Raw genomic sequence first — 59873 nt, 5'->3', positions numbered from 1 at the left:
CATCTGCATGGCATCCCAGGCAATTTGCGTACAGATGGCAGCCTGTGCCCTCAGGCTGACCCCGCCTCCCACCTTGGCCAAGGGTCTAAGGGAAGGCAGAAGTGGGTGGGGTGATGAACCACAGGATCTGGGGCTCCAGGAAGTACAGGCGAGTTTGGAGTAGCCTCCATCGTTCATCAACCGTATGTGGCTCCCTGTTGCTCCCAGGAGCGTGAGCCGCCCTTCCTCTGGCATCCAGGGCCTTCTGAGATGTTACCCCTCACATACCCCCCTGCTCCCTGCTCACACGGGCCCAACCCTGTGCCTTGGTGACCTTCCTGTTCTCCTCACCTGGAATATCCTTGCCCATTTCCCTCACTGTAACAAAGCCTTGCCTGTCCTTCCAAGCCCAGGCATCTTGAAGGATTCTGAAAATTTTTCACTCCCCTTTCCTTGCCATCGGAACTTTACAGGCATCTGGGCCTCTTCCAAACTCATATAGAGTTTATCAGTAAGTATATATTTGGTCGCAAATGACAAAAAAAAAACGAAGTCCAAAATTTGTGTAAGTTCAAAGAGAAAATTGTTCACTCATATAACCAGGAAGTTCAAGGGCTGACTACCTTCAGGCATAGCTGGATCCAGGGGCTCAAATAGTCTTATCAGAAAACTGTCCTTTTCCATTTCTCAGCTCTGCTGTCCTCCACGCACAGGCAGGGTCTTTTGTCTCAGGTGCCACCACAGTGCCAGACCCTACCCTTTTAGCTTAGCAACCCCCCTCAAAAGAGGGTGTCCCTTTCCTGTTAGTCCCAGCAGACGTCTCATTGGGAATGAGTCCCTCATTCCTGAACCAATCCCTGTGGCCAGGGGATCAAACGCTCTGATTGGCCAGGACTGGGTCAGGTTCACTCTGAACCACAGGCACAGAGTGTAGGGGGTTCTCGATAGGAAAACTGGGGAGCTGCTGTTGGAGGAAGGGAAAGAGGTTGCTGGGCAGGTAAAATACTTGGCATCAACTCTTTGGCCCTGTGCCACTACCTCCTGGTGGCTATAGCTCTTCAGTGAAGTGCCACCTCTGGGACTCCTTGATGCTGGAAGTTGACTCCCCAGGCATGGGATCTACCCAGTCCTTTGTCAACAAACACAGCAGTGCTCAGCCTTATGCATGTCTGGAGGCGTGAAACTCCAGCCTCCCCTCCTGGGGCTCCCCTCCGGGGCTCCCCTGTGCCCCCAAAGAACAGCCAGGAGAGCTGAGCCCATTCACCGACAGGCCGGGAGAAGAGTGGGTGCTAGGGGGCCTTCCTGGAAGAAAGCTCCCTGGGGACCGGTTATTTTGCTCAAGGGAGAAACAGGGGACCCAGAATTTTACAAAGCAAGTTAGTTGCAAAGCTGGCCCCAAACCCCAGAGATTCCGGCCCTCTGTCTGGCCTCAGATTGGGAAGAGAAGGACAGAGAGATCTAGAGCGCATGCATTATGCACCTATTTGTCCAGCCGGCCTCATACCAGGCTGTGCCAAGCCTGAGATACGCGTTATCTGGCGGTCCCAGCCTGCTTCTTCTTGCTGGGTAACTTGGGGCCAATAACCACCTCCGGCTCAGCGTACTCTTCAGTGAAATGGGACCATGACAGTGTCCCCTTCGTGGGATTCTTGTGAGGAGTTAACTAAGAGAAGGCAGTCAGTTCTGGACCTGCCATTTTGTAATAAATTTATTAACAGTGTCATGACTAAGACGTGAACGCGGGTCAATGAGTCTCCGCTAGTTGAGACCTTGCCCTTCTGGAGGAAAGATCAGGTGTGCGCCAGGTGGGAAGAGAGGGTAAGTCCAGGCGGTCCTCTCGCCAGGGCAAGAGCATCTGCCCCGGCTCATCAGCTCGGCGCCTTCTCGCCCCAGAGGAACTGGAACCGAGGGGTTGCTTGCAGGGGCTCAGCGGCATCCCCCCTCGGCCTCCTGCTTCCCGCCCTCACGCCGCCACGCCCGGCGGCCTCCCCAGCTCCCCCGCGCAGCCCGAGGAATGTGAAGAGGTAGGTGGGGGTGGGGAGGAGCCGGAGCCGCCAGGGAGAGACAAAGGGGCCGAGTCAGAAGGAGAGACACAAAGACGCGGGGACGCTGGGAAGACAGGGGAAGTGCGACAAGGACACGGGGAGGGACAGGCCCGATCCTAGACCAGCGGAGCGCGGGGCCCGGTCTGTGCTGCCCCCTGGCGGGCGGCCGCGGTAAGGAGACGGTGCGGACCAGGTGGAGGAGAGGGCAGGGGGATGTAGAGACGGAGGGGGAGACGCAGAGCACAGAGGCAGGGACAGAGACAGCGAGAGGGAAACAAGAGACAGTGAGAGAGAGACTCAGAGACACACATGGAGACAGAGACAGACACAGAAAGAGACACACAGAGAGACAGAGATAGAGATACAGAGAGAGACACACAGAGACTGAAGGGCAGAGAGAGAGAGACACAGAGACAGAGACACACAGAGACACAGAGATGCAGGGAGGAAGAGAGACACAGGGTCAAAAGGATGGAAAGAGACACAGGGACAAGTGACACAGAAACAGTGAACGAAAGGCAAAGAGAGACCAGAAACACAAAGCGACACCGAGACGTGAGGACCGAAAGACCCAGAGATAAATACAGGGACGGGGAAGGAGAACCAAAGGTAGTGAAAGAGACGCAAAGACAGAGACACTGAGACAGAGAGAGATCTACAACGACGCACCGACGCCGAGTCCGCGGCAGAGATCGGAGGGTCGCGGGGACACGCCGAGTCGCCCACAGACGCGGCCCGGACCCGGGCCAGGGCGGAGCGCCGGGTGAGTCACGAGCTGTGGTTGGGGGCGGGGCCCCAAAAGGGGCGGGCCCATGAGAACCCACGTGCCTCCCGCAGGTGTGACGAGGCCCCGGCTGAGGCTGGAGGGGGCGGGGCTAGAGCTGGGGGCGGGCCTGCCACCAGGCCGGCCTGAGCTCTGGAGAAGGGGCGGGGCAGACTACCGGCAGGGCGGATGGGCGGGGCCGTCGCGGGGGCGCGGCCTCACGGGGGCAGGGACGGCCGGAAGTTCCATATGGGGCACGAGGCTCTACCTCAAAGTGGCCGCCAGTCGATGGGGGCGGGGCCTCCTTGAGCGCAGGGGGCGTGGTTAACCTCTAGTGGGCGGGGCTTGACGCCCAGAAGGCGGAGCTAGGACTGTGGGGGCGGGGCGTACATGGAATACTGGGGAGCGGCAGGTGTAGCCTCCTGGGAGGGGGCGGGTGCAGAATGCTGGGGGTGGGAGGGTAGAATTCTGGGAGAGGCGGCGTAGAATCCTGGGGCGGAACCGGCGTGGAATCCGGGGGGGCGGGGCCTGAGCCCGGCTCGGCTGGACAGGTCGGGGGAGGGAGGGTGGCTGTGACGTCAGCAAGTCCGAACGGGCAGAAAGCAGCCGGGTCCCGAAGGCGCGGAGCCGAGAGAGCCGGGCCCCAGAGCCGAGCCGGGAGAGGGGAGCGCGGCGGAACCGGCCCGGAGCCGAGCGGCTCAGGCACCTGCTTGCCCGCCCAACCGATCGGCGCCCGCAGAGTGGCCCGCGGGCCCCCGCCCGGGCCCAGCCCCTCCCCGGGCCCCCCATGGCCCGGGCCGCAGCCCTCCCGCCGTCCAGATCGCCGCCGACGCTGCCGCTGCTGCCGCTGCTGCTGCTGCTGCTCCGGGAAACCGGTGAGAGACCCCGGCGCCCCCGCCCGCGCGCGCGGACCAGCCCCTTCCCCACTCCGAGAGGGGGAGCCCGAGCACCTCCCCCTCCTCCCCCGCGGGTCGCCGAGCCCCCTCTCGCGTCCCCCTCCTGGCTGGCGCCACAGACTCCGACCCCCGTACACCCCATTCTCTCTGAGGCTCCCACCCTTTCCTCTCTGCATCCGTCTCCCCCCACCCTTCTCAATCCCAACTCCCCATCCCACGCCGGACTTCTCTGTTACCCCCTCCCCCTTACTCAGACTGGCGCCGAAAGGGTTAAATCCGAGGCCTCGCGCCCCCTCCCCACCCCGCGCCGCTCGGTCACTTGGATCTGGGTTTCCGTCTGCGCTCACCCCCTCAGGAATGTGGGGAATGTCTCCCCACCCGCAGCGGGAGGGTCGGGGGAGGAGGCGAGACCACCCCCCATTCTCCCTTCTCCCAGGCTTGGGCGTCTGAGGCGCGAGGAGGGTGGAGGGCAGCGGGCCAGAGGTCGACGTCCTCGAGAGGAGGGGCGGGGAGCTCGGACTTTGGGTCCCTTGGAGGGCCCAGGATGAGCGTTCGGGCGACCTGGGACAGGGCCTGAGGGCTCCCACCCCGGGCCTCAGGGAGCTGAAGGCTCCGACTCCTAGGCCCCAGGAAACAAGGGGCTGGGGGCTCTGTCTCCTGGGTACCAGGTCGAATGAAGGCTAGGGCCTATGTCTGCTGGGGTCCTGGTAGAATTGGGGGCAGGAAGGGCTCAAACTTGTGGGTTCCAGATTTAAAGGTGAGCGGGGACCTCTGTCTGCTGGGTCCCAGGTAGGACTGGAGTCGGGGGACCAGAGGCCCTATCTCGTGGGCTTCAGATTTAATTGTGGGCGTTGGAATGTCTCCAGATATAAAGGTGGGCAGCGACCCTGTCTCTTGGCTTCTAGATATATTCTTAGGGCCGGAGGCGCAGTCTGGAAGCTGCAGGCTCGTGGGGGGCTGTGTCCCAGGTAGACCGGAGGCCGAGTCCCGAAGGCTGGGACTGGTCCCTTCACTTGCGAGCTGTCGGTGGGGACGTCCCTGGGGAAGTTTTCCCGATTTCACTTTCGTCGAGCCGGTCCCGGGCGGGGCGGGCGCTCTCCTGCTCCCGGTTCCGGACTCCAGGTTTCGGGACCTTATCTTTCCTCTGGTTTCGCCTTTGTCCTCGGATCCGCCGCGGGAGGTGGCCGCAAGGAGACGCCGCCCTAATCCCCCGCCCCTCCCTCTGCCCTGCCCCCTACCCCCTCCTGTTCCCCCAACCCCCGTAGAGGTGGGGCGCAGCCCCCAGGGGAGGGAGGGGCTGGGAGGAACAGGTGAAGGAGGCCCTGGCCCCGCCTCTTGCAGGTGACCCGGCTGTTTATTCCCAGCTGGAAACCTAGGATACTGGGGTTTCCCAAGGGTTTGCCCAGGAGGCGCAGGGGGATCTTGGGGAAACCCTAGTCATCCTATGACCTCATTGTTCCCAGCATGTCTCTGAGTTATCTCCCACCTTGGCCCAGGGCTGGATGCTGCCTCTTCCATCCCCTGCCTCTCCCTTCTGGGTCCGAGATAGGGAGATGAGGTCAGAACCTGCCTCCTCTGGGGGAATGCTCAGAATCCCCTGACATTGAGCCAGGCGTGGACTGGGGGCATGAGGTCATGGAAGGCTCTAGACAGGCCCGGGAGACAGGTCCTGTTCCTGTTCCCATTTTGCAGATGAGGAAACAGAGGTTTAAAAAGGGCAAGCAACTTTCCCAGGGTTTACAGCTGCTCCGGAAGCCAGACTGCAGACTTCAGAGCCTTTCTTGGCCCTGCTCCACCGGGTGGGCTCCATTTCTGAGCCTCCATTTCCCCCTTTGTAAGACTGAGATAACAATCCCGTCCCTGCAGGGCCATTGGGAGGATTCGGAGGTCCCATTGATCCCCTGTGAAAGCTCTTAGCACCTGGGGAGGGGGCCCTCCCCTTCCTGCCTCTCCTTCCTAGTGTCTTTGCTCTCTGCTGTCTCGCCCTCCCTGCTCCTCCCCTGCCTCCCTCCCTCCCTCTCTGTCTCAGTCTCTCCCTCCTTCCTTCCCTCCCTCACTTTCTCTCACCCTCTCGCTCTCTCTGCTCCTCTGGCTCTCTCATCTCTCTCTCTGCTCCTCTGGCTCTCTCATCTCTCTCTCTGAGCTCTTTCTCTCCTCCCTTCTCCCCATCTCCCTCTCTCCTTTCCATCCATGTCTGTTTACCCGTCTCTGGCTGCTCTGCCTTCCCCCTGCTAGGCCTCCGCAGAATGAGGGTGCACCACCCGGGCCTCCCGCTGGGCCGGCCCGCCCCTCAGTCCTCCCCAGCTTTCGCTGCTCATCCACGTCAGCCAGGCAGCCCCACGTGGAGGGGGATGGGAGGACAGGGGACTGCAGGCCTGCTGTCTCTTCTCATTAGGGAAGGAGAAATGGGCAGAGGAGAAGTGAGGGTGGGTCTGCTCCCATACTGGGGGGAGGAGGGGGAGAGGGATACAGGGAGAGGATGGGATATAGGGATGGGGACAGAAGCCAATAGAGCAAGGACCTCAGAAACAGATTTAGGGGTGGGGTTGGAGACACGTACGGGAATGAACCAAGAGGTGGGGAGGAATGAAGTGGAGCTCCAGGGAGGGGACAGAAAGACCTGGGATGGGACAGAGAAAGGTGGGGGCAGGGAGCCAGAGAGAGACACCAGGATAATGGCGGGCACAGCCTAGGGAGAGAGGCTTGGGGGTTTGGTGACAGGCAGGGAGCCCAAAAGACCCCAGCCGTGAGTGACAGAGGTGCTGTGACCCGGGGAGGTCAGGGCACAGGCGAGCCTCAAGGCCAGCCGTGTGTGGGGGGCCACAGGGAGGGTGGCTATAGGGGGAACAGGGAGTTGGGCATGCCAGCCAGCTCCCCCGCCCACCGCCTGGGACGCTGTTACATTTTTAATGTCCCAGCCATGCTGAGAAATGGAGCAGGAGGGGGAGGAGAAGAGGGCACCCAGTGAGTTGGCCCAGGCAGAGAGAAAGTGTGTCAGAGATGGCGGAGACAGGCAGGGATGGGGAGACCCAGGAGCCAGGGAGATCCCAGGGGCAGAGACAGAGAGAAACAGAGACCCTGAGAGATGGAGACCAGAAACCTCGAGAGATTAGAGACCCCAGGAATGGATGCTGGGAACCAGATTCCAGAGACCGGGAGACCCCGACCCAGAAGGACAGGGACCTCAGATGTCAGAGATACACAAGAAAGAGAAAGAGACCGGCTGAGCATGCGGGGTATCTTCTTGGGCTGGTGAAACATTGTGAAATGGATTGTGGTGATGGATACACAAATCTATGAATATATGAAAAGCCATTGAACTAGACACTTTAAGTGGGTGAATCGTATGGTGTGGGAATTATATCTCAATAAAGATGTTAGAGAAAGAGAGAAAGAAAACATGAGAGACAGAGAGACAGAGACTCTGAGAGACACGAGGCAGAGACCAGAGACCCCGGGAGTTGGAGGTGTAGCCTTGAGACACTAAGAGCCAGATGCAGAGAGAGACACAGAGATCAAAGAGACAGGCTGTGAAAGGAGAGGCCAGTCTCAGAGACAGCAGCGTTCAGGTGTCAACTCTGGGCTGGGCGGAGCCGTGTGTGAGGGGCTCTGGCTAGAGGCTGAGAACAACCCTAGAGATTCACCCCCAGAAATGTCAGACCCCCCCCAGGGGAGGCCTTCAGGGCGGCTGAGCCCCTGAGGAGAGGCAGAGAAATCTCAGCCCGGCTGGGCGCTGGGTGATGACCACCATCAGGGGGGCGGACTGGGGGAGGCAGGGGGGCAGGTGCAGAAATGTAGGCACAGCCCCGCATCCTGGCCTAGGCTGCTTCTGCTCACCCCCCAAACCGGCTCCCGGATGTCCGATGTGGGGGCGGGCACTGTGATTAATGCAATTAATTAATTAACGAGGTGGCTGAGACAGCAGCTGGGGCCAGGGCTCCAAGCACACGGGCCTTCAAGGGCCTGCTCAAGTCCTGCCCTACCCCATGGGGAGACCTCGGGTCTCGGTGTTTTTTAGGTCCAGGGGGTGAGCCAAACTTGAGGAGCCAGCTGGGGAGGAACGCAGGACCCCCAGCCCCGTCCTCGTCCAGCGGTCCATAAGTCACTGTACCTTGATCTTCCTTTCCCCAGATCTCAGGGTGTCAGGCCCAGTATCTCTGTTTCCCAAAGTTTTCCCCGGGGCTCATGCAATGCCCCGGGCAGCCCCACTCTGCCACCACAGGAAGCCTGCAGGCCCGGCCCACAGAGAAAGGAAGCGTGTCTAGGGACCCGGCTGACACCGCATGAAGCTGTCGCCAGTCTGGCTTGTGGAGGGAAGCTGAGGGAGGCCGGTGTTCCCGTGGCCACACTCCCCCGCCGTGGAGCCGGCCAGGCCCGGGACAAGGTCAGGGCACAGGCACCCGCCCAGCAGCGGGCTGGACACTAGAGTGCTCACTCCAGGCCGGCCGTCCTCCTGGCTTCATTTCCCCGACCTCCACCTGAAATGCAAACATCTGGGCGTCGGCCCACACCCCGTCCCCCTCATCTCCCGTCAGCCTGTCAGCCTCCGGGTCCCAGCCATTCCGGCTTCTGAATGTGTTTCCAGTCCGGTTTTCCCTCCATCCTCACAGCACCATCTGGTCCAGGTGCCTCTTCTTCCCCTGGGTCCCTGCCCCACTCCATTCTGAGGGCTTTTTCTAAAAGACAAACCTAAGCCTGTTCCTCCCTCTGTGTATAACTCTCCGTGGTTCCCCAGTACCCTCAGGAAAAAGCCCAAACTCTAATTCAGCTTCAGCCTGTGTGAGCTAGTGCACTGTTGAGTCCCCATCTTCATCTCGTTCATTCATTCAGCACATTTATGGGACTCCTACAGTGTGCCAGGCACTGTTCTAGGCTCTGGGGATCCAGCAGGGAACAAGACAGACGAAGATCCCTGCCCCCCACACTGATGTTCTCCTGGGGGTGATACATCAGGGGTGATGAGGATAACAAAGCAGGGTCAAGGGAGAGTTTGTTATTGTCATTGGAGTGATCAGGGAATGAATGCCTGGCTGAGCAAAGACCTGAAGGGAGTGAGGGAGGGAGCCGTGGGGACGTGTAAGGGAAAAGCATTCCAGAAGGAGGGAACAGCACGTGCAAAGGCCCTGAGGTGGGACTTGCCTGGCATGTTTGAGGAACAGTGCGGAGGCCAGCGTGGCTGGAGCAGGGTGAGCCAAGGGGAGAGGATGGGAGATGAGGTCAGAAAGAGGACAGGCGCAGGCCCTGCAGGACTTTGTGGGCCACTCTCAAGTGGAGGAGGAGTGCCACGGGAGGGCTCTGAGCACAGAGGAGCGGCACCGTCTGCTGTAGCTTCTCACAGGACCCCTTTGGCCGTGTGTGGGAACAGACTGTAAGGGGCAACTGCAATCTTCCACCAGGGGGGTAGGGGGGGACCCCGGGGGAGGTGCCAGCGGATTAGACCAGGATGGGGGCGCTGGAGCGGTCAGACAGGGTCCGACTGTAAATATATTTTGAAGATGGAGGGGACAGGACTTCCTGGTGGATTGCATGTGGGGTGAGAGAGAAAGACGGGAGTCGGGGATGACTCCAAAGCTTTGATCCTGCACCTTTACTGGAGTGGAAATACCAAAAAATGGACCGTTAGCCCCTCAGGGGCTGAACCATCCTACGCGTTCATTCAGAATCAGAAACTGAGAATGGGGATGGTAGGTGTGGGGTTGTAGGATCTTGTTCATTTCAGCCAATAGTGAGCGTCTGCCACGAGCCGGGCTCTGTTGCAGGTGCGGAGGGTCCAGCTGTGATTAAAACAAGACAGAATCTCTGTCCTGGTGGAGCGCCAGGGGGCTGAGAAATGTCTGGTGTGTAAGATGGGACAGGTGCTGTGCAGGGCGAGACGACGAGGGCCAGCTGGTCAGCGAGGGGAGAGGTGCGCGGCCACCGGGGGCTGAGTCCTGGGGGTGGAAGGACCACCTGAGGAGTTTGCCCCACGAGAAGCTAAAAGTGGGTGTTTTTAATCCCCTGAAGTTGGGCCGGCCCCGTGGCTTAGCGGTTAAGTGCGCGTGCTCCGCTGCTGGCGGCCCGGGTTCGGATCCCGGGGGCGCACCGAGGCACGGCTTCTCCGGCCATGCTGAGGGCGCGTCCCACATACAGCAACTAGAAGGATGTGCAAATATGACACACAACTATCCACTGGGGCTTTGGGGGAAAAATAAATAAATAAAAATTAATCCCCTGAAGCCGACATTGCTGAGACACCACCCTAGAGGCGGATGGGCAGCCTCCCTCGGAAGAGAGATGGAGCGTCTTGCCATCACAAGGACCGCCCCTGGGGACAGGAAGTCTGAGTCCCAGGAGGGCCCAGAGATCCAGAGACAGCTGTGGGGCTCTGTGGGCCTGAGCTCGGCTTCCCATAAAGGAAGCCAGTCTCCTCCTCCAGGAAGCCCTCCTCTCCTCCCTCAGTGGGTCAGGCCCCTGCTCCAGGGTCTTCCCACCCCCTTCAGTCTTTATGGCGTCCTTGGTGATGACGGTTTGTGCAGTTTTGTCTCCCCTGCTGGAATGTCAACTCCCTGAGGACAGTCATCTGACTGGTCCTGTCCCGGGAACTCATAAAGCACCCGCACCCAGCACAGAGCCTGATGCTCATTCGACAGTGTTTATTGAGCGCCTCCTCTGTGCCAGGCCCTGGTGTAGCTCTGGGGATACAGCAAGGAAGAAGACAGACAGATCTGTGTCCTCAGGGGGCCGACCCTCCAGCCCCCAGGACCTGAGTCAATATTGGTTGCTGTGGATTTGGGTAGGATAGGAAAGAAAGGCTGTTGGGCAGATTATCCCCGGTTCCGCCCTCTCTCCCACCCACTAAATCCCTTCAACTTCTAAACCCGCTCATGGAGTCAACCTCCGCCCCACACCCAGGCTCAGTCTCAACCTTTGGGTCTTCTTATTGACACACTGTCAGGCCTTGTGTCTGATAATCCATTTCCATCCGGCTCTACCTTCCCCTCAAGTCTCCTTGGCCTCAGCCACGTCCTTCTCCAGTTGAAGAACCCTCAATGGCTCCCACTTGCCTCAAGGAGAACACCTCACTCCTTGGCCCCATCCTGCTTTCTCTCCAGCTCCCTTGGGCCTGGATGGTTCTTCCCGACTGAGGGCCCTTCCCTCCTCAACCAGCTAAAAAGAGGCAGAGCCTTTGGGGACCCTTGTTCCACACTCAGTGTCTTTGGGGGCCAGGTGGGTGGAGGGTCCTGGCACATGAGGAAGCGCCTTAAGGGAAGGGGGTGGCCCTTCCTGGGCCCACCCAGCTGTTGCCCCTGGGAGCTCCATATCCTGATTTTTGTCTGAGTTTGCCCTTTAATCTCCAGACCCTTCTGTGCTGCTGGGTCACTTTTGAAACAATGCTGTGTAGGCCAAAAGTAAATACGATTGAGAGCCGGATTCGGCCTGCAGCGGGTGGCTGACTGGCCCCGCCTGACTCACCGGGCCAGGCCCTGTGAAGAGTTTACAGGAGGAAATTGACTCGTGGAATTGTCACCAGGGACCCTGCGGGGCTGCTTCAACATCCCTGCTTTACAGAGAGAGGAACTTGGGCTGGAAACAAGGCCTCCCACTTGGAAAGGGACAGAGCCGGCGGGAGGCCCAGCGATCAGCTTCGAGGTCCCACACTTGTCACTCTCTGTCCCTCCAGAGGAAAGTCCTGTCCCCCAGGGTGGCACCCTTGGGTTTGAGTTGGGAGACGTCTGCGGGGATTCCATGAGATGATGCATGTGTCACACAGTGATGTCACCTCACTGATGGCTTCCTTCCAAAAGTGCCTGGGACGGGCCCTGCCCGAGGGGCTGCCTTCTGCTGGGGCCCCTCTCCTTAGGGTCACCTGTTCATGGTCCCTGTGTGAGGCCAGAGGCTGCACACACTCCCCATCCCCATCTCGGTCAGACTCAGCTGGGCCCTGGTTGCCCCTGGAGACGGGGCATGTGCCCTTGGCCTTGCTGGAGGCTAAGTATCAAGGACCACTTAGAATTATACTTAACAGGTTGTGTTTATTTAACCAGCACTGATCCCGTGTTTCCTGTGCTGAGTGCTCTACAAATAGTCTCTAATCCTTATAACAACCCCCAGGAGGTGGGCACGATCATTACCCTCATTTTACAGCTGAGGAAACTAAGGCACAGAGAGGTTAAATGACTCGCCCAAGGTCGCACAGCCAACAACCGGCAGAGCCGGGATTCAGACCCAGGCAGTCTGTGCCTCAGTCGCTAGGCTGTACTGCCTTGCACGGCAGAGAAACATTCTTCTTTATTCCGGTTTTAATGAAAAGTGAGAAAACAAAAGATAAGCTGAGAAATGAAAACCTACATTTACACAAAACTTGTATGTAAATATTCATGGCAGCTTTATTCATAAATCACCCAAAAGTGGAAACAACCCAAATGTCCCTCAGCTGATGAGTAGATAAACAAGATGTGGTATATCCATGCAGTGGAATATTATTCGGCCATAAAAGGAATGAAATACTGATGCAGGCTACCACATGGATAGACCTTGAGGACATTATTCTAAGTGAAAGAAGCCGGACACAAAAGGCCACAGAGCTCATGATTCTATTTATAGGAAATGTCCAGAATAGGTAAATCTGTAGAGACAGGAAGTAGATGAGAGGTCGCCAGGGGCTAGGAGGAAGGGGAATTGGGAGTGATGTTAATAGATACAGAGATTTCTTTGGGGGCTTATCAAAATGCCCTAAAATTGATTATAGCCATGGATGCACAACTCTTGTCAATCTACGAAAAGCCGTTCAAAAATTGTGTGTGTGTGTGTGAGGAAGATCAGTCGTGTGCTAACATCTGCCAATCCTCCTCTTTTTTTGCTGAGGAAGACTGGCCCTGGGCTAACATTCGTGCCCATCTTCCTCCATTTTATACGGGACGCCGGCACAGCATGGCTTGTCAGGCGGTGCGTTGGTGCACATGGAGATCAGAACCGGCGAACCCTGGGCCGCTGCAGCGGAGCACGCGCACTTAACCGCTTGCGCCACCAGGCCGGCCCCTAATTGTAAACTTTAAACGGGTAAATGGGAATTATATCTCAGTAAAGCTGCCAAAAAAAAGAAAGCCTAAGAGAGGTGTAGGTTTTATCGAAAGGCGAGAGAAAGTATATTACTGTGGAAAAAGATGAAGGCTATCCTCACACTTTTAATTTTTTGAAATTTATTTTGTGATAGACTTATGTGTGTGTGTGTGTGTGTGTGTGTGTATGTGTGTGTGTGAGGAAGATTCGCCCTGAGCTGACATCTGTGGCCAGTCCTCCTCTTTTTGCTGGGGAAGATTGGCCCTGGGCTAACATCCGTGCCCGTCTTCCTCTACTTTATATGGGACGCCGCCACAGCATGGCTTGACAAGCGGTGCCTCTGTGCGCGCCCGGGATCCGAACCTGCGAACCCCGGGCCGCTGCAGCAGAGCGCGCGCACTTAACCGCTGCGCGGCCAGGCTGGCCCGTCAATCCTGTATGTTCTAAGAAAAAGGAATACTCCGTAACCACGATTTACTCATCACATCTAGGAATATTCGCAGTAATTCCGTAATATGTAATCGAGTCCGCACTCGGAGGACCCTAGTTTTCCTCAATGCCTTTTCGGGATCGGGACCTCGGGAAGCCTCCTGCCCTGCGTTCGGGGCCTGCATGTCCCCGCGGGGCCCCCTCAGTGATGCCCCGCCCCTCCTGGCGGCGTCTGGGTCCCCCCTCCGACCTCCCTCTTTCCTCTCCCCCAGGAGCCCAGGAGGTGCAGGTGCGCGTGCTGCCCGAGGTGCGGGGCCGCCTGGGGGACACCGTGGAGCTGCCGTGCCACCTGCTGCCCCCTGCGCCTGAGGTCCAGGTCTCCCAGGTGACGTGGATGCGCGTGGACGCGACCGGGAGCACCTTGAATGTGGCCGTTTTCCACCCTTCGTATGGGCCCAGCTTCCCCAGCCCCAAGCCTGGCAAGGAGCGGCTGTCCTTCGTCACCGCCAGGCAGAGCGCGGCGACCGGGCAGGGCACGAAGACGGAGCTGCAGGACGCCACGCTGGCCCTCGGGGGGCTGACCGTGGAGGATGAGGGCAACTACACGTGCGAGTTTGCCACCTTCCCCCAGGGCACCGGCCGGGGCGTGACCTGGCTCAGAGCCATAGGTGAGCAGGGCGGGGGTGGGGGGCAGCGCCCCCCGCTGGTGGGGAGGGGCCCGTGTCGGGGAGCCCCCTGCGGGTCTGTTTCTCTGTACAGCTGTAGATCCACTTTCTCCGTGGTCTTCAGTCAGTTGGCAGATATTCCTTAAACACCTGCTGTGTCAGACGCTGCGCTGCAGGCTGGGGATACAGCCAGCAGCAAGGCATTCAACAGATAGATTTTAAGCACCACGATGAGCCAGGCACTGTTCTTGTTTTTAAATAAGGGTCACGTTGGTTTATAACGTTATATACATTTCAGGTGTACGTCATTATATTTCGATTTCTGTATAGATTGCACTGTGCTCACCACCCAAAGACTAATTACCATCTGTCACCACATATACGTGCCCTTTGACTCCTATTCCAGGCACTGTTCCAGGCTCTAGGGAGAAAGCAGTAAGACAGAACTCCCTGTCCTCCTGGAGTTTATACTCCAATAAGCGGGCGCCAGAGAGTAAATACCATAAATAAGCAAAGTGAGAGGCAGTCAGATGGTGATAGTGCTGGGGAAGTTGGAGGGGGGCAGGTTACACTTCAGCTAAGGAGGTCTGGTGATATTTGAACAAAGACTAGAAGGAGGTGAGGGAGCCCTGCAAGGATCTAAGGGAAGAGAGTGCCAGGCAGAGGGAATGGTAAGTGCAAAGGCCCTGAGGCAGGGTGCACCTGGAATATCTGAGGAAGAGCAAGGAAGTCATTGTGGCTGGAGATGGGCGAAGATGGGGAAAATAGGAAGGGGCAAGGGGAAGGAGGTGGTGTAGGGCACGGATCGTGGACAGCCACTGAGTGAGATGGGGAAGATTTAGGGAAGGCATTTTTTTGAAAGATGCTATTTCTTGCTGACTCCTGGCATTCCCCTGGAATCCCACCTTCCCCCGGCAGCTTCCCAGAAGCTACGTCACTCTGGACACTTTATTTTCCCCCCTCCCAGCCCCAGAGAGTCTGAGGCATCTATGCTGTACCGTCCCTGGGTCAACGCTTCCCTTTCTAAGGAGCCTGAAACCGTAGCTGTTTTCGTAACTCAGAGCTCAGCTCCTCTCCCCACCACCCCTCGCAAAGGTCTCTCTTGTGCAATTGTGTGTTCTGTGCAAGAGATATGTGGAGGCACCTTCGGGGGCAGGAGCGCAGGGCAGAACAGCTGAGCCTCTGCTTTCTTGGAGGGAGCAGGCGATGTGAGGGCCACCAACAGGGGAGAGTCAGAAGTCAGGGAAGTTCCCTTGAGGAAGTGAGGGCGGGATCTGGAGGAGGAGGAGGGGCAAGCCAAGGAGAAGGGAAGCCAGAGCAGTCCAGGCGAAAGTTCACCGAGACCCGGCAGTGGGCAGGAGCAGGGACTGAGGGAGGCGTGGGGTGGGGTGCCCGGAGTGGCCAGAGGACAAGGAGGATGTGGGGAGGCCCATCGGCGGTGCTGTGGCAGTCTGGGGAGAAGCGGGAAAGGAGAGGAAAAGACAGGAGGGCTATTCCACCTTGAGAAGCTCAGGAGACACCCAGATGGAGAGGTCCAGAAGGCGACTAGAGACATGAGTCAGAACACAGGGGTCATCTGGTTGTGGGCCCACATCAGTAACTGGGTTGGTATGGCTTCCTCGTGGAGGGTTGCTTTTCCCTCCTAATATTTTTCCATGTTTTCCAGGAGGGTGGGTAAAAGGGCAAAATATTACCAGCTTTGGGAATCTCCATTGCTTTATTTCACTTCCGGCACCACAATCTAATGGGGATTACAGGAAAAGAAGAGGAGGTCTTTCCAGCTGGACCTTTGAACCACATTGGGCTGCTCTGGCTTTTCTTTTTAAATCTCAGCCTCTTCCAGGCTTTCGGACACTGTCTCTGCTTTTCCAGCAGAGCAGAACAGACAATATAATATAATGGCTAACTCAGCACAGTAAGCGCCGGGCTCTGTCCAGAGGGCTTTACGTATAATTTATTTAATGCACACACAGTCCTATGGGGTGGGTACTTTTATTATCCCCACTTTACAAAAGAGGAAACTGAGGTACAGAGTTGGGAAATGACTTGCCCAAGCCATGCAGCTGCTAAGAGGCAAAGCTGGGATTTGAACCCTGGGCAGTTGGGGCTTAACTGCTCAGCTCGCCTGCCCAGGTGTTTGTTGACTGACTGCCGGTGAAGACTGACGCGCCCGCTTTGTTCCTCTCCCCAGCCCAACCCCAGAACCACGCTGAGACACAGGAGGTCTCGCTCAGCCTGGAGCCTGTGCCCGTGGCCCGCTGTGTCTCCACAGGGGGCCGGCCACCCGCCCGCATCTCCTGGCTTTCGCCCCTGGATGGGGAGGCCAGAGAGAGCCAGGTGGCAGGGTCTGTGCCCGGCACAGTCACCGTCACCAGCCGCTTCACCTTGGTGCCCTTGGGTCAAGCCGACGGTGTCAAGGTCACCTGCAAAGTGGAGCACGAGAGCTTCGAGGAGCCTGTCCTGCTGCCTGTGATCCTCTCTGTGCGCTGTGAGTGTCAGGAGTGACCACACTCCTAGTACTGTCTACACGCGCTCCTCTAGGGCGCATCTACACTCTCCCTGAGCATCATCTACATTGATTCCCTCGGGCGAATTCTGCACTGCCTTCCTGCCCCTTGTGTACATTGGCTCCCCTGGGCACGATCTGTCTACACACTGCCCCCTCACGGTCTACACTGGCTTCCCTGGGCTCTCTCCTTGCTGCCGCCATCAGTGGTGTAAGCCAGAATGGGTCTGCAGGGGCCCATTTTACAGGTTTCTCCCCTAGTCTGCCCCAGTGAAGTCATGTTGATAGCCTGAAATCAACCACCGGTGGAGTGTTTACAAGGAAATTGACAAACTCTGCAAATCAGGGCTGGTTCCCTCCCCCCCCTTTCAGAGAGTGGGTTTACCAGCACATAATTGCCCCTGCCATATCTTTTCTGGCTCCCACGCTTGCGAGTTGACATTGCTCCCTCTCTGTCTATATATCAACTGCTCTGGGTCTACACTGCCCAACCCAGCTTTGGCTACACACACCCCCATTCACACTGCCTAAATTGGCTTCCCTAGGCACTGGCTATACTGACTCTCCTGGGGTCTCTACACCAACTCCTGCCCCCTAATATGACTCACATTGGCCCCTTGTCAATACTGACCCTTCCAGTATGTTCTATGCTTGCTCTTCAAAACTGCCTACACTGACACCCCCCGATATTACCCATAAAGGCTCCCCAGGCACTCTTCCCACAGACCCTGCCTGATGGGAGCTTTACCAGCCCTTCCGGTCACTGTCCAGACGTACCCCACACCCCAGCTCTGCATCTTCTCCGCCGGCTCCGCAGACAGGGCCTTCCGCTACACTGACTCCCGCATCCACTCTGGGAACGTCAGAAGTCACACGCGTTACCTAAGATCTCCCGCAGGCACTGTCTGCACTGGACAGTGACTTCCTCAGATGGACCCACAGTGGTGGCCCTGGACGGTGTCTACACTGGCCTCAGTAGACAAAGCCCGGACTGATTTGCACCAGATAGTTTCTGTGGGTCCACCTCCTGCCAACCCACCCCATTTCTTTAGGATTCCCATCTGTCTGCTTAGTTGTCACCCCCTCTGGGATTCTCCCCATCTCTGAGCCAGTGCCCCCATTTCCTGCAGACCCCCCTGAGGTCTCCATCTCCGGCTATGATGACAACTGGTACCTTGGCCGTAGTGAGGCCACCCTGAACTGTGACGTCCGCAGCAACCCGGAGCCCACAGGCTATGGCTGGAGCACGTGAGTCCCGGGTCTGTGGGAGGAGGGCCGGGGGATGGACCCCTGGGTCTGAGGGAGGAGGGGCCGGGGGCCCGGACTCCTGGGTCTGAGGGAGGAGGGACTGGGGCCTGGACCCCTGGGTCTGAGGGAGGAGGGGCTGAAGGCCCAGAATCCCGGGTCTGAGGGAGGAGGGACTGGGGCCTGGACCCCTGGGTCTGAGGGAGGAGGAGGCTGGGGCCTGGACTCCTGTGTCACGAGAGAGGATTGCCAGGGGCCCAAACCCACGAGTCCTCCGGAAGGAGGGAGCTAGCATTTTGGGATCTCAAGCAGTAAGTTTTAGGTCCCTGGAGCTTGGCTCCTGAGGGCTGTGTCATGAGGGATCAGGCCTGTGCTCCCCTGTGGACCGTGCTGTCCCCCTCACATGAGCCCCCTGCCCTCCAGAACTTCTGGCATCTTGCCAGCCTCAGCCATAGAACGGGGCCACCAGCTGATCATCCACTCAGTGGACAGGCTTGTCAACACCACCTTCATCTGCACGGTCACCAACGCCGTGGGCACAGGCCACGCCGAGCAGGTGGTCCTCGTTCGAGGTGAGCGGGCCTTGGGGGCGGCACGTGATGACCGGCTCTGGTCCCCAGGTGTCCCCCATTCTGGACTCCGGGGCTGCGTTGGAGAGGCTGTGCCGCCGGCGGGGGGAGGGCTTCAGACCCGCCTCGCTGATGGGACAGGAGGGCCATGTGGCTTTTCTGTCTTGCCCCAGGTGGGGTCTGGATTGAGGTGACAGGGTGGGCGTGGGCAGAGGAGTTAGGAAGTTGAGGCCTGTGCTGGGGGCTTCCTAAAAGTAGAGGCCTGGGAAGGTTCTTCAGGAAGAGACCAGGGACATCAGCAGTCACGAGACATACCCACAGAATCCCACAACTGACAGTCAGAGAGACACGTGTCGGGCAGCTAGACGGAAACACTCAGAAACATCGATTTCTTACAGCGAGTGCTGTTCAGGACCATCTGGAAACCAGACTTAGTGTGTGTTGGAACGTTTGTGTTTCCGGAGATGGTATTTGGGAATGGCAGCTGCTGGGTCTGCGGGTCGAAAGTTCTCTGTCTCCTGATGTGAACTCAGAAACACACACAGGCCCCAAGACACGTAGCTGGAGAGGAAGGGAATGAAGCCAAACCACGCCTGTGCACAGGCTGATGGAAAGGGGGTCGAAGTCACAGCTGTAGACACACAAGCCTGCGAGGAGGCAGGGACTGGTCCAGGGCCACATGCCTGAGACACAGAGACACGGACCCCAGGGCTGGGAACAGAGTCCCCTTCACGTCAGAGCCACAGCCCGCAGAAGCCACAGCTACAGAGACACACTGTGCTTCGGGATGCATTGGAATCGAAACAGGCGCTCACCTGAGACATAACCCCACACTCAAACCCATTGTCACCAGGGCACATGCCCCTAGAGAGAGGGCAACAGCCAAGACACACTGAACAAAGCCGGATGACACCTGGCCGGAGCCCGTGAGGCACCATTCTTGGAGACAGCCTCCCAGCGTGACTGTCCACACAGCACGTCTACGCAACACATAACACCAGGAATAGCGGCCTCTGTGGGTGGGAGGAGAGCCCCCTCAGAAACACGACCAAACACAGATGCACAGACGTAGGTGTGACGACAGACACGCACAGAGCCGCGGCCAGAGACAGACAGACAGAGTCCCCTTTACTAAGACACGATCTTACACACACACACACCTGGGGAGACACCCAAATGAACACAGACGCCCGTAAGGAATTCAGTCTCCAGGGAGATGTGACACACCTACTCAGAAACGCTGTCGCAAACAACAAATCCAGAGAGGGGGTCGGCCCGCCCTCAGCACAGCCAACACGCTCAGATACACACAAATACACACACCTGGAGGGAGACACTCGCACAGACATGCTGGAAGCAAGAAGACTCTCGAACAGCAACAATTGTACACGCAGAAATATTGTCCCTCACACAGAGGCCGAGAAAGAAACTCAGAGACGTTCTCAGAGGTGCACACCCTCAGGAACTCTCCAGAAACCCCGTTACGGAGACTCTCTTTCAACAGGTTGTCATCTGAGAAATATTTGTTGAGGTTTCCTCTTTGCCGGGCAGTTTCCTTGATGTTGGGGATACAGTGGTGGAGAAGAAGGACACAGGCCGTGCCCTCAAAGGCACACCCAGGGGAGGGTCAGCTCCACCCATCCAGCAAGACGCCCAACTGGAAATACACCCCAGAACCTCCGGCCCAGAAACACACCCGAGAAACTGGCTCCCCACCCGCGCTCAGTCGGTGGCACCTGCACGGGGTGTAGCCTGCAGAACACAGACGCAGCCGCGCTTAAGGGCGGTTGGAAGAATACACAACCACAAAAACACGGGCACCCCCCAAAACACATGGACACCCCGGGGATGTCTGTTGCCAGAAACAGCCCCAAAGAGAACACAGCAGCTTCAGAGTTGAGCCCTTTGGCAGTATTCCCCCGGTGAAACACACTCAGAGCCCCATCAAGAATCACACCCCTAGAGCAAGGCCCAGAACTCTGGAAGGACCCTCCTCCTCCTTGACTCTCCCAAAGGCGGCCACAGACCCGCACACAGTCAAAAACATCATCGCAAAGACGTGTGCCCGCAGACGGGCGCCAACAGAAATGGGGATGCACTGGGCACCCTAGAAATCCAGTCACGGCAGGGAGTGTAGCGACAGACAGCCTCGCCCAGGGAGAAGACTCACAGCTCTTGGTAGTCTCCCTCAGAGGGGCTCAGAGACTCCTCACAGACACGCGGATTCCCACTCGAGCACAGATCCGGGCATGCTTCACAGACACGCGGTTTGGGGTTTGCTCTGGCACAGATAGGTGCACGGGCCTCAGCACAGGCTAGACACCGCATCCAGGAGACTTCAGAGAACTTTCAACCCGCAGACTCCTGAATACTCACCCACTGGCTCTAAAATAGCACTTCCAGAAACAGACAGATGCTCCAACACGTGCTCAAACCCCTTCCAGACGCTGTTGATGAGCACTCTCCGCAAGAGGTCTGTTTCCCGCCTCCACCCAGTGTGCGGGTAGAGACATATATTCCCCCCAAAAAAGTTTCACGAAATAGTAATTACCCTTCATCCTTGAGATGCGCTTTTTCTAGTCTACTTTTTTTTATTTTCACTGACGCTGGCGAGTCACTTATCTGATTTGACAGCCCACGGGGTCCTGGCTCCCTGTTTGAAAATGCCACTCTTAAAAGAAACACCCAGAAATGACGTCTTCAGCAGCCTGGGTCCCAGCCCCTGCTGTGTGCAGAGGTGTGGGGAGGAGGGGTCAGGGGTAGATGGATCCCGCCATCTGCCCCCGCCAGGTCCTGCGTGCAGGGTGGGGGAAGGGCGTGTGTGACAGGGTTCCAGGTTCTGTGGTATCAGTGTCTGTCCCTGGTGTGGGGCCCAGATGCGCCCTCCCTCGTTCTCTTATTTGCTCCCTCCTTAGCGCTCCCTGGCTTCCTTCTCCACCTCCCCCTGCTTCTCCTCCAGACCCCTCCTCTCCCAGGTGCTCAGCCACGGCAGGGGGCACTAGAGGAAGTCAGGAAAGTAGGCTTCATGAGCCCCATTTGCCACACTGGGGACATTGCCTGGGCCACGTGCTCCCAGCCACTCCCCAGGGAGGAATTCTCTTCTCAGGAGGACCCTTGCCCTTCTCAGTCTCCCTTCTCCCAAGTGCAAAGAGCTTTGGAATCAGCCTCCCACTCAAATCCAGCTCTGCCTCTCTCTGGCTGGTTCCACCCCAAGATCCCATGACCCTGACCTCAGGGGACCCCACAGCATGTCCTGCGCAGGTTGCAAACTCAGACGCATGCGGGGTCCCAGCAAGTGACCGGGTGGCCATGTGTGGAACTCTGTTCCCTTTCGAGTCACCAGCCTTCACTCAGCCACAGCCCGTGACCAGGTGGAGGAGATAGATGAGAGTTTCATGTTGCCAGATCAGATTCTTTTTTTCTCTAAAAGAAATCGGGAATTTTCAGTGAAATCGCCTGGTTTTTGAAATGTTGGCTAGCAAGTTTTAATTTTTGAAAAACGCCATGCAGGTAGAAGGAAACGTATCTGGGGGCTACTGGTTGGCACCCCCGCCTCCAGTATACCAAGCGCCCAGCCTGTAGCGAAGAGTGAATGGGTTCCCGCTTCCCTCCTTCTCTGTTCTTCTGCCCACTCAGAGTCACTTCCCTAAATCCCGTCACTGCCCCCCTCCCTGTCCTGTGTCCTCCCCGCCCCCCAGATATCTCCTCTTGACCTCGTCTCCCTCTCTCTCTCTCTCACCCCTCCTCTCTCTCCTCAGACACCCCCCGGGCCTCGACCCGAGACGTGGGTCCAGTGGTGTGGGGGGCCGTGGGGGGGACACTGCTGGTGCTGCTGCTTCTGGCTGGGGGGTCCTTGACTTTCATCCTGCTGAGGATGAGGAGGAGGAGGAAGAGCCCTGGAGGAGGAGGAGACGGCGGCAGAGGAGCATCCTACGAGGCGAAAACCCAGGCGTTTGGGAACGGGGGCCCCGTCTACCGGATGCCGACAGCGCCCGGTCCCCCGGGGCCGGATGGCAAGGACGAGGAGGACGAGGAGGACGAGGAGGAGAAGGCAGAGAAAGGCCTCATGTTGCCTCCATCCCCCACACTCGAGGACGACATGGAGTCCCAGCTGGACGGCTCCCTCATCTCACGGCGGGCGGTCTACGTGTGACCCCCGAGACAGACAGACAGACAGAGACAGAGCCGGCCGCGCCAGCCGAGGGCTGCAGACTGGTGGGACTCGTTTGTCTGCACGACACTGGAGTTCAAAGGCTACCTCCCACTTTCCTGGGGTGCGGAGGGAGGCGGAATATCACACACTGGACTTGTCTCCAGGGCTGCATGGGGAAGGGGGGCCCCGGGGAGGACCCCGCTAGAGACTTGTTTGTGGCTCCGGCCTGCCCTGGCCCCATGACACTCAGGAGTTAATAAACACCTTGGAGGAAAACGTCGGGGGTGTCTTGTAATACATCAGACCCCCTCCGTGGGGGTGGGACAGGGACTTCTGGGTCCCAGGGGTGGGAGGAACTGAACTGGGCCCCAGGGAGGGGAGCCTGGTGGGAGCTAGACGTGAGGAGGCTGGGGGCTTGGACCACTCGGGTCTGTGAAGGCCACACTGGATGCTGGAGGCCCCCGAGGCCAGTGGGACCAGGAACTGGACTTAGAGGCTGCAGTGCCGGGCCTCGGGTTCCCGGACAGAGGCTGCCTTCCCCGCGGAGTGGCCAGCCTGGTGGGAGGCCTGAGTTCCCGCGAGAGCGGACTGGGATCCTGGACCCCTGGGCCCTTGGCGGGGATACTGGGATCTGGTCCTCTGGGGGCAGCTCAGACCTGACCTCCCGAGGTTGCTGAGGATCTTGGGAGGGAGGGCTGCCCCCTGCATTCTCAAGGTCCCCGAGGGTACAGAGCAGGCCGAGGTACTGAGGAAGCAGGAAAGTCCCACCTGTCAATGCCACCGCGCAGTGGCCTTTCCCAGCCTCCTTCCTCTTCCTTTGTCCCCAGGCTGGGCCCCGGGGGAATTTCAGTGATTCAGAGGGAGAGGCTCGGGCTCCCTATCCCTCCCACTCCCCCCAACTGGAAAATCTCCCAAACCCAGGCCAGGGACTGAGGTCGGGGAGTAGGAGGGCCAGGGTTAACACCCAGCCACCTCTCTCGCCCGAGCCCCAGGGCCACCTCTGTAAAACACGGGTGGCCTTGGTCTCTGCTCCTGAGGCTGTCGTGGGTCCCAGTAAGGCTGAGCCCAAACCCTCAGTGTGGGGCTGCGCAGCCAGGAGGGGCTTGGTGAGTTCATTTCCTCCACCAGTATGGACTTCCACAGGCTCTTTCACCTAACACAGCAGCGATCTCCCAGGCGTGCGGTCAATAACAACGACGGATTAACAGTAATTTTAGGATGAGTGCGTGTGCACCGAGCGGCAATTCTGCTATTCCCCCACACTCTGAAGCCTTCCAGAAGATGCCAGGCCTTGGAATAGGAACTTGCGGAAATCAGATAGTGCAGGGACGCAGACATCCATCTGGGCATCTTTGTATCCCCCTGTGTGTGGCGGGGTTGGTGGAAGGGTGAAGCCCGTGGGTGGGGCTTCTGCACCCCTGTAATTTCCTCTGGTTGTTTACTGTCTGTCCTACCCCTCCTGGGAGGGTAGTGCCAGCAGGCAGGGGTGGGAATTTTGTCGATCTGGCATACAGTAGGTCCTTGAGAGCCCGTGCTGGGCCCCTCCGCACACGTCTAGCAAACGCCAACTGTGTGCCAGACCCTGCCCCTCGGGGCTCACAGTCTAGTGTGGAAATTGGCAAGTAGGTAATTGCGCCAGAAGATGACAGGAGAAGGGGCTACACAGGAGAGGCCCAGGGGGCCGGGAGTCCTCTCAACCCCCTTTCCTGTTAGCGTGGAGGGGCTATGATCCTCTGCCCAGGATGACTCCCCTGTCATGAAGGAGGGGTTCTGATCCCAAACCCAGAATCCCCCTAGTTCTCTGACTGTTAGCTCTGCTCCCCCATCACCTCGCTTCCCTCATTGCCCCCCCCCCCCCGCCTCATCACTCTGCTCTGGCTGCATGGTCTCCTTGCTGTTCCTTAACAGCAGGGGGCCTCCTCCTCAGGGCCTTTGCACTGGCTGTCCCCTCTGCCTGGAACGCTCTCACATTCTCATGGCTCGTCCTTGTTCAAATGTCACCGCGCAGCAAGGCTGTCTCTGACTACCCTGAAGGCCCCTGCTCTGTCACTCTCTTATCACCTTGCCTATTATATTTGTATCCTATGTCACTTAACTGCCGCCTGGCACATTAGCCATTATACTTGTTTCTGTCCTGTTGGTCTCCCTGCCCAACCAGAACGTAAGTTCGCTGGGGGTGGGGGCTTTGTACGTTTCGTTTGCCACTGTACCCATAACAAATGCTCAGTGAGGGTTAGTCGAATGGAAGAATGTTCCCTACCCTGGGGAGACAAGGTAGGCAGGTGGGTGGTGACTTGGTGGGGGCGGGGTGCTGGGGATGAGGAGCGGTGGCTTCCGGGAGACCCCCTTATGCTGTCCCTCTTCTTGCAGAGAGCCCCAACACAGCAGGCGCAGGGGCCACGGGTGGCATCATTGGGGGCATCATCGCTGCCATCATTGCTATCGCTGTGGCCGCCACGGGCATCATCATCTGCCGGCAGCAGAGGAAGGAGCAGGGGCTGCAGGGGGCAGAGGAGGAGGACGAGTGAGTGACGGGCCCTGAGAAGGGATGGGGAGGGGCCCCAGACTGGGAGCACGGGTGGGGGCGAGGGTGGGAGAAAATCATCCGTAATGGCTGCGTGAAACAGAGAGACCCCAGATAACTGACTTAAATGGGGTGGAGAGGAGAGTTGCTTCTGTCTCCGGTAAAGGGTGGCTATGACAGCTCTGCTCTATGAGGTCAGGGGAGCCCAGGCTCCCGCTATCTTGTTGCCCCTCTTTCCTTTGTTGACGCAAATAACCAATAACCAACCACAGAGAAGAAAGTCATATTTATTGAGCCAATGCTGAGGACTAGCCCAGAAGTGCAGTCTCCACTGGGGAAGAAAGTGCTCTGGAGAAGTGTGGTTTACAGCGTGGTTACATACTGTTTCAGAGCAGAGAACACGCATCAAGAGGCCGGCCCCATGGCATAGTGGTTAAGTTCCGCACACTCCGCTTCGGCGGCCCAGGTTCAGAACCCAGGTGTGGACCTACACCACTCGTCAGCCCTGCTGTGGCAGCGACCCACATACAATATAGAGGAAGACGGGCACAGATGTTAGCTCAGGGCCAATCTTCCTCAGCCAAAAAAAAAAGTAAACAATAAAGTAAACTCCAAATTAAAAAAAAAAAAAAGAACATACATCAAGCATGACAGGGAGACAATTTTTTCCCCCAAAGTCACAAGGAGATGTTTTGTTGCCATTTAGCATATACGCAGCTGGTCAATTTGGCCTTGGTTCTCTGGGAAGAAAAGCTTATCTTCAGAGAAGTACTGGTATTGGCGTCAGAGGAAGGGAGACATTCACCCCTGTCTTTAAGAGTGCATTCTTTGCTTTGGCAAAATGTTTGAAGCAGATGTACAATGCATGTTTGGCGGGCCATGAGTCAGGCTGCTCTGGGAAAAACAAGTTTTAGGCCAAATCAAGGTTAAACCAGAATGGCTTCCCCATATACCTCAATATGTGAAAACGTCTTATTATTATTTTCATCACCCTCCAGTGTGGCCTTCACTCACATTCCAAGATGGCTCCCCCATCTTCCGTCATTGTCTATGTACATGACAACCAGACATGGCCATCCTGGCCTCAACACCCCCATTCCTGCCAGTGGGAGAGGGAAATGGAAATAGAGGGCAGTGGGCTGCCCTGTAGGGGGACCCATCACTTCCTGTCACTTCCCATTGGCCAGAACTTAATCATGTGGCTGCCCTGGCTGCAGAGGAAGCTGGGAAATGTAGTTTTTCTCGGAGTGGCCCTGTGCCCAGCTGAAATTTCTATTACTATGAGAAAAGAGGGGACTGGATATTAGGGGAAACTAGCCCCCCTTCTCTAACAAGTGTGGAGCACTTGTTATGGGCCAGGCTTGGTGAGATACATTTTACATGTGTGACCCTGATGAAGCCTTCCATCCGTTCATTGATTCAAGAAGTATTCAGAGGGCCGGCCCCATGGCTTAGCGGTTAAGTGCACGCACTCCACTACTGGCAGCCCAGGTTCGGATCCCAGGCGCACACTGACGCACCGCTTCTCCGGGCATGCTGAGGCCACGTCCCACATACAGCAACTAAAAGGATGTGCAACTATGACATACAACTATCTACTGGGGCTGTGGGGGAAAAAAGGAGGAGGATTGGCAATAGATCTTAGCTCAGAGCCAGTCTTCCTCAGCAAAATGAGGAGGATTAGCATGGATGTTAGCTCAGGGCTGATCTTCCTCACAAAAAATAAAAAAAATAAAAATAAAAAAAATAAATAAAAAGTGTCCACACACACAAATATATCATGGGAACATAAATCCTCAGAGGGAGCTAATGATACTCATTTTATTGAGGAGGAAACAGGTTCAGAGAGCTGAAATCATTCATCCAGCAAGTAAGCATTTGGGGGGGCAAAATGGTTCTCAAATAACACTACCCAGTGTGTGCGTGTGTGTGTGTGTGTGGGTGTGTGCGTGTAGGAACACTTGTTAAAAATGCAGATACAGGAAGGGCTCGGAGTCTGCATTTATAACAAGCTTCCTAAGTTATTCTGATGCACAAGCAAGTTTGTGAACCACTGTCTTAATCATCTTGTCAGTGCAAACCAGCAACTTGCTAGTGAGTCTCTCTTCTAAGCCCAGCCCAGTGCTGGGACCCAGTGGTGCCTGAGACGGCCCTGGCCCTGCCCTCCTAAGGCTCACAGTCAGGAGGAGACAGACCCATCCTCGGACACTGATAGTACAGCATGGGCAGGGATGGGCTGGGAAGCTGAGGGAGCTGTGAGAGGCCAGAGGGGGCACCTGACCCCGCCTGGAGGCCAGGGAGGGCTTCCTGGAGGAGGGGACTTCTGAGCTGGGGATTGAGGCATAGTAAGCACCCATGATTTTTATGTATCCAGGATACTGTGGTCTGTGGGTATGTAGAATGAGAGAATTTAATATAGTTTGGTGGACAGGAAAGCATTTCCTACATTTATTCATTCAGCTTTTTTTTTTTTCTGAGGGAGATTCACCCAGAGCTAACATCTATGCCAATCTTCCTCTATTTTGTATGTGGGTCACTGCCACAGCATGGCTGATGAGTGGTGTAGGTCCATGCCCAGGAACTGAACCTGGGCTGCTGAAGCAGAGCGCACCAAACTGAACTACTAGGCCACGGGGCCGGCCCCTATTCATTCAGTTTTTTAACAAGTATTTACTTAATTCCTTATAGTGGGTTCTGGAAACGCTCTGACAATACATATCTTATTTTTTCCCTCACATTGCTCACAGTGGGGTACAGTTATTGAATGATATCAGAAATAACATTTCAAATACAAACCCAGGAAGTGTCCCGAGTGGGAAGTACAGCTATATAACAGGAGTTCCTGATCCTCCTGGAGAATCAGAGAAGCTTCCTGGAAGAAGAGAAATTCACGGGATGAGTAGGAGTTAGCCGGGCAAGGGGTGGGTGGGGGCAGTGGAAAGGGAGATCAAGCAGAGGCATGTGCAGTGGTCCTGGGGTAGGAGGGCTTCTCGGGTCTGAGCCTCCACCTGACTTACCTCCTACCCCACAGCCTGGAGGGGCCTCCCTCGTACAAGCCGCCCACCCCAAAGGCGAAGCTGGAGGAGCCAGAGATGGTGAGCACTTCCTCTGGAGCCCAGGCTGCCCCCACCTCCACATGCACCTTTCCCCACAGAGGCCGGGGCCGGGAGGGGGGACTGGTAGGGAGAGGCTGGCTGTGGGGGGTCCTGACCTGCCCCTCCTTCTCCCACCGCAGCCCTCCCAGCTCTTCACTTTGGGGGCCTCGGAGCACAGCCCGCTCAAGACCCCCTACTTTGATGCTGGTGTCTCGTGCACGGAGCAGGTAGGAGCTCTGGGGAGGACAAGGGTGGGTTTGGGGTCTGGGTTTAAGGGCCGGGGGTCAGTCCCTGGCACAAGAGGTCAAGGATTAAAGGTCACAACTCAAGGTCAGGGCTGTCTCTGAGCTTAGAGCATCGGGATGTGTTTAGGATTCAGTGGGGGAGGCCATGGTTGAAAAGACCAAGGACATGAGGTTAGAGTTTAAAGTCACTCTGTCAATGAAGACTGACTGAACATCTGTACTTGCCAGATACTGTGCCTAGAGGTGGGACAAGACACGTCTACTGGAGGTCAGGGGTCAGATAGTGAGGTTGAGACGAGTCAAGGTTCAAGGGGCTGTTTACGGCTTAAGGTTAAGTAGTTGAGGTCAAGATTGAAGCCAAAGGTTCATGGGGAAAGACTTGGGGTCAGAGATCAAAAGATAAAGGAGAGACCCAGGATTGACAGGGTGAGGTCCATGCTCTGGGCTTTGAGTTAGGGACGAGCCATACGATTGTCCCAGTGCATTCTCGACCCGGGTGACAAGGGTGAGGTCGGATCTGGTTGGCATGGGGAGATGGTCAGGATTTTGGGGTCAAGGGGAAGACGGGGCTTCTGTGTCATGCGCAGGAGGTGACCTTGGGCTCCTGTTCCCTCCCTGCCCCCAGGAAATGCCTCGATACCATGAGCTGCCCACCTTGGAAGAGCGGTCGGGGCCTCTGCTCATGGGGGCCACGAGCCTGGGGTCCCCCATCCCGGTGCCTCCAGGGCCACCTGCTGTGGAGAGGGTTTCCCTGGACCTGGAGGAGGAGGAGGAGGAGGAGGAAGACTATCTGGACAAGATCAACCCCATCTATGATGCCCTGTCCTACTCTAGCCCCTCTGATTCCTACCAGAGCAAAGGCTTTGTCATGTCCCGGGCCATGTATGTGTGAGCTGCCGTGGCCCTGGCCTCTCACCTCTCACTATTTGATCCCTCGACCTCTGCCAGGGATCTAGTGCCCCCTGACGTCTGGCCAGGCCACTGTCAGTTAACACACATGCATCTTATCTGTGACTTCTACCTTGGTGGCTCCCCTATGACCTCTAATCCATGATCTCTGACTGAGAGAAACCAGCCAAGACAATGGAAACCTGGTAACCTTATATCATGAGGGCGTAGGGGGGTCTGTTTCTGCACAACCTCTGACCCAAGGACTCCTAAGACTGCGACCTTAGATCATACCTCTCGTGTCCCACCATCTCCGGACTCCCCCTCAGATCCCAAAGAAGACCCCAGTCCTCTGATTTGTCCTCAGACAGTAAACTCCCAATAGCTCTGCTGGGCTGGGCACTGGGGGCACCCTGCTGCTCAGACCTGAGCCCTCCAGGCGGCAGAGCCCTACTCGCCCCCTCCCTACCCTGTCTGTTCCCCAAAGGTGGGAGGGAGCGGATTCCCCAGCCCAAGGCAGAGCTTCCTCATCTCCTTCCTCCTGCAGGCAGGAGTCTCAGGGTCCAGACCCTTCCCTGAGCCCCCACTACCCCAATATCTGTCTACAGGTAATGAAATCCCAGCCCAGGGCTAGATGGAGTGAGCCTTATGCAGAGTGTGCCTTGCCAGCCCCAGCCTTCAGAGAAGAATTTGCTGTTACTTTGAACACTACTGAGTCCTTTTATTCCTGCCCAGTGGGATGGGACCCACACATCTCCCTGAGGGGGAGAGTGGGTCACCTGGGTTGGGGGTAGGGGATATGATATTGTTTTGTAATAGTGCATTTCCTATAAAATATGAATTTATACTTTGACTAGGTCTCAACGCATGTTTTCTGTGAGATGTGAAGGGGATGGGGGTGGGACATGATGGGTAATGAGTAGGGGGCCCAGGGCTTGAGGGAATCAGTAGACTAGAAGTCAAGATGGGTTACGAACAAAAACAAAGGGGCCACAGATATGAAGAAAATAATTAAGTGAAGGGATAATGAGCAAAAGTGTGTAAACTGAAAACATAATGATGTCTAATGGAAGGAAGGGGGAGGAGTTTATGAAAAAGAATCAGTGCAACAGCAGTCTAATGGGTAATGGACGGAAATGAAACAAAGAGAGAAATTAATAGTAATTAAGTACGAGGTGCTCAGGTTTAATAGATAAATGGCAAGGAAAAATAGGCCAAAGGCAAAATTATGAATAATGTTGTCATAGGAGCTCAGGGCATGATGGGTAATAGGTCTGAATGAATGAGCCAGAGGCAGAGGGATGAATAATGGAGAAATAGGGGCCGCAGGCGTGATGGGTAATGGACCCAAAACATGATGGTTAATTAAAGAAGGGCTAGAAGAATGATGGACTTGAAGAGGCAGAAAGGGGCTGAAGATGGTACAGGCAACGAAGCTGAAATGAATGGGCAGAGGCATGCTGGGTAATGGGACAGGAATGAATGGGCCAAAGATGGAAGCCGCAGTGACACGGGGGGGGCCGGGGGGGGGTGGCAGAGGGCATGATGGGTAACGAAAGGGGTGGGTCTACGGCAACCGTCTCGTGAAACAAGTAAGGGGCATTGTGGGTAACAAGAAGCAGGGTTCACATAACCGAATAGAATTCTCCCGAGGCACTGTGGGAAGGGCCAGCACTTCCGGTTTTCGGTCATCCACCCCAGACTAGAGACCTGCCCCACTGCCGCGGTGCCTGGTGGGACGCGAGGCCTGACCTTGCTGCCTAGCAGCCTCTGCCGCGCAACGCACCTTTACCAATGTCCCTCGACCCTGGCACGTTACCCAATAAGCGCAGGCGACTGATTACGTCATCAGGGTTGGACCCTGTAACTGCCGGAGCCAATCAGAATTCCGCAAGGGCCAACGCCAACCAATTATCAAGGCAGCTTCGCCGCGGGGCGGAGTCGAAGGAGGGGCACTTTCTGGAGAGGGGCGGAGGCGACGAGTCAGTGGGCGTTGCAAAGTGCGCAGCACAGACCAATGGCGGGCAAGCACCGGAACCCGCGGCGTCGCGAGCCAATAGGCGCGGGTTCTGTGAGGCAATGGAAAGAGGAGAGAGGTGTGCCTTGACCAGCCTGCGAGTGGCAACCAATAGAAAAGGACGTTCCAAAGAGGTGGGTGGGACTTTAAGCCAAGACCCCAATAGTAAGCCCAGGCCCTGAAGCCGGTGGGCGGGCCCTAGGGCATGCTGAACCAATGGGATAGGCGGGGCGGGGCGACGGTGGCGGCGGCGGCGGCGGCAGCGGGTTTGGTTGCGCGTGGCGCACGGGGTGGGAGTGGAGCCCAGGCCGGGAGCAGGCGCTGCCGCCAGTGAGAACCGGACCCCGGAGGAGGGCAGGGGTTGGCCGGGGACTAGGCCTGGAGCGTGCCGGCCAGACCTCCGCCCTCTGACCTTTCCCCTTGCAGGCGACCATGGGGAACGTGTTGGCCGCTAGCTCGCCGCCCGCAGGGCCGCCGCCGCCGCCCGCGCCCGGCCTCGTGGGACTGCCGCCGCCTCCGCCCTCTCCTCCGGGCTTCACGTTGCCGCAGCTCGGGGGCGGCCTGGGCGCTGGGGTTGGCGCGGGTCGGGGCTCGGAGCGGACCCCCGGGGCTGCGACCGCCGGCGCCGCAGGGACCGCGGACGATGGGGCCTGCGGCTGCCTGCCGAACCCGGGCACGTTCGAGGAGTGTCACCGGAAGTGCAAGGGTGAGGGGCGAGGGCCCCGGCGGGGTGCGGTGGCCCGGATCTCGGGGGAAGGGGAAGCACCCTGAGGACCTTGGGAGTTGGCACGTGCCACGGGAAGCATTGAACAGAGCGTTAGGAGTTGGCGTTGGCATCGGATGATGGAACGTTGGCCTTGGGGCTCAGAACGATGGGATCCAATGGTGGAACTTCGGGGTGGAATGCCGCAGCGGTAGAGAAAAGCCTTAGGGACCTCAGGAGCCCCAGAGATCAGCCAAGCCAGCCTCCTCTCGTGGTCGGGAAGGAAATTGAGGCCCAAGGTCACAGTGTTAGCAAGGTGTCAGCAAGGGTCCGGTGGGGATGGAACCCAAGGCTTCTGGGTCCTGGCTTGGAATCATTATGATAGCAAAAGTGATGGAGACTTACTGAGCGCTGTTCTGGCATTCAGTGTATGTTAACTCATTAAATCTTTGCAATTTTTTCATGTGGTGAGCATCCTCATCTTACACATGATAGATTTGACATCGATAAAGGGACTTGCCTAAAGTCACACCAAGAGTAGGTAAAGGCACTGGGATTGGGACGCAGGCAAAGGCCTTGGCCCTGACCCAATCCACTAGGCCATACTGGTTAGGGTTCCTTGTATGATGTTCTGCTTGTGGGTCCCTGGAGACAGGAGAGCTGGGATGGTAGGGAAGGAAGGATGAGAGTTGGGGTGTATGTCTGTCTGTCAGTGTGGAGGGTGACACATTTCTCTTCTTCAGAGCTGTTTCCCATTCAGATGGAAGGTGTCAAGCTCACAGTCAACAAAGGGTTGAGTAACCATTTCCAGGTGAGCCTTCCTGGTGCCCTTGCCCTCAGAGGCCATCCCAGCCATCCCCCTGCATCTGCACATACAACTCCTCACTCCTCCCTAAAGGGCTGGGCTCCTTGGGACTTGAAAAGTGTCAGAGACACAGTGCCAGGCCGACTCCTCAATGGGGGCCAGGGTAGCATTTAGGGACCCAGAATGCAGAGATGCCCATCCCCCCATAACGTCCAGGCAGGGGTAGGACCAGGTTAGCAGCCCCACCCCCAGCACATCTTTTCTCTGAGGGTCTCATCTACTCAGGCCACACCTCCCTGCCCAGCCCAGGGGCGCCTGGCGCCTCCTCCCTGATGGGGAAGCCAGACTGGCAGGTGTCTCCCATCCCAGGCTGGGGGAGCTGTGCTGGGGGTGGGCTCAGCAGGGCTTATGGGGGGCCAGACGCATCCCCACAGCCCTCCGTCTTCCCCCAGGTGAACCACACAGTGGCGCTCAGCACAATCGGGGAGTCCAACTACCACTTCGGGGTCACGTACGTGGGGACAAAGCAGCTGAGTCCAACAGAGGTGAGGTGCCTTTTGTCCTTCATTCGGTGTCTCTTCCTTCTCACGGTCTGGAGCCAGACGCAGGAGGAGAAGGCTCTGTCAGGAGGAGGCCAAGCTCTGAGGAGCTGAGGGTATTGGGAGGTGGGGACCGTGTCTCCCCGAGGTGCATTGGGACAGGGGTCCTTCCCTCTTCCTGAACCCCTGCTGGTTGTTGTGTGAGGCTGGGGACACTGGAGTGACCAAGCTGGGGTCACCAGAAGTGATGACCCGGAGCAGGCAGGGCTAGACTGTAGATCCTGTTGGGCTTTGAATGTCCGAGTTAGCCTGTAGCCTTTCTCTAGGGGGCGCTGGAGAGCTGCAGGAAGATTGGGACACGGGAGAGAGTGGTCAGACGTGTGCTTGAGAAATGACCCCTCAGGCTGCCCTGCAGAGGCTGGGTTAGCCAAGTGGCGGTGAAACTGAGGTCTGGAAGGAGGCTGGGGCAGGACGCAGGTGGAATTGGACTGAGTTAGGTCTCTGCTTATATTAGTTGTTTCTGTTCAAGAAATTCATTTATTCAACGGACCTTCATTGTCCCCCCATTCTGTGCCCAGCCCTGTGCTATGCGGGGCTGGGGACACAGCCGTGACTGACACGGCCATGGGGCTCACAGTCTAGAGGAGAGAGGGAGCAGACCTGTCCCCAGAGAGTAACCATCCAGGGTGGGCGGAACTGAAATGGGGAAGCCAAAGACTGTGGGAGCCCAGAGGGGGAGCCTAACTCAGCCCAGGTGGTCAAGGAGGGCTTCCCGGAGGAGGGGGCCTCCGTCTGAGGCTTTCTGACGCTAGGCACGTCACTCATGAACTTCCATACTGCTAGACCTGGCCCTCTAACCTTGCCGTCTGCCCCACAGGCCTTCCCCGTGCTAGTGGGGGACATGGACAATAGCGGCAGCCTCAATGCTCAGGTCATTCACCAGCTGGGCCCTGGCCTCAGGTCCAAGATGGCCATCCAGGTGAGTGGGAGTCGAATTGGCTGCTCCCCAGCCCCCGTGAGTCCCCCCACCTCACACCCCTGCTCCCCACAGACCCAGCAGTCGAAGTTCGTGAACTGGCAGGTGGACGGGGAGTACCGGGGTTCTGACTTCACAGCCGCCATCACCCTGGGGAACCCAGACGTCCTGGTGGGTTCAGGTAAGAAGCCAGGGCCTGGAGGGCGGTCACACCCAGTCCAGCTCTCCCAGCACATCCATCCGTCTCGGGACCCCCTTTGCTCCCATCTGAGAATGATCAGAGCGGGAGTAGTTTAGAAACATCCAGCAGCGTGGCTTAGTGGGCGAGAAAGAGGCTCACAGCCCAGCTCTGCCACTGGCTGAACTGCCACGTTACGCAGTTTCCATCCCTGATGGGGCCATCGGTATCCTTGTCTGTAAAAACCGGGCTCCCTCACAGGGGTGTTGAGTAGGTTAGGAAAGTCCATGTGTGTGAGAAGCTTCCAGTGGCATGGGGCGTGTCATGGGCCCGAAGGACCTGTGAGCTGCTGTTCTTCATGGCCCCTCCAGACCCTGCAGAGTGGCCCCTGGTGGAGAACCTCTGGTCCTGACCCAGCCCAGCCTCGGGAGCTCAGGGGCCACAGGGAGCTGGGTCTGGATGAGAGCAGAAGAGAACAGCAGAGCGGGTCAGGGAGCTAGAGATGCGGGGAGGTGTGAGATGTTCCCACAAGAGGCCTGTACGAGGGCAGTCTGGGCAGCGAGCTGTGCAGCTCTGGAGGGTGAGCACCTGGGCCAGAGGCCCCGGGAATGTGCTCGGGGAGCAGAGAGGATGGGGTGCAGGTGGGAACGAGCCAGATCCATCGGGGCTGGCATGTGGGCACCTGGAGGGAGACTCAGGCAGGAGGGACCTCGCACTGACTGGGGTCCTCACAGGCTCCCAGGGGCTGCTTTGTCTGCTCACCCCCTGCAGGGGACCAGGGTGGGGGACTGCCGTGTCACATGGTGGTGGTGGCCCCATCAGGATCGTGCTGGAAAGAAGGAGCCGAATCCAGTTAATATCAGGGGCAAATATTGAGTCGGGCAGACTGAGCAGAGGGAAGGGTCCACGGGGCAGAAGGGACTGTGTGCAGGGGGCTGATGGCAGAGAGCGAGCGAGCTCTGGGCTCCTGCAGCCTGGAGGGGGCGGGGCAGGCTGTGCTCTAGAAGGAGGAAGTGGATCTATTGGAAGCTGTGACCCAGCCCCCAGGGCCTCCCAGCTGTGTGTGAGGAGCCGGGTCTCCTGGGCACTGGGGAGCCATGGATGGTCGTGAGCCGGGGGAACAGGGTCAGCTGTAACCAGGTTCCTCTGTGGCTATCTGTGAAGGTGCTTGAGGAGGGTGTGACTGGGGCAGGAGAGGGACACGGGGGTGGGGCTGGGAAGCAGAAGGTGAGGCAGGCCCAGGCAGAGACCTCAACAGAGCGAGGCCCTGAGCATCTCCAGCAGAGGAGAGCCTGGAAGGCTGCTTGGAGTAGGAGTTTGGCGGGACAGAAATGACTGGGTCCAGGTAACGTCCGCCATCTCACCCGCAGGAATCCTCGTGGCCCACTACCTGCAGAGCATCACGCCGTGTCTGGCCCTGGGTGGAGAGCTGGTCTACCACCGGCGGCCCGGGGAGGAGGGCACTGTCATGTCTCTAGCTGGGAAGTACACATGTGAGCCTGGGGCCCAAGGGTAGGAGTCAGGGCTGGGGCCAGGACCCCAGGGTCTGAGGGAGGTGGGAGGCTAGGGGTGGGAGTCTTTGGTCTTGAGGGAGGAGGAGGCTGGGGGCCTGGACTTCTAGGTCTGAGGGAGGAGGGGCTGGGGGTCAGGACCACTGATTCTGAGGGAGGATGGGGGCCTGGGGTCCCGGACTTCGGGGTCTGAGGGAGGAGGGGCTGGGGGCCTGGACTCCTGGGTCTGAGGAAGGAGGAGCTGGGGGCCCAGACTCCTGGGTCTGAGGGAGGAGGGGCTGGGGGCCTGGACCCCTGGGTCTGAGGGAGGAGGGGGACCTGGGGACCTGGACCCCTGGGTCTGAGGGAGGAGAGGCTGGGGACCTGGACCCCTGGGTCTGAGGGAGGAGGGACTGGAGGTCTGGCCCCGGGGGTCTGAGGCAGGAGGAGAACCTGGGATCCCAGAGGCCCAAGTCCCCTTGGGAACCTGCCCCACCCCCACCATCACACAGTGAACAACTGGTTGGCGACAGTCACGCTGGGCCAGGCAGGCATGCACGCCACCTACTACCACAAAGCCAGTGACCAGGTGAGCTCATCCGACACCGGCTCAAGGATCCGCGTCCGGGCGGGGGTGGCCGGGGGCTGGAGTGCCCAGGAGCCCAGGCGGGAAGCTGACTCTGCTGCCCTGGCCCCTCAGCTGCAGGTGGGCGTGGAGTTTGAGGCCAGCACAAGGATGCAGGACACCAGTGTCTCCTTCGGGTACCAGCTGGACCTGCCCAAGGCCAACCTGCTCTTCAAAGGTACAGGCCTCAGTCTCCCTCCTGGAGGACGGGCGAGAGGGGACTCAGCTCTAGAGGGTGTGCAGGCCAGAGGAGATGGTACAGGCCTCAGTCTCCTCCCAGAGGATGGGCGAGAGGGGACTCGGCTCTAGAGGGTATGCAGGCCACAGGAGATGGTGAGGGCAGTGAGCTGGGACTGCTGGGGGTCTGCAGACTCCCCGGGATGCTTTTTCAGAAGGTGGGAGCCGGGGCCCGAGCTTCACACCCACCATACCACTCCCCACCCTGCCAGCAGCCCCTCTCCCGGCTCTCTGCCCTCGGCCCTCCCTCTCCTTTGTCGTGAGTGGACCACAGCTTGGAGCCCGTCCGCCCCACTCGTCTCACATTAGTGGAAACGGAGGCGCCGGGAGGTTGCACAGTCACGGCCAGATCCAGAACCTCCTCCAGGGCTGACTGGCTCTAGTCTTCAGTCTTCAGTCTCTTCTGGGACCTCAGTGGTTCTCAATGTGGGGTGTGTGAAGGCTCCCTGGCTGCTGCCTCAGTCTGCCTGGGCAAGGCTCTGAGGTGGTGTTGAGGTCCAGGGTCTCTGCCTCTGAGGCCCGCCCTGCGGCCTCCTGACCCTGGCTCTGCGCTCAGCCTGGTGTCAGGGGGTTGAGATCCAGGTCGGCTGCTTCTCTGCTCCTGTTAAGTGAGTGATCACCCCTTTCCAGGGTGGGAGGACGGCTCCATGCACTCACACATCTGGAAGGTTCTGGGCCCCAGAGGAGATTTCAGTCTCTCATTCGGCAGATTCTGAGCACCTGCTCTGCTCAGCTGTGTGCTGAGGGTGCTGGGGACACCACGGTGACCAGGCCCTGTCATCACAGGGCCCACAGTGGAGGGGACAGGCCCATTCCCAGAGAGTGATGACTTCGTGTGGACACAGCTGGGCTAGGGGAGCTGTGGGGGGTGGAGGGCTTCCTGGAGGGGGAGGTCACTGAGCTGAGAGCTGAGGAGGAAGAGGAATAAGGCAGTTGCGCTCAGGGGCGAGGGACCTGATGCGGGAACCGTGTGGTCGGAGGTCTGGGAACCGGCAGGCTGGCTGGTGGCATCTGAGGCGGCCTGGTTGCCATCCCACGGGGACAGGGCGGGCGGCCGGCACCGGCTCTCAGCACAGCCGTCCCCCACAGGCTCCGTGGACAGCAACTGGATCGTGGGCGCCACGCTGGAGAAGAAGCTGCCCCCGCTGCCCCTGACGCTGGCCCTCGGGGCCTTCCTGAACCACCGCAAGAACAAGTTCCAGTGCGGCTTCGGCCTCACCATCGGCTGAGCCCTCCTGCCCGCCTTCCACGCCTCCCCTCCAGACCCCTCCCGCCCCTGCCTCGTGGGGACCCAGCCCTTCCGGCCCTCCTCCCTCCTCGGGGTCCGGGGCAGCGGAACGGAGGGGACCCACCGCCCCAGCAGCTGAGGGCTCCGGAACCACGGGGCTCCAGGGTCGGAGCAGCAGGGGCAGCGCCCAGGGGGCCGGGTCCCGGAGGGGATTCCAGAATCCGGGAGGACGCGGGATTCTGAGCACCAGGGGCAGAGGCGGCCACAACCTCAGGGAGGTGTCGGGGCGTCCCCGTCCCCCGAAGGTCCCTGGGCCCGGCCCCGAGGGGGCAGCGCAGAGAGGAGCTTCCCCACCCCCGTCCTCCGCCCCGCCCCCTTCCCCTCCCAGCCCCTCGGTAGAAATCATGTTTATAAGTTATGGAAGAACCGGGACGTTTTACAGAAAAAAAAAAAAAAACAAGAACAAAAAATATACATAAAAAAGCGAAACGGGAGGCCTGGGTTGTCCTGCTCGTGTCTCTGGCCTCTGCCCATCCCGTCTGTCCCGACCTTCCCACGGTGGCCGGTAGGGGGCGCTGCAGTGTCGGCGCTCAGAAGGCTGACGCCACCCACAGGGGGTCAAGCCTGGCCGCTGCCTGGACCCAGCTCACAGGGGAATGGCCCAGCCCTGCATCACACAGCCCCTGACTTGTGCCCTGCTGGGGCATCACAGGCCTTCCCTCAGCAGGAGGGCGCGGTCTTTCGGTCCCTTGACCCCAGCTGGACCTGGCTAGAGTGGCTGCACAGGACTTTGTCCCTGGGAGCTCTGGACACAGGGATGACGCTGTCTCTGAGGGCAGGGGTGGGGACAATGAACTGGGACCCCAAGGTCTTTCCAGGGTCCAAAAGGGACAGGGCATGATGGCGTCGTAGGACTACTTTCTGATAGGAACGTCAGAGCTATCAGAAGCTTCTGGAAGAATTCAGGCACCTGGAAAGGCTTCAGAATCAATGACTGTGTCCAAGGGAGAGGGGCCAGGGCTCCAGGACTCCTGGGCCTCAGGGGACGGGCTGGGGTCTGACTCAGTTCAAGGGGTGGGGCTGGGTCCCCGTGTCTCAGGCCTCTGAAGCTGGGGGGACGAGGAGCTGTGCCATTTGCCACCTAGGGCTCAGATGAGCTGACACCCCTGATCCCCTCCAGACAGGGGAACTGAAACCCCGTCTGTCACCCACATCCACGGTCTGGGCCGGAGGTGGCTGGGCAGAGATGACCCCTCATTACTCAGAGGAGCTCCCCCACATGCTCTGCCAGATCATCTCTCACGAAGGGAAGCAGCCCAGCCCGGTTGGCACTGGGGCCTCTCCTGGGACCGCCATTCGGCCTCCCCTGACTCCATGGAATCCGAGGTTCCCACACCCTGGAAGGACCAGGAACAAATCCCAGCTCCTCCAATTCCTCCTGTGTGGCTTCACCATCCACCTCATCCCTGAACCTCTGTCTGTCATCTGTGAAACAGCTGGGATTCATGTAACAGGGCTGCTGGGAAGGTGACAGCGTTGGAGCGCTCTTCGTGGCCACTCACAGCAGTCAGCTCTTAATACAGGACCCACTGTGTCCCAGGTCTGTCCTCAGGACTTCCCACGTCCAGTAGCTTGTTTCCTCAGCAAACACCTTGTAAGTGTAGCTAGTTCCTGGTTCTGTGGACCAAGAAACTGGATGTTTAGAGAGGCAGGTCACTTGCCCAAGGTCGCACAGCTGGCAGCTGGAAGAAGCCGGAGGTGTGGCTTATGTGTCACTGGAGCAAGGAGAGCTGGGATGGTAGGGAAGGAGGGAATGAGCATTGGGTGGTGTGTGTATGTGTGGAGGGTGGAGGGTGACACGTTTCTCTTTTTCAGAGCTGTTTCCCGTTCAGATGGAAGGTGTCAAACTCACAATCAACAAAGGGTTGAGTAACCATTTCCAGGTGAGCCTTCCTGGTGCCCTTTCCCTCAGAGGCCATCCCAGGCATCCCCCTGCGTCTGCGCATACAACCCCTCACTCCTCCCTAAAGGGCTGGGCTCCTTGGGACTTGAAAAGGCTCTGAGACACAGTGCCAGGCCGACTCCTCAGTGGAGGCCAGTATGGCGTCTAGGGACCCAGAATGCAGAGATGCTCGTCCCGCATAAAGCCCAGGCAGGGTAGGACCAGGTTAGCAGCCCCGCCTCCAGCACATCCTTTCTCTGAGGGTCTCATCTACTCAGGCCACACCTCGCTGCCCAGCCCAGGGGCACCTGGTGCCTCCTCCCTGATGGGGAAGCCAGACTGGCAGGTGTCTCCCATCCCAGGCTAGGGGAGCTGTGCTGGGGGTGGGCTCAGCAGGGCTTATGGGGGGCCAGAAGCATCCCCATAGCCCTCCACAGTAGTCCTCAGCACAATCGGGGAGTCCAGCTACCACTTCGGGGTCACATACATGGGGACAAAGCAGCTGAGTCCAACAGAGGTGAGGTGCCTTTTGTCATTCATTCGGTGTCTCTTCCGTCTAACATGTATGGAGCCAGACGCAGGAGGAGAAGGCTCTGTCAGGAGGAGGCCAAGCTGTGAGGGAGCTGAGGGTGTCGGGAGGTGAGGACTGTGTTTCTCCGAGGTGCAATGGGACAGGGGTCCTTCCTTCCTCCTGAACCCCTGCTGTGTGAGGCTGGGGACACTGGAGTGACCACCCTGGGGTCACCAGAAGTGAAGACCCAGAGGAGGTAGGGCTGGGCTGTAGATCCTGGAGAACTCTGATGTCAGAGTTGGCATGTGGACTTTCTCTAGGGGGCGCTGGAGAGCCGCGGGAACATTGGAACAAGGGAAGGCCGTGGTCAGATGTGTGCTTTAGAAATGACCCCTCAGGCTGCCCTGCAGAGGCTCCCTTAGCTGAGTGGGAGTGAAACCAGAGGTCTGGAAGGAGGCTGGGGCAGGACACAGGTGGAGTTGGGGGACTGAGTTAAGTCTCTGCTTATATTAGCTTTTTCTGTTCAAGAAAGTCATTTATTCAGCAGACCTTCATTGTCCCCCCATTCTGTGCCCAGCCCTGTGCTGCGTGGGGCTGGTGACACAGCTGTGACTGACACGGCCATGGGGCTCACAGTCTAGATGGGAGAGGGAGCAGACCTGTCGCCACAGAGTAACAATCCAGGGTGGACGGAACTGAAATGGGCCTCTGCCTCATTCTGAGCAACTGGTGGGTGCCCGGCCCTGGGCAGGCGATGCTGGGACCCAGAGAGACCCAGACGGCCCCTTCCTCCCTCCCGGGGCTCCCAGGCCAGTGGGGACATTGGCCTTAAACAGATCATCACACGGTGATGTCATTCCTGTGGTGAGAGAGCACCCCCAGGAAGGGTCAGAGGCCAGGAGAGCTCCTACAGGGGGGCCCGTCCCTCCTGGAGCGAGAGGGATGCTTCTCTGAAACAGGGGTCAAGGTCTGGTCCACAGGTAGATGGAGAAAGCACCGCATAGGGGATGGCCTGGAGGCCCCGGAGCCCAGTGTGTGGAGGGGGGACGTCCTGTCCGCCTGGGGCAAGAACGGCCCCCCTCGGGTGCAGCCCCACCTGAGCACCTGCCTGGGTGGCTGCCCTTCCTGCCCCAGGCAACGTCCCCAAGGAATCCTGATGGGCCCAGCCGAGCAGGAGGGGCCAGGAGGTGGCCGCCCCACCTCCCTCTCTCCTCTCACCCCATCTTTATCTCTGCTCTCTCCCTGCTGGAGTCCTCCTTTCTGCCCTCACAGACCTCTGACCCACTGTCTCTCCTTCTCTCAGGGTTTTGAACTCACCAGGTTCTTCATGGCCCCTCCAGACCCTGCAGAGTGGCCCCTGGTGGAGAACTGCTGGTCCTGACCCAGCCCAGCCTCGGGAGCTCACGGGCCATGGGGAGCTGGGTCTGGATGGGAGCAGGAGGGAACAATAGAGGTTAGGGAGCTCGAGTTGCAGGAAGGAGGAGATGTTCCCAAAAAGGCCTGTACGAGGGCAGTCTGGGCAGCGAGCTGTGCAGCTCTGGAGGGTGAGCACCTGGGCCAGAGGCCCCGGGAATGTGGTCAAGGAGCAGAGAGGATGGGGTGCATGTGGGAATGAACAAGATTCCTTCTTTACTCACCTGATATGATTGTTGGGAACCCTATAAGCAAGGTACCAGGCCAATGTCCAAGTGGCTTTATTTGTTCCATAAAGTCAAGCTTTCTTCCTTAAAGCTATTTGGTCATAGTTGAGTCTACGCATGTTTCCCTCAACATGATATTCCAGTCAAAACCTTGGTAATATAACCAATGTTTCCAATTGTGTCCTCTTATGAGGAGAACAGATTCTTATTGAACTTATGCAAATAACTATATTGCCGTGAAAATAACAATACTCACTCATCAGAAGATTCCAGATTCTGGAGGCATCAGGTAGGGAGAAAAAGGTCAATGTTTCAATTCTGCTTACAAAGGTATAATTAAGGAAATTACTATGAGTCATAGTTAGCTTAAGAGAAAAGAGGAAATGTTTCCTTAAATCTGGAAAAATGAAACAAAAAAATTAGCAGTATTTCAAACAAAAAGTCATAAAAATTATAATAATCCTCATCAGTTCATTCAGTCCCATGTAGTCAGTTTTGATCTTGATCTTCTGTTACTAGTTTTATGAAGCCATCATTTTCTCCATTGGAATTCTGTAATTTCTTTTTTTTTTTTATAATTTTATTTATTTATTTATTTTTCCCCTCAAAGCCCCAGTAGATAGATGTATGTCATAGCTGCACATCCTTCTAGTTGCTGTATGTGGGACGCAGCCTCAGCATGGCTGGAGAAGCGGTGCGTCAGTGCGCGCCCGGGATCCAAACCCGGGCTGCCAGCAGGGGAGCGCGCCACTTAACCGCTAAGCCATGGGGCCAGCCCCAGAATTCTGTAATTTCTTACCCAGTTCAGTTTTATGATGTGAAAGTTTGTGAGAAACCTGTATTCTATAGCAAGTGTCAGAGTGCGTCTCATCAATCTCTCTGAAGATAAAACAGGTTTGCAAAAGCATCAGAGTAAAACAAAACTGTCTGTAAATAACAAAAGACTTAAAAATGGCAATTGACAAGGAAATTTCATTATTTCTGTGACATATAACATTTTAAACTAACTAGAATTATAAATGATAACCAGAACAGGTCAGAATTTTAGGAACGTTATATAATTTTTAAAAACACTTATATTAATAACATTCACTCACGCAATACAACCTGAGGAGATTTATCATTTTTGTGACAATGCTTCTTGTGTAATTTAACATACAAAATAAGCCTAATTAGTTTAATATCTTCCTCTTTATACAAAGAGAGAGCCAGTTCTTTGAGAACTCCCAGAGGTCCGTTGGAAATTCTCAAAGTTACTTTCAAGTCAAAGAAATACTTTGTATAGGATTTGAATTAGGGGGAAGTTTGTCAAAAATATCAAAATGTTTTAAATCACTTGGTCAAATGGGCTATTACCTCACTGTAAAACAAAGCTTAATTATCCATTTAACTGAAGTGACAAAAGAAGATATTAAAGGCAAACATATAGACTTAAACAGTTTAAAAAAACCTTAATAGAGAGACCTCCACCTTTTTAACATAGGTAATTATTTAGACAGAACATAGGTTTTTCTGTCTTTTACGAAGCCTTACTCAAAGGTAAAGAAAAGCCATTCATAATCTCTTTATCAAGAGGAGACTAAAAGTTCAAGAAAATTATCTTTTTAAGAGGAGGAAAACCAAATTTTGATTTTTGTAACAGCTTACTTTTGATATTAAAAGTTTTTCACTGAATTGAATTTACTTTAATCTTAGCCAACGTGCCTGTGCACAAAATTCTTTTTAAAGGGTTCTTCCACAAACCTTCTATAACTCATTTAAATTCAGAATTCATCCCATGTCTTCTTTCCTTCTTTGTATTTTAGGACAAATTTATCTTTCTAAACAAAACAAAGATATAGCCATTCCTTAAATATTCTTTACTGAAAACACAATCTTACTTTCCTTAATTTTTTGTATTGGCATCCTGTGGATTGGCAGATCCACAAATACTGTCTAGAAACATGCTTTCTCAAAGAAAATTTCTCAGTGTGGCACAAAACATGTTTATCAATAAAACCAAATATTTTTCCAGTTTCTCTCTAATAAGAAGCCAAAGGTAGATAAATCTATTTAGTAATTACCATCTAATTAATATCTAATATCTTGTGTGGAATTGACCTAGATACTCAATAAATCTTATCATTTAACTTAACTTGGCAGAATTCTAAGGTTTCAAGGTCCCAAAAAGGATTTGAAGTTATTTTAAGTACGTACACAATAACACATAACTATTGTTAAAAATTTACCCAGCACTTTTATCTTTTCCACATCTGTTTAGTTTACTTATTCCTAATAATTATTTAGATTGCCTACAAGACTTCATGAGACTTTAGGAAACATTGGCGATCATTCTGAGTTATTATTTTTGCTAACGAGGTTTATGACAGAGATAGTATGAGTTTATTTGACCAATAAGCCCAGGTAGAATAAATGCTGCGTGTCTGCATCATAACTAATATCGATAACTTACATTCCTATTTCAATCAAGCCAACAAATTAAATCAGCTTTCATTTACCAAAGATTATTTATATCATTTAACTTAAAAAACATCTGAGTTAGTTTCTACTACGTTTATATAAGAAGTTACTTTAATCCAACCAAACAGAGCTCTTTTAGAAATTACACCATCCAGAGGTAAAAATGTCACACATATATAACATAGACAAACATACGCAGAGACTCCACAGCTATCGTTTTATAATTTTATTTATTTATTTATTTTTCCCTCAAAGCCCCAGTAGATAGTTGTGTGTCATAGTTGCACATCCTTCTAGTTGCTGTATGTGGGACGCGGCCTCAGCGTGGCCGGAGAAGCAGTGCGTTGGTGCGCGCCCGGGATCCGAACCCGGGCTGCCAGCAGCGGAGCGCGCACACTTAACCGCTACGCCACGGGGCCGGCGCCACAGCTATCATTTTAAAATTACTGCCATGCCTCAGGTACAGTAATACAAAGCTCACTAGTTATGAATCCAATTTTTCTTTTAAGCTTTTTCTACTAATATTTGTGGAGAAGACACTTAAAATGGTAGATTTGGGGCGAGGGCACTGTATATGTTTTTTCCTTTTTTTTCTTCAGTCTTAGGGATTGCTGATGGGCTAGACAACAGTTCCCAGAGAGGTTACAAGCCATTTGAGATCAAGGAAATGGGTGCAATCTGAACTGCCTAGAGCTGCATTTCCAGTTTTCCAAGGATTTGTAAGAGAAGGACAGTTGCTCTTAATTCCTCAGAAATTGTGTTGTCACTGAAATTACGTTATAGGTTGATCTGCCTGTCCAACCACATCATCCTTAATGTGCTTCTTTCCCTCTGGGTGCTTAGTTTTATTTTAAATTAAGGGAGACAGTCTAAAAAATATCCTATCAGGCTCAGAATTTCAGCTTCCAATTTGGCCACATTTCTGATCATAAGTTGCCAAATTCTTTCAAACATCTTGTCAGGTTGCAGCCAGGAAGAACAATTAATGTACCATCAGTATTGAACAACTCCCTTAATCTTTAACGGAACAAATTCCCAGAAAGTCTCTCAGGGTCTCATTTACTCTGTGAGGGGCTCATATTGGGCCGTCTTTTTAAGGTAGATTACAGGGGTGTCTGTAGAGCTGTGACCTAATAGGCTTTTAGGAACCTTTTGTAACTTATTTATTTTCTTTTTGCAATAAAACTTTCAATCAAGTTGTTTTGGAACTTTGAAGCCTTTGCTTTTAAGTGCACTTCTTAAATGATCTTATCTAATTGGAACTTCCTTCTAATGGCCAATGTAATCCGCTGAGGCTGCAGACAGTTTGGTAGGACCCTTAGCTGCAAATAGAGTTCCACCCGCATTTCTGTCCAGCCATCTCTAACCGTGAATGGGTGCACGCACCTTCTTGTCCATCCGCATTTTGGGACTCCCGACCTGAAAATTATCAAGCCAAGCCTTCAGGACATGAAACAAGCTTAGGAAGATTTTGCTGTTCTTTGTGAATATTTATAACTTCCAGAACCTTTAGGTTTTGAGGAATTGTGCCAGAAGGTGGCCCACTTTGACTCTATTTTTTTTATTTATTTACTTTTTTGTGAGGAAGATGGTCCCTGAGCTAACATCTGTGTCAATCTCCCTCTATTTTGTATATGGGACGCCGCCACAGCATGGCTTGATAAGCAGTGTGTAGGTCCACGCCCAGGATCCGAACCTGCGAACCCCGGACTGCCGAAGTGGAACACGTGAACTTAACCGCTACACCACTGAGCCAGCCCCTGAGTCTTTAAAGATAAAAGATTTTCCTCCTCCCTTGGTTTGGAAGCTCAAAAAGAACCCACAGTGGCCACTGTAATATTAAATTATCCTGGGTTATCTTGCCAGCCGTTTACAGTATCCCCATTTTAGGGAGCTTTATCCAAGGTGACCACAACAAACAAGGTCTTTCTAGGGGCTAGTGTGTAGGTGTAGAGTGTGTGACCCTCATGAGGTTAATTTCTAAAGAGTGTTTATTATGGTCACCAAGAAACTCAGTCCCCAAGCAGCCAATTTTAACACATGAAGCAGTCAGAAATAGACAAACATGAACAGACACAGAAATCCAATATTCTGGGACTCTAACCCAGGACACTGTATGACTCTAACCTGATATTTTGGGTGCCCCAGCAACTGTAAGGTTGTATATTGTCTCCTTTAGTGTGTGACTCAAACCCACGATCCCAGCCTTGGGACTCTAACCCTACATAAATCTCCCAAGGGTGGGACTCGAACCCACAACCCTGATGAAATTATTAGACAATTTAGCACAGGCACGTTTTAACCAGGTCACTCACCCAAAAGACATCTGATCCAGGAGCTGTTTCTTCTCAAAAGAAAAGCACCAAGGGTCCTGGAGAGCCGCGGCAGGAAACGGGAATCCAATCAGCTGACCTTCCAGACAAAATTGTCTACTTAGGTTCAGGGAAGAGACCCCAGACCCCACCTCTAGAGCCCCTGGCGGGCAGTCACAGGACCTAGTCCCTTCGTTATTACTGCAGAAATTGTTACCACCCAAAAAGGGGGTTCTCAGCCTGATGCATGTAAAAAAAGTCAATAATTACGCCACCACCTTTTGAGAAAAGGAAAGGCTTTATTGGAAGATCAACCAGCAAGACGACAGGGGGCAAAGCTCTGAAATCTCTCTCTTTGATCAAGGGCTTGGGGCTGAATTTGTGGGATAAAGAGGCAGGATCATCTAAAGCATGGGGATAGATGATTGGAGGGGAGGAGAGGTGAGGTAATTGATGATCTGCACAAGCGTAGTCAAGCTTCGTGGCTCTTCATAGGACAAGTGTTCACCAAATGGTGGCATTAGCATGATCTGAGGGTGGAGTTTTCGGCCCCCTGACCTCAAAAGGTCACCTATCAAGCATTCGCACAGGCCCAGTTAATGGGTTGCTGGTTGCCGGCTTGAACTGGACAAGGAGTGAACTCTCAGTTCCTGAGAAAAAATGTAAGCTCCCGTTACCATGACAACAGAAGCATCAGCGATGTTATCTCTAAGGAACCTGGTGGCGGTCTGATAATATATTGCTTATCTACAGGACTTTTAAGAATAACTAATGGCTGTGTGGCCAGTGGTTTCAGTGGGAGTGGAGGCACCCCTGCCGCTCCTTGGTGCTCTGCCCCAGCATGGCCGGCACCTCGCTGCGGTACTGCACACGGCAGCTGTGCGTCCTCCATGTCCACCCCCGGGCGGGCCAGGGCCCCCTGCAGCTCCTTGCACAGGCGGGCCTGCATGTCCTGGGCCATGGGGCCCAGCTGCTCCCCCAGCTGCAAATTGTACACCTTCATCTCCCTCATGGTCTGCTCCGTTAGCGCCCTGGGGGCCGAGAGGGCAGGAGCATATGCGTGGAGAGAGGGAGAAAGATGGGGCCGAGGAGGGCAAGATGGGGACAGAGAGACCCCAAAGAGGGAGAAACGGGAGAGGAGGAAAGGCCAAGAGAAGGAGACAGAGACAGACAGACACGCAAAGATGGGAGGGAAGAGTGTGACAGACCGAGCTAGCGTGATGGAGGGAGACAGAGAGGAACATGCCAGAGAATCAGAGGGAGGGAAGGCCAGGAGCTCGGACGGAAAAAGGAAGCAAGAAATGAACAGAGACCACTAAGAGCTGGTGACAGGGACAGAAAGAAGTAACAACGCCGCAATGAACATCCTCGTCCATCTCCGTATGTTTCTCTGGCCCCTGCATTGGAGTAGACTTGGGATCTCTGGGACACAGGACACACAGATACTTAATGTCACTAGAAGCTTCTAGTTTCTAGAGGTTTCCAGGTTGCTCTCCAGAACAGTGACCCAGTCCACCATCCTGAGGAGTGTGAGCAGCTTCCCAGGGGCCCACGTCCTCACCAACGCCTGGCATTTTTGGCTCCTCTGCTTTCTTCCGTGTGACCTGTTGGTTGTTGTCTGTTGCTTGTTTTCCTCTCCCTGCCCCTGAGTTGGAGGCTCTCTTCGCAAGCAGATGCACACTCTCTCCAGGAACTGCCCGTCCATCCCCTCTGTCCCTGTGACTCTCTTGAGTCTCCAGCCTGAGGCCTTCCCAGCGGCTTACGAAAATGGGAAACCAAGAGCCAACTTACTTTAACGATACTCAGTTGTCTGTTTGGAGAAGTATTTGATAATGCATTACAAAATCCCACCCCGTAGATAACATCTCTGACTCCTCCATCGCCAGGACAACTGGTGCTTACCTTGTTTTTCAGGAACTGAGAGTCAACTCCTTGTCCAGTTCAGGCTGGTTGAGACCACCAACTCTTCAGCTGGTCCTGGCACAGATGACCATTAGGTGACCCTTTGATGTCAAGGAGCTGAAAACTCCATCCTCAGATCATGGTAGTGCCGCCATTTTGTGAACACGTGTCTATGAAGAGGCGTGAAGCTTGACGACACTTGTGCAGAGCATCAATTACCTCACCTCTCCTTACCTGCAATCGTCTACCTCCACGCTCCCACCCCTTTATTGCATGAATATTCCTAATCCGCATTTTTCAGGGAGGCTGATTTGAGATGGTCCTGCTGCCTCCTAGCTTGGCTGCCTCTGATTAAACTCTTTCTCTTTGCAAACTCATCATCTGAGTGATTGACATAATTGTGCAGCGTGCAAAACGTACTTGTTTGGTAACAAATGCTTGAAATATCGATTGGCTGCAAGATGCTGGAAAAAATGGCCAACTAAAAATTAGTAACTGTTGGATTAAAATGGTGCAGAATATATCCTTATGCCAACTAGCAAACACAGTGCAACGCCTCCTATGATTTCTTTCTAATGAGGAACGTGGCTGCATTTTGATATGCCAGGTATGATGCCCACGAGGCCTGGGGCAGGACATGTGTGCACAGTCGCAGCCGCATGCTCGGCAGGGTGAGGAGGAAAGTGGAGTGAGAAGGTGACCCTGAACCCCTCTTCAGGTTGAAATCCTGGCTCTCCCCACTTTGGGCTTTGTGATGTCTCACACGTGACTTTAGTTTTCTCTGCCTCAGTTTCTTCACCTAATAGGGGCAGTGACTGCATCTCCCTCAGAGGGGTTTTGTCAAAATGCAGTGTTTAGGGTTTATTTTTTTTCAGATTTAGTGTAATTAATTATTTTATCAGATATCACAGTCCCGTGGGAGAGAGAGAGCTCTCTGCAGACAGTGATGACCCAGGGTGGGCAGGGCTGGGATGGAGGTGCTTGAGCCAATGGGAGGTCAAGGAGGGCTTCCTGGAGGAGGGTACATCAAAGCTGAGGCTGGAAGGGTGGGGATTATGTCAGTCTCTAGCTCATGTCCTTCCCTGGCCCTCATCCAGATCGCTTTTCCTGATCCATTGAAATGTAATAAACACCTTCCGTGTGCACACTGATGAGTCGACCCGGTCTTTTCTCTTGAGCAGCCCAGCCAGGGCAGAGCAGAGCAGAGCGACAGCCCCAGGCTGGGGTCCGCTCCAGTTCTACACTTCCTGGCTGTGTGACCTTGCACAAGTGTGTAACTCTTGAAGCCGGGTACCTGAGGTTTACTGTAAGTATTCAACAAGAATGTGATTACTCTTCAACCTTATTCCCAACACAGGCACAATTGAGAAAAAGTTAATCTTGTTAATTTACTGTTTTCCTGTTTAATCTGAGGGGTGACTCAAGGGTTACAGGATTTATGAGGTTGTCTTGCAGAAGAAAAGGAAAGCCTGTAAGGAAGTTATGAACACCAGATCACCAGCCCCCAACTGCTGCTGGATCCAAGAAGTCAGGGTGCCCAAGGGCTTATCTGGAGTGAAAGAAACACGGACTTCCCCTTTGTTTCTCCCAAACGCCTCCTGCCAAGCCCCTTAGCACTATAAAAACCCCCTGCTTTCTTCTTTGTTAAGCTGGATTAGAGAGAACCTATCCTCCCACCTTCTCCTTTTGCCAATTTGAATAAACCTTTCTCCATCTCCAACCACCAGGGCCTCAGTGATTGGCTTATTGTGCATCAGGCACAAGAACTTGAGATCCAGAGGATCAGTATCACTCTCAGGCAATGCCCTCATGGGATTAATAGGGCCCAGCTCCCAAGGTTCTCCTGAGGATTCTTTTGAGATCATGAATTTCAAAGTCCCCAGAGCAGAGCAAATAGAGAACACTCAGTACAGGAGAGTCCTTGCCTGTCTTCCCCAAAGGTGCAACCCCTACTCTATCCCATAGCCCAGGCCCCACAGCAAAGAAGCACTCAGAATTCTCTATGGCATTTTTATTGCTGGTAGGGGGTGGAGGGGATATGGAGGGTCACGTGGGAAGTCTTCAGCACGGGGGCCTGGGGTGTGGGAAACTTCAGAGCGTTCTTCTGAGGCACAGTGGACAGAAGAGGGCTGGACACTACTGGTGCTTGGGGGGTTGTTGTTTTGGCGTAGGCTTGTGTTATGCTGTAGGCTTGTGATGTAATTTCTGGGGTAGCTTCAATTCCTCTTTCCTGTAGGGAGAGATGGGGGAGAGCTCATTGTGTTTGCCTCCTGTCAGATGCCTAATCCTGCCCCTAGCCTGACACCCTGATCTTTCCCTTCCCCCAAGACAACAAGGAGGAGCCCCGGACTGGGTGGCCCCACTTCTGTGCGTGTTTCCAAGATGGACCAGAGCCCCTGGAAGTTGGAACACCTCACCCTGGCCTGGCTTCAAGGTCGCCCTCTCTGGCTCCCAAGCCTGCTCTTGCCCTGACCATCCCCTGCTGATTCAAGGGCACTTTGCAGCCTCCCTGCATTTGCTCAGGCTGTGCCCCTGGTCCAGAAGGCCACCCTCTCCTTGATTATGTGCAGATCTTCCTGCCTCAGGGCCTTTGACTCCCCCTCCACAGGGAACATTCTCCCCAAATTCATAGTCCTGACTGGATTTTCCTATCATTCAGATCTCGATTGAAAGTCTTGTCTCTTCAGAGAAGACCCAGGCTCCATGTCTACAAAAGCCCCTCCCCGTCCTTGGTTGTTCACACCCACCTTCTCAGTGCTCAGCTCCCTCTGGCTCATCTCCTGGAATCCCCTCATTCATGATCTGTTCCTCCCCCCTCTGCCTCCCCCCAGAATGTCAGCTCCCCGTGGGCTGAGACTTCATATCTTGTTCATCGTGATTATTGCCCACATTGGAACAGGTCCTGGCCCTTAGCAGATGCTCCATGAATATCTGTTCATGAATGGATGCTTTTCTCACTCCTCAGACAGAGCCACTGGGGGTGAAATGATTATGGAGCATCTGCACTGTGCCCAGCATGACGCAAGTCCTCCAGTTTCCTTCCCCCAGAACCACCCATGGTACAGATGCAGACACTGAGGGTTCTGGCACAAGGGAGGAGTGGGTCTTCCCCAGCCTGTGGGCACAGGTCCGTCCAAGTCCCCGGCTTGGGTCTTTCACCACCACCCAGGACCATGTCCACAGTGAGCCTGGATGGAGTCAGGGAACCTGTCCCCCAAGTCTATGCACACAGAGATGCAGCTATGTGGGGACTTAGTCTCTCCCGGCCTCAGTTTTCCCATCTGTTCATCGATACACTCCCTCCTTCCCATGTCCTAGGAAGAGTCCTAACCCAGTTGTAGAAGGAGGGTCGTCCTTTTTGATCTTGTCATCGGCTTCCTTGTTCTTGTTCCCCAGAAGGTTTGCAATCACCTTCACTGCATCCGGGATGAAATCCAAGAAGCCAGAGGGCTCTGGGTCAGCCTGGGCTGGGGCTGGACCTGCCCAGAAGATGGGTAGGGGTGCAAACATTTTAGTATTGGGAGGCCTTAGCATGAGATTCCAGGGAGAGGAAGGGACATCAATGAATGGGATTCTTGGGGCTCATGGTGATAGAATGTGGGTGGAGGGGGGCCACTGGAGCACATGGGGCTGGAGCTGCTGGGAATTACCTTACTGTCACCACTGGACACCCACCCCCTCCCTCGGACCTTTCCAGGCTGTGAAAGCAAGACAGCCAATCCTGGAGGGGTGAGAGTCAGTACGTCATCAGTTGCTAGGGCTCCACCGGGCAGATTTCCCACCCACAAGACTGCCCTTTAGAGACCCTGAGACCCACCTGGCAGGGAGGCGGTGGGGGTGATCGGTGGACAGTAGGGGAACCAGGTTACTAGAGGGGCCACAGAGCTCTCAAGGGTCCTCTAAGCCTGGACCCCAGGCCCGTGGCCAGCTTCGCACTCCCCAACCTCAAACTCCCAGAGTCTCCTCTCCTCTTTTACCTTCGCAGACCATCCACAAAGCCACCAGCAGAACCGGGAGCGATAGGAGGAGCCTCATGGCTGGTGGGAGGGGCACTCTGGAGGCAGAGGCAAGGATGGGGGTGATCAGTGAGACCCTTCTCCCTCCCCCATGTCCCTCCCGGCAAGTCAGTGAGCACCTACCTGGACCAGTGAGGGACAGGACAGGTGAGCACCTGCCTGGACCAGTGAGGGACAGGTGAGCACCTACCTGGACCAGTGATGGACAGGTGAAGTGAGGGAGCCTGGCTGGCCTGGGCCTTTATTAGGCTGGGGAGGGGCAGGGCAGGTTGCCCTCCCTCTCCTGGGCCTCCCCTGGGCCTGTCTTCCCGTGTCCTCTCACCTTTTCCATTTGGGCACCTTGCTGGTGGGGCTGGGATCAGGTGGAGCACAGGAATGTCTCTTAGGACTGAAGGCTCTTGCTGCTCATCACCTGCACCTCCAAATCTCCCTGACTGTGGGGACCTCAGCCTGCTCCAGCCCCTCCCCCCTCGGGAACAAGCTGCACCCTCCCCTCCTGCTGCAGCCCCTTCTCCCAGCCTCAGGGGTCTCAGTCTCTCTCTGGGTGACTCAGGAATCAGTTCACACTGTACTCTCCGCCCCCTCTTCCATCCCTATCCCGGTCGTCACAAGCATCCTCAGCCCAAACAACGCACACTCGACGTCTTGGGGTCACGCTGTCTGCCCCCCACTCCTAACCCCTCCCCACCACCTCCAATCTCACTCTCCGACTCACCCTTCAAGTCTCACAACTTGCATCTGGGAGCATGCAGCCCTGGATGTGCTCAGGGGTCTAACCTTCACAGCCCCCACTCTCCCTTCTGGGGAGGGGTCTTCTCAGCCTGTGTAAACCACAAAACCTCAGCTGCAAGGCTCCAGTGTGTGTCCCTCCATCCATCCCACCAGGTCCCCTCTTCCACTGCTCCCCCATCTCCAAGCCTTCAGGTCCCCTGTAAACACTCCATCTGCTCTTCTTCACCCTCTCAGGCCCCTCCAGGCATGAAGACACCCCCATGTCCTCTCCCAGCACCCCATCAGCCTCCCAGGGCTGGATCTGGTGCTTTCCCCTCTTCTCAGCTGCCTTTGACCGCCAGTGACCCCTGGCAGCTGCGGGTTGGGTCCCAGCCCCAGACTCTAGCTTGGCTGGCCTCCAGCCCCCACAACCATGTGTCATCCTGGAGATGAAAGGGACACACAGTCACTACCCTGGCAGGATTGCAACACCCCTCTGGGCAGCTCAGCACTTCCGTTCCCTGTCAGGATCCAGCTGCCTTCCCTGACATCTGCTTCCCTGGTGAGCCAGCCCCCCCCAGCCACCCACCTGACTGTCTGCCCCTCCTGCCCTGCCCCAAAGGAAGAGAATAACAGCTTGGTTTTTCCAGTCCCATCTTCATCTCAGCTATAGGGGTTTCTGTTTACCCTGGGGAAACTGAGGCACAGCCTAGAACATTCAATGGCTCAGTGAGAGGCTAAGTGGGATGCGGGCCTTTTGTCCCTTCCCTTCCGGGACTTCAGGCTGTGTCTCTGGATCCCTGCTTGGATCAGCCTCCACTCCACAGCACCCCTGCTGGCCTGTGTTCCCCTGAGCTCCTTCCCCAGCCCCTGTTCCCCGGGTAGAGCTGACTGGGGCTGTGGTGAGGGGGGACACCGCTCTCTGCTCAGACTCTCCTCTGTGAGGATTCAGAATTCAGCTCTTCCAGGGAGACACATGGCTGGTGCCCCCTCTCTCCCTGACGCCTGGGGGAACAGGCTGAGAGGGGTGGCCCCAGCCCCAGGGCACACAGGGAGCAGCGGAATGCTGAGCGGGGACCAGGTCCCTGGCCTCTGAGCCCACTGACCCTTCCCCTCCTGACTCAGCTCTGGGTGAGTCATCTGTGGGAGAGGAGAGCCTGGGTGCCTCCCGGCTTCAACCCTTGCTTCTCTGAGTGTTAGCTCCACACTTGACCTCCCAGTTCTGATCTCCACGGGGCAGTGCAGACCCTCCCAGGGTGTCCTCTCCCTTCTCTCTGCAGCCTGGATCCAGCTCCCAGTACGCTGTCGGGATAGACAAGAGGTCCACGTCCCAGCTGGAAGATAAAAGGAACGAGAATGAGGGCAGAGGACAGGGAAGCACAGCTCAGAGGGAAGGGACTTGCTAACCCAGAGGGAGGGAGACAGGCAGAGGGCCCAGAGACAAGAGAATGGTGGGGAAGACACACGGAGGAAGGAGGGAGAAGAGAAAACAGAAACAAGCAGGGTGGGGACAAGAGAACCAGGAGGAGGGAGAGAGAACAGAGAGAGGTGGAAGAAAACAGAAAGCAGAAAAATGAAGCCCCTTAGGGAGAGCAGGACTGAGACAGAGGCCAGGAGGGGCAGGAGCAGAATCAGCTCAGACAACAGGGAGAAGGAGAGTGGGAAAAAGCCACAGTGGCTTCACCATATGGGGGCCTCAGGTCTTTGAGTCACAGCACCTCTCTGAAGCAGGTATTGTGAAGGTGGGCAAACCGAGGCCGGGAGAGGTTGCTTTCTTGCTCAGAGTACTCAGGGGCGACTGCAGGATAGAACCCAGGGGTGGATTTGTTTCAGAACCTGTTTCTTGGAGACAGACTAGAAAGATAGATAGAGGCACAAAAAGGGGGGTTCTCTGCCCAATGTGCATTACAAAGCCAAAAATTATGCCACTGAATTTTGAGAAAAGAAAAAGCCTTGTGGCAAAAATTATGGGATAAAGGGTCAGGGTGGTCTGGAGTGTGGAGATAGATGATTGGAGGCAAGGAGAGGTGAGGTATTTGATGACCAGCACAAGCGTAGTCGAGCTTCGTGGCTCCTCATAGGACACGTGTTCACAAAATGGTGGCATTAGCATGATCTGAGAGTGGAGTTTTCAGCCCCTTGACCTCAAAATGTGGCCTATTGGGCATGTGTGCAGGACCCAGTTGATGGGTTGCTGGTCTCAACTGACCTGAACGAGACAAGGGGTCAACTCTCAGTTCCTGAAAAACAACTTAAGCACCTGTTATCATGATAACCAAAACATCAGAGATGTTATCTATAAGGAGAGTCTGATAATATATTGCGTATCTACACACTTTTAAGAAGCATCATTAATGGCTATCTGGCCGCTGTTTTCAATCTTCCCTATTCTATGATCATTCCTCATTCTCGAGTGATTCAGGGCGACATCTGATCTGGCTACTTCCTGCTGAATGGGGGTGTAGATCTGGGTTAGAGGAGTGGATTTGTTTAGCAATCATTTGGAAATACTCTCTCATCCCCAGCTTCAGGTGGACATTTTGCATTATTAGAATTTTTGCACCTTGTTCAACAGGTTTGGTACAACATCGAAAAGCACGTTTAATAATCAAGTATCTGACCGGAAGGATAAGAAGTACCAACAACTCAAATTTTAACAGCCCCTTGAGAATAGATCTAATCCATTGGGGAATCCACGAGAACAGATATGAAAACAAGTCAGGACGCGGCACCTCTGGGGATAGTCACTGTAGCCAGATAGCTTGTCGTCTGATTTTATCTAAATGTATGTCAACTTCTGATGAGGTGTTAATGAAAGTGTAACATGATGAATTGGCTATTATACGTCTTCCTCCCCATTCACCGAGAATAGAGTCTAAGCAATCCTATTATCTAAGATAACCCTTGCTGAGGAGTCTAATGCCCTCTGTTGGGCTGCTATAGCTTGTACAGTCTCGTTGGCTGTGGAGTGATGGAGAGATTTCTGATGTGTTCATGTGATCCAATTCCCCAGCATCATAGGAGTTCCCTCACAAACATATACCAAAATCCATCTTCCTGACAACCAGGCAAGTAAGCAGTTCTCTTAATTCTTGACAACAATTTTGGGGAGCTAGGTTCAGTGTAGCTATGTATAGAAAAGGGGGCAGCAAAATTTCCCTTAAGCAAAGCTCTCTATACCCGAATTTACTAAAAAGGACCTGATTGGTTATTATTACCCCTCTGCATACAAAGATATATTCAGTCAGGGCACATGGGCCAGCTTTGGCATTTTGGTCATATTGAAATAAACATCATCGGAATTTGGTGGGTCCACAGAAATTGCCAGCTCATTGAACTGATCTCTTAGTCCTGATGATGGTCCGCTTTAGCTAAATTCATTTCAGAAGGCAGTGATGCAGGTGGGCTCCCAAAGTTAGGCCTATGGTGTGTATGCAATTACCCTGGGATTTAGTAAGAATCATTTCTTTGTGAAGAAAAACAAAACCAAGGTTAATGGTTGGACTAAGTTTGAAACCAGTTTCTGAGTCCAGGGGACAGCCAGTCCAGAAGATGTTTAGATGTCAGGGTCAAAGCATCTTTTGCAGTTTGAAATGTCTCTGATGATGTCATCGAGTGTTCAGGTATCTCTCTGAGTGGCTTACACAGCAAAGGCATGAAGATTGTCTAAACATGGGCCGTCATGGTGATCTCTCTAAAGTTTCTATCAAGGTGCCCAGCTTCAGTCTGCAGGGCTTCAGGGAAAAGAGTGGTTTCAGTTCTCAATGATTCCAAATGGAAAGGATGGAAAAAAATGAAAATATTAGTTTGGACATTTGTAGTCAGATGTTTGAGACTAGAAGAATTCAGGATCCAGTCCAGTTTACAGAGAAAACAGAAATCTCAATGACTATTAACAGGACTGGAATCCAATATCCACAAATGTGTACTATAGTTTCTATTGAACCATAATTTTTCTCTCTAAAATCACCCTGTGTTTTCCAAAGATAGCCAAATTTAGACTCATTGTTTTGCAAAATGAGTCTAGTTTTACTAAATATGGCCCAATTATTTCCTTAAGAAGAGCAAGAATAGCAATTGATCATACAGGCTCTTTTAAATCTGCTTTTCTGGAACTTTTCATAAGGAATCTCAAATTGTAATATGAAGGCCTCTCAAGGCCAGGAAAGCCAAGTGAAGGCCTTGTCATCAGATTCTGCCTGCAATTCGTATAGATTCCAGTGAATTCCTCTCTTCTCTTTAGTTTCCCCACAGTATCCTGAGGTTCTTGCACCTGCGAGGAAGTGACATTCCTTTTTGTGTGTGTGTGAGGAAGATCAGCCCTGAGCTAACATCCATGCTAATCCTCCTCTTTTTGCTGAGGAAAAGTGGTTCTGAGCTAACATCCATTGCCAATCCTCCTCCTTTTTTTCCCTAAAGCCCCACTAGATAGTTGTATGTCATAGCTGCACATCCTTCTAGTTGCTGTATGTGGGACGCGGCCTCAGCATGGCCAGAGAAGCAGTGTGTTGGTGCGCGCCTGGGATCCGAACCCAGGCCACCAGTAGCGGAGCGCGCGCACCTAACCGCTAAGCCATGGGGCCAGCCCGGAAGTGACATTATTTACTCACCTGACAAGGTTGCTGGGAAACCTGTCAGCAAGGTACAAGGCCAATTTTCAAGTGGCTTTATTTGTTCCATAATGTCAAGCTTTGTTCCTTAAACCTGTTTGGACATATCTGAGTCTATACACGTTTCTCTCAAATATGACATCCCAGTCAAAGCCTTGGTAATATGACTGATGTTTCCAATTGTGTCCTGTTATAAAGAGAACAGATTCTTATTGAAGTTATGCATATAACTATGTTGTCACGAAAATAAGAATACTAACTCATCAAGAGTTTCCAGATTCTGGAGGGATCCGGAAGGGAGAAAATGGTAAATGTTTCAGTTCTGCTTACAAGGTTGTAATTTACCTAGTTTCTATAAGTCATAGTTACATTAATAGAAAAGAGGAAAAGTTTTCCTTAAATCTTCAAAAACAAAACCTTTAAAAAAATCAGGAATATTTCAAACAAAAAGTCATAAAAAGTGTAATCATCCTCGTCAGTTCATTCAATCCCATGTAATCACTTCTTGTTCTTGATCTTCCATTTTGCAGTTTTATGAGGTCATCATTTTCTCCATTAGAGTTCTGTAATTTCTTTCCCAGTTCAATTTTAAGATCTGAAAGTTGGTCAGAAACCTGTGTTCTAGAGCAAGTGTCAGAGTCCTTTCCATGAATATCTCTGAAGTTTAAACGTATTTGCAAAAGCATCAGAGTAAAACAATGTGTCTGTAAATGACAAAAGACTTAAAAATGATAATTGACAAAGAAATTTCATTATTTCTGTGACATATAACATTTAAAAATAACTAGAATTATAACTGATAACCAGGACACATGAGAATTTTAGGAATGTTATGTAAATTTTTAAGGCATTTATATTAATAACATTCACCCCCACAATATAACCTAAGAAAGCTTACCATCATTCACTGGATAATAATTCCCCTGGGATTTAACATCCTAAATAAGCCTAATTAGTTTCATGTCTCCTTCTTTATAGAAACAGAAAACAAATTCTTTGAGAAGTCCCCAGGGCACATTGGAAATTCTCAAAGCTACTTTCAATCAAAAGAAAGACTTTAGGATTTGAATTTTGGGAAAGTTTGTCAAAAATATCAAAAGCTTTTTTTTTTTAATAATTTTATCTATTTATTTTTTCCCCCAAAGCCCCAGTAGATAGTTTTATGTCATAGCTGCACATCCTTCCAGTTGCTATATGTGGGACGTGGCCTCAGCATGGCAGGAGAAGCGGCGCTTCTGTGCGCACCCAGGATCCAAACCCGGGCCGCCAGCAGCAGAGCACGTGCACTTAACCGCCAAGCCATGGGGCCGGCCCTCAAAAGGTTTTAAAACCCTTGGTCAAATAGGATCATAGCTCACTGTGAAAGAATGCTTAGTTATCCATTTAACCAAAGTGACAAGAGAAGATATTAAAGGCAAACATAGAGAGTTAAACAGCTAAAAAAACTTAATAGAGAGACCTCCACCTTTTGAACATGGGAAATTATTTAGATAGAACATAGATTTTTCTGTCTTTTACAAAGACTTACTCAAAGGTATTAAAAATCACTTATAATGTCTTTATCAGGAGTAGATGAAAAGTTCAAGAAAATTGTCTTTTTAAGAGAAAGAAAACCAAATTTTAATTTTTCTACCAGCTGATTTTTGACATTAAAACTTATTCGGGGCTGGCCCAGTGGCGTAGCAGTTAAAGTTCACATGCTTTGCATTGGCGGCCCGGGGTTTGCAGGTTCTGATCCTGGGCACAGACTGACGCACTGCTTGTCAAGCCATGCTGTGGCGGTGTCCCATATAAATTAGAGGAAGATGGGCACAGATGTTAGCCCAGGGCTAATCTTCCTCACCCCCCCAAAAAAACTTATTCACTTAATTGAATTTATGTTAATCTCAGCCAAAGTAACCATGCATGAAATTCTTTTTTTTTTTAAGAT

At 54.6% G+C, this 59873-nt stretch overlaps 2 protein-coding genes across 4 annotated transcripts; both read left to right on the top strand.

Annotated features, from left to right (window-relative positions):
• The first annotated feature begins 3370 nt into the window (after positions 1-3370).
• Positions 3371-29894, top strand: NECTIN2 (nectin cell adhesion molecule 2). Of its 3 annotated transcripts, XM_087421584.1 has the most exons (10): positions 3371-3662; positions 13424-13819; positions 16008-16304; positions 17453-17570; positions 17991-18139; positions 24660-24813; positions 27845-27908; positions 28049-28135; positions 28779-29035; positions 29650-29894. In XM_087421584.1, exons 1-10 carry the CDS (start codon positions 3575-3577, stop codon positions 29651-29653), a joined length of 1614 nt encoding a protein of 537 aa, XP_087277710.1. In that variant the 5' UTR covers positions 3371-3574; the 3' UTR covers positions 29654-29894. The 3 variants fall into 3 exon arrangements, with proteins under 3 accessions (XP_087277710.1, XP_014650694.1, XP_004440193.1); XM_014795208.2 differs by having other exon boundaries at positions 28779-29894; XM_004440136.3 differs by lacking the exons at positions 24660-24813; positions 27845-27908; positions 28049-28135; positions 28779-29035; positions 29650-29894 and adding an exon at positions 21895-22565.
• A 1423-nt stretch (positions 29895-31317) lies between these two features.
• On the top strand, positions 31318-37859 carry LOC101393170 (mitochondrial import receptor subunit TOM40 homolog). The gene is made up of 10 exons (XM_004440137.3): positions 31318-31388; positions 31485-31764; positions 32505-32572; positions 33019-33111; positions 33983-34084; positions 34157-34262; positions 35630-35752; positions 36262-36338; positions 36450-36552; positions 37701-37859. The coding sequence occupies exons 2-10, from the start codon at positions 31491-31493 to the stop codon at positions 37838-37840; spliced, it is 1086 nt and encodes a 361-aa protein (XP_004440194.2). The 5' UTR covers positions 31318-31388; positions 31485-31490; the 3' UTR covers positions 37841-37859.
• Positions 37860-59873: the final 22014 nt, after the last annotated feature.

This window comes from Ceratotherium simum, chromosome 33, assembly GCF_057802395.1.
Source record: "Ceratotherium simum simum isolate JZ-2026a chromosome 33, ASM5780239v1, whole genome shotgun sequence".
NCBI classification, from domain to species: Eukaryota; Metazoa; Chordata; class Mammalia; order Perissodactyla; family Rhinocerotidae; genus Ceratotherium; species Ceratotherium simum.
The sequence above is the reverse complement of the archived record's forward strand: the minus strand, read 5'-3'. Positions and strand labels throughout refer to the sequence as shown.

Bases quoted from the DNA above. Each gene is read 5' to 3' on its own strand.
- LOC101393170 (XM_004440137.3), top strand. From the start codon at position 31,491: ATGGGGAACGTGTTGGCCGCTAGCTCGCCGCCCGCAGGGCCGCCGCCG. The intron at 34,085-34,156 runs GTGAGTGGGAGT...TGCTCCCCACAG, and splicing joins GGTCCAAGATGGCCATCCAG to ACCCAGCAGTCGAAGTTCGT. The intron at 35,753-36,261 runs GTGAGCCTGGGG...ACCATCACACAG, and splicing joins TCTAGCTGGGAAGTACACAT to TGAACAACTGGTTGGCGACA.
- NECTIN2 (XM_014795208.2), top strand. From the start codon at position 3,575: ATGGCCCGGGCCGCAGCCCTCCCGCCGTCCAGATCGCCGCCGACGCTG. The intron at 18,140-24,659 runs GTGAGCGGGCCT...CTCTTCTTGCAG, and splicing joins GCAGGTGGTCCTCGTTCGAG to AGAGCCCCAACACAGCAGGC. The intron at 27,909-28,048 runs GTGAGCACTTCC...CTCCCACCGCAG, and splicing joins AGCTGGAGGAGCCAGAGATG to CCCTCCCAGCTCTTCACTTT.